The 72,089-nt window shown below is 43.4% G+C and overlaps 2 protein-coding genes across 2 annotated transcripts; both read left to right on the forward strand.

Moving 5' to 3' along the window:
* Window positions 1-14,381: 14,381 nt before the first annotated feature.
* On the forward strand, window positions 14,382-15,263 carry LOC309552972 (olfactory receptor-like protein DTMT; the record flags this gene model as incomplete). The annotated part of the gene is made up of 1 exon (XM_082253878.1): window positions 14,382-15,263. The coding sequence occupies one exon, from the start codon at window positions 14,382-14,384 to the stop codon at window positions 15,261-15,263; it is 882 nt and encodes a 293-aa protein (XP_082110004.1).
* An 8,011-nt stretch (window positions 15,264-23,274) lies between these two features.
* Window positions 23,275-46,872, forward strand: LOC309552974 (olfactory receptor 5P55-like; the record flags this gene model as incomplete). Its single annotated transcript, XM_082253880.1, has 3 exons — window positions 23,275-23,372; window positions 32,896-33,160; window positions 45,922-46,872. 3 exons carry the CDS (start codon window positions 23,275-23,277, stop codon window positions 46,870-46,872), a joined length of 1,314 nt encoding a protein of 437 aa, XP_082110006.1.
* Between the last annotated feature and the right edge of the window lie 25,217 nt (window positions 46,873-72,089).

The following is a 72,089-nucleotide window of genomic DNA, read 5'->3' on the forward strand; positions in this document are numbered from 1 at the left end:
CCATGAGCGTGATATTGAGGGAAGTAATTCTTGCAGTAGACCTCCTCTATAAATCTAGAGTAGTAACCTGCAAAGGCTTTTAAAGGCTATTAAAAATGTACATAGTTTGTCGCCGCTGCACGGGCATGCACAAATTTAAAGCATGTCCTCTTTGGTATCTATGTACTCAGCATAAGATCATCTTTTCTATTTTACAAAACAAATTGGCAATATATAGTGTTGTGTTTAGTAAATCTCTGCACAAATACCTTGTGACAAAAAAAAAAAATTGCAACACTCACCATTTTATTCTGTAGGGCTTCTGCTTTAAAACAATATATAATGTTTGGGGTTCAAAGTAATTTTCTGGTACAAAAAATAATACTTTTTGTCATGTAAACAAAAAGTGTCAGAGAAGGCTTGCCAGGACAGTTCAAACACTCCCCAAATGATCCCTTTTTGGAAAGTAGACACCCAAAGCTCTTTGCTGAGAGGCATGTTAAGTCCATGGAATATTTTATATTTTGTCACAAGTTTCAGGAAAAATAAAAGTTTTTTTTTTTACACAAAGTTGTCACTAAATGATATATTGCTCACGCATGTTATGGGTATATGTAAAATGACACCCCAAAATACATTCTGCTACTTCTCCTGAGTGTGGGGATACCTGCCTTCAGTCTTTCTAAGGGCGTAAATTGTTGATTTCACTCCTCACTACCTATCACAGTTTCGGAGACCATGAGATTCCAAGATAGCACAAACCCCCCCCCCAAATGACCCCTTTTCGGAAAGTAGACACCCTAAGCTATTTGCTGAGATGTATGGTGAGTTCATGGAATATTTTATATTTTGTCATAAGTTTTGGGAAAATGACCCAATTTTTCGCAAAGTAGACACCCTAAGCTATTTGCTGAGAGGCATGTTAAGTATTTTGCAAAACAAATGAGAGCTGTAAAATACTCACCATGTCACTTAGAAAATACCTTAGGGGTGTCTACTTTCCGAAAATTTGAGGGGGGTTTGTGCTATCTTGACATTTCAGGGCCTCCGAAACTGTGATAGGTAGTAAGGAAGTAAAATGAGCAATTTACAACCTTCAAAAGCCTGAAGGTGGTGATTGGTGTTTGGGGTCCCGTACACGGCTGAGCTTCCAAAAAGTCTCACACATGTGATATCCCTGTACTCAGGAGAATCAGCAGAATGTAGTTTGCAGTGTAGTCCCACATATACCCTTGGCATGCGTGAACAATTTATCATTTCAATGACAACTTTTTTATTTTTTTTGTCATTTTTCAAACACCTGTGACACACTAATTAAATATTTAATGGGCTCAACATGCCTCTCAGGAAATTCCTTATGGTGTCTACTTTCCAAAAAGGGGTAATTTGTGTGTGTGTGGGGGGGGGGGGGGTTGTACTGCCCTGCCATTTTAGCACTTCAAGAAATGAGATAGGCAATCAGGAAGTAAAAGGTGCATAAATTCCAGTAAATACACCATAGTTTGTAGACGCTATAACTTTTGCCCAAACTAATAAATATACGCTTATTGAGATTTTTATCAAAGACGTGTAGCTAAATATATTTTGGCCTATATGTGTGACAAAAATTGAGTTTATTGGATATTTTTTTTTTTAAGAAAAAGTAGAAAATTAAATTTTTTCTCAAAATTTTCGTTCTTTTTTCATTTATATTGCAAAAAATAAAAATCCTAGTGGTGATCAAATACCATGAAAAAAAAGCGCAATTTGTGGGAAAAAGGGACATAAATTTAGTTTTGGTACAGCATTTCATGACTGCACAATTACCAGTTAAAGTCACACAGTGCCAGATTGCAAAAAAATGGCCCGGGTCATTAGGGGTAAAACCTTCCAGTCTTTAAAGGAGCAACAAGCATGAGCCCAGAAGCTCCAGCCACTGTCTGGTGTCTTCATTGGATAGATTGATAGCAGCAGGAGCCATTGGCTCCCGCTGCTTTCAATCAAATCCAGTGACACATGAGCAGGGAACGGGGCCAAGTCCTGCTGTCTGTGTCAATGGACGCAGCAGCAGGACTCAGGAGAGTGCCCGCATGGGTGCCTCCATGGAAAGCGGCTCTCCATGGGGGCACCCGATGAAGAGGAGGAGCCAGGAGTGACGCCGGGGCACCCCAGAAAAGGAGGACCTAGACTGCTGTTTGTTATTTAAAACAAAAAAAAACTTTTACAATCACTTTGAGTGGTTAATGAATCCACCCAAGACATGTCTCCATTCCATGATCACTTACAGTATCTTGTGTTTTTCTTGTACCTACTAATCACTTCGTCTTATATATAGATGGCCATATCCGACATACCTGTTTATATGTATTGATTGAACTCCAATTAAAATTATAAAAAAAAAAAGCTTGAATGGTTATTATCAGTAGATTAGAGGTACATTTTTGATGAACCATGGTGCCTATAATTATTTGTTTCACCTCTCTATAATTCAGGGATGGGTTTCTCCAAGCTTTAGAAATAGCTTGTCATGTGACCAAAAAAATAAAAGAGATGAATTTTCATTCAGACTTCCTAAACCTCATATGTGGTCTATGTAGTAAGGCTTCATAGGGATCTAGAACTACGGATTTATCAAACATTTTGCAAATCATATCATAACTTATTGTCCATAATTTCTGAACCACAGGGTATTCCCACCAAATATGTAACAAAGTCCCTCTAGCATTGCATCCTCTAAAGCACAAAGGGAAGATTAAAGGAAAATATGTGTTGCTTTCACTGGAGTCATATACCTATTTTGGTGATTAAGTTTTACCAGACATTTAATAAGGTAAAATCAATAACAGGAAAATGCACAATATTTAAGAAGCTTACTGGGAGGCGGGGGGCGTGGCAACTGCTCAGCAATATGGCTGCAAAGTCCAGAAGCTCCGCTCTACACCCAGGGAATAATGTGAATATTGGAGCTCTCATCTGATTAACAACTCTCCAACCAGGCTCCCTGGCACCCGGAACACCGGCTCCACAAAGCGGTATGAGAAGACACCGCCACAAAAAGCTCCTAGTTCAGAAGCTATCTGACTTATTCCCTACAATGCACAGAAAGCTTCAACAAAATGGCGGTGGGAAACAATTGGCACCACCGGCTTCAGTCCCTCTAGTGCCTGGAAACCTGTTTCGCACTGATACGGCTGTCAGTGACACAAAGAAGACTGCAGAACTACCAGAATCTCCCTCCTCCAACTCAGGCTCAACTTCCCCATCATCCAGGAGCCCACTAAAGTCCAGACCCCTCAGAGATTTAGCAGAGGCATAGGACATCCTGGAACATATGGAGATGAGCGGAATTCATGTGAGTAACCAAGCTATGCAGCCACACTCTGACCCCATAGCACAATTCCTGACCACAGGGCAGCCCATTTTAGATGTGACCCTTAAAGACAGGCTACTGTATCACTACAAGCTGATATAGTTTTCTCCATACAACATTACTGAGCTGAAGTCCATGATGATTAGAGTGTATCAAGTGGAAGATAAAGTGTGTGAAATCACTTCCTCATTCAACACTCTAGTAGACTCTCACTCCTCTCACCAAGAAGAAACCGTAGATAACCATAGAGAGAGTGCACAGAGTTAATTTCTTCCAGGTCAAAGAGAAACTCCTAGAGGCATCCTGTAGGACAGAAAATATCCAACCTCACGCAGCTAAACTACAGATTCTCCAGGATTTCTCAAAGTACACTCTCCAGCAATGCAGGAACCTTACAACCATAACAAAGGCGTTACGAAACCATAAGATCGTTTACCGTTGGAAATACCCAACCAAACCTAATATTACTCATAACAGCACAAATCAACATCATAAGATCAGTTGACGAAGGCCTTCACCTCCTTGGTGAGTGGAGCATATTTCCTTCTACACACATGCTCACCAACACCCCACACTGCGTGAATCCAGCTCATATCATTCATGATTGGCAAGTAGCTTACCACAAGAAAACATCCTTCAAGAAAAAATGAAAAGTAAATATAAAGCTCTTTTACAAGTATTTCTTTACATTTGCTAGATATTCCAAGGGTGAAAGAGGATACACAACATCATACCCAAGTCCCTTCATTATACTAGCAGCATGTGCTGCCTGGGTCCTAGGTAGACCATCCTTTTTATAGTTTTTGCCCTACTTTTTTGGCAGAATTTTTATGTCCCCATGAGTTCCATGTGGACATTTGCAATTATTATCTCTGACTATCACTTCTTCTGAGTCAAGCTTACACTGGTTTAACCTATCAGTTTATATCTGGTTTCCGGTTTTAACACTGTTCCATTTTAGAGCCCTTACACGGGCCTCCCCACCAACACAGATGAAGATAGACTTATTATGTGTTTACAACAGCTGACTGTTCTTCTCTCTCAGCAGGGAGCGATCGCGGGTGTCAGGCGGCAATCAGAGCCACCTGACCCATGCATGGGGTTCCCCACTGCTGAGTGGGGGCAGGAGCATGCCGCCGGCAGCGTGCGCTCGCCCCCTAGCTTCCCGCACGCGACCGACATAGGTCTAGGTCGGTTTGTGCAGGAAAGCCACCCTGCCACAGTAAAAAGGCGGCGGGTGGTCAGGAAGCAGTTAACAAGGGGTCTCCAGATCCGGCCCCCCCTATGTGAATGAAAATGAGGAACATTGTACCCCTACTCATTCAACCCCAAAAAAGGCAGTGTAGTGTAAATAAAAAGAAGAGACAGTTTTGAGAAGTCCTTTATTAAAAATCTTCCTCCAATCTTCTCCCTCAGGTCTTCTCCCTCTGATCTTCTCCCTAAGATCTTCTTCCTTTGATCTTCTCCCTCCGGTGTTCTTCCTCTAGTCTTCTGTGCCTCTGTCTTCTCTGCTGCCAACCAGGTCCTCCTCCGACGCTGTCTCCCGTGATTATGCCAGCTCCGCTCTTTGTGGCTTCTTATATAGCCATGGGGCTACTCACCCCTTGTGTTGTCACGTGTGGTAATGTGACAACACAAGAGGTGGGGTCTCCGGGTGATGTCACTATGTGGCCATGGCTATATAGGAAGTCGCAAAGAGCGGAGCTGGCATATTCATAGGAGACAGCGTTGGAGAAGGACTGGGATGGCAGTGGAAAATACAGGAGGCACAGAAGACCAGAGAAGGAACCCCAGAGGGAGAAGATCGGAGGAAGAAGATCTTAGGTAGAAGACCTGAGGGAGAACACCTGAGGGGGGAGATCAGAGGGAGATTTTTAATAAAGGACTTCTCTAAACTGTCTTTTGACATTATTTACACTACACTGCCTTTTTTGGGGTGAATGGGTAGGGGTACAATGTACCCCATACTCATTCACATGGGGGGATCTGGGGACCCCCTTGTTACAGGGGGCTTCCAGATTCTGATAAACCCCCTGCCCGCAGATCCCCACAACCAGCACCCAGGGTTGTCAGAAAGAGGCCCTTGTCCCTATCAAAATGTGGACAAGGTGCTTTGGGGTGGGGGGTGCAGAGCTTTCTTTTGGTGATATTTAATCACCACTGGGTTTTTTATTTTTTGCTAAACAAACTAATAAAGACCAAAAATTTTGAAAAAAAAACCCTTTTTCATAGTTTGTTATACAATTTAACAGGTCATTTTTCTCCTTCACTGATGTAGGCTAATGAGGCTGCACTGATGAGCACTGATAGGCTGTACTGATGGGCACTGATGAGGCAACACTGATGGGCACTGATGAGGCGGCACTGGTGGGAACTGATGAGGAGACACTGATAGGTGGCACTAATGGGCACTGGTAGGTGGCACTGATAGATTACACTAATGAGGAGGCACTGATGGGCACTGATTGTAAGCACTGGTGGGCACTGATTGGCAACACTGGTGGGCACAGATTGGACTGTACTGATAATCAGGACACTATCAGTGTACATGTCCCTTTTACACAAGCCAGTTATCGGCTCTCTTCTCCTCTCCTCATGCTGTCAGCATGAGAAAAGGAGTGCTGATAACCAGCTCCTGTTTACATCCTTAATTAGCTGTGATTGGACACAGCTGATTATGTGGTAAAGAGTCACTGATTGGCTCTTTAACTCCATCTGTAAACAGCAGTGTTCGGAGAGCACTGCGATCACAGAGTGACCTTCCAGCACCCCACAGCGGGCACGCGGCAGGCACGATCACGTCATTCAACTATAGCATGGTCGGCATGTGGTTAAGTCAAAGTAGCATGCTAAAAAACATCTCAGGAAGAGTTTCCCACAGAGAACCAGTAAAGCAAAGTTTAATCAGTCTCGCCGAGAGATAGTAAATAATAAGTTAAATAAGTGTTACCATTGTATGCAAGACTGCAGGAAAGGTTTCGTACAGAGAGCTACTAAAGCAGAGGTGGAATCAGTGTACAGGTGGTCCCCGGGTTACAAACATCCGACTTACAAATGACTTCTACTTACAATTGGAGGGAGAAGAAGTCTACCCCTAGGAAGGGAAATGCACTCTTGTAAGAGATATTATGGAAAAAAGGTGTCACCAATTCTTGTTTCCACAAAAACCCAAATTTTCAACATCCAATTGTCACAAAGTGAAGTGGCATCTTCTGAACAGGGGTACAGACAGCAAAACAAATGTTACAGGGATGGTAACCCTTCCCTATGCTATCCAAAAACCTTAAAAATTATTTTTTTGGTTGGAGATACACTTAAAAAATGTACCTGTTCCAACTTACAAACAAATGTATCTTAAGAACAAACCTACAGACCCTATCTTGTCTGTAACTAGGGGACCACCTGTACTTGTACAAAAACAGAAAAGAGAGGATTAGGAGGTTGTTGCTCTGCTAAAGTGCCATGATGCTTATGTTGAATTTGAAATGTAGGTTGAAATTGACTTATCAAGAGTTCCAATGTCTGGCACACAATACCCAAACAATAAAATGATGTCCATTTTTGTCCATCTACCAATCTTTACCATCAGTCTCTTTTCAACTTCTTGCAAGAACAAAAATTAATTTCTCCAAAACATTTCACAATGCATCTATTTTGCCAAGACCGTTTACTTTAATTTACTTATACTATATATTATTTCCATGAACAAGGTGTTAAAAGCAATTACTAAGTTTAAGTATAAATACAAAATAATGTATTCTCAAAGGAATGACTCTTTCATTCTCTGTACAGATATACAGTATATATAGAGAGGTTTTATCCACTGGTGCAGCTTGCCTATCATACAAAACATAGAAGTTTTAGCCATCAGTACTGTAAGTTCAATATATTCTCACATGGGTTTCACTTATGAAAGGCAAATTACTTTACTCTTTTCCATGTATTCATATTTTATATTATTGATTTATATTAACAACAAATGCAAATGCAATTATTATGTTTAAATTGACTTTGTTATTTCTCATGATACTTTGATTTGCCTGAATGATTACCATAAAAGATCTTAAATAAGCAGTGCAATTGCCTTTTTTATAGTTTTGTTTTTTGTTAGATAATTTAGTGTAATATAGTTGTAGAAGACAAGGTAAAAATTATAGATGGTTTTATTTATTTATTTATACAAGTTTATAAAAATATATGACCATTTGAAGATTTGTGTAAATATCATACATAATATCATATATTCATACATAATACATAATATCATATATCATATCATATATATATTCCTTTTTTTCTGCTATATATAAACCAATGAGTATTAACAATAATCATAAAAAGAGAACATCCTAAGTAAGGACATTTTAAAAATGTACCTTACAAAATAAAAACATAATATTACAAGTGTGGGACATTGCAAGGTTATTTTCACTTAGCTTCGTAAATGTGGTGAAAATTCACTTCATAAGGAATACCTAACCACAAGCCAGAGAAAAAAAAAAAAAATATATATATATATATATATATATATATATATATATATATATATCTTGAACACATGATTGAAGGATGAAAGTCATCGGAGGTTAACCAGTTCCAAACCATCCACCGCATATATACTGCGGCAGGGCGGCCCAGCTGCGCAAAATCACGTACATGTAAGTGATATTGTGCGAATATGTCGGGGCTTGCATGCACCTTCAGAGCGCCGCTCCCACTGCGATTGGACGCAGCAGGTTCCATTGGCCATGATGTCCACTGATATCTGCTGATTGTTCGGAGGAATAACAGAACCTGTACGTGACTTTGTGCAGTGGGTCTGGAGCGCCTGCTGCTAACGACCCACTCCCACTGTGATTGGACACAGTGGAAGCTAACCAGTGGGCCCGGCAGATGCAATGTCCACCGGAACTCACCGATCAATCATAAGAGAGGTAGAACGGCGGTCTGCCTATGTAAACAAGGCAGACCGCTGTTCTGTCAGGGAGGAAAAGAGAGATCTTGTGTTTCAGCTAAGCTGAAACACAAATCTCTTTTTTCCTCTAGTGCATCCACTGCCACCCCCCCCCCCCCAGTTAGAAAGCCCTCCCTAGGAGTACACCTAACCCCTTGATTGGCACTGGTGTTAACCCCTTCCCTGCCAGTGTCATTTATACAGAAACAGTGCATTTTTTGTTTAGCACTGATCACTGTGTCAGTGTCGATGGTCCCCAAAAAACATCACTTAGTGTCAGATTGTCGCAGTCCCACTAAAAATCACTGATAGCCGCCATTACTAGTAAAAGCAATAAAAAAAAATAATAAGTCTATTATGGTTCTTTTTTTTGTTTATAGCGCAAAAAATAAAAACTGCAGAGGTGATCAAATACCACCAAAAAAGTTCTATTTGTGGGGAAAAATACATAATTTTTATTTGGGTACAGCGTCGCATGACCGCACAATTGTCAATTAAAGCAACGCAGTGCCATATCACAAAATATGACCGGGTCATTAAGGGGGTAAAACCTTCTCTGGCTGAAGTGGTTAAGCTAATTCCCTAAGTTAAGGGAAAACTCCACCGCAAAGTTAAATTTCCCTTTGCTAAATTTACAGTCTATTTGACTTTAGTAAATCAACCCCAATATAATTAAAATCAGGTATAAACCACAAATAGTTTTATGTGAATTTAGGGTTAAATATTTTTGAATTATAGAAATTATAGATATTATATTATAATTATTATTCCAGATTTAAATTTTCAAATTATATACAATATATTATATTATAGTAAATTATATTTCCTTTTTTTTTTCTCCTAGGCGGTTTTTGTTTTTCTTTCAATTTCTAAATTCCCTACAAGCCGATTAAAATTGATTTGTTTTAAAACTTTAATTTCTTTTTAAATGTTTTATTTTGGAATATGATATTAATTGTTTTCATATTTATCAGTTTATAAAATTAGTATACATTGTATAAACAATTTCCCCTTTTCATCTTTCTTTTATGAGGAAAACATGTATGTATGGTATGTGCCTGGTGATAGGACACAGTCACTGACAAAAATAAAAAGTCCATAAAATCCAATGCTGGGAGAGTTCATAGATAAGATTGTCCACTAAATGGCAGCTAAACCTCTGAGCAGAAGCAAAAACTCTGTATAACTGTAGAAGGCAAAAAACGAAGGAAAAGTGCCTCTAAGTGTAGTATCAAAAGAAACATTTACTGTAAAAAGGCTAAACACTAGTCACTCACATGGTGCAGGAGATAAAAAGTCTCATTGGTACTTGCAAGGCTCAGTGGTGCTCGTGGTGTCCGCTGTAAACATATGCAGCCAGTGCCAGGAGCAGGGTCGGGAGACAGGGTCGGGTCAGCAGCTTGGTCTCCATGAAATGGATGGGTGCCAGAAGCTCTGGAGGGCAGTGGAGCGTCGAGTGGCCACCAGCAGTGCCATCCAGGAAGTCGGGTTTGTGCCATGATGGTTGGTGGCATCTGTTGTAATGTAAATGTGAATTGCTGGCTGTTGGCCTATAATTCCTGGCAAATATGTTAGTATTACCTTTTCCCAGTTCAAGATCTAGGAAAGTAACAGTTTCACTGTGTTGGACAGAGGTGAAGGATAACCCAAGAGAGTTTTGGTTGCAGTATGTCACAAACTAGTCAATTGAAGAGGGAGGGCCATCCCAAATGATCAAAATATTGTCGATTTACCGACTGTAATATATGATATGGGAGGCAAATGGATTATGGTGCCCAATGGAAATAAACTCCCAGTATCCCATAACCAGAAAATTGGCCCCATGGCTGTTCCAAGGCTTTACAGATAAAAGTCATTGTCAAACTTGAAATAGTTGTGGGTGAGACAGAATAGAGTAGCTTTAAGTATGAAGTCAGCTTGTCTGGGGTTCAGCCTTGGGAGAGGAAATATTGCAGTGCTTTCATACTTATATCATGAGGGATGGATGTGTATATGGATGAGACATCTAGGGAAACCCAAGTGTAACTGGGTTCCCAAGTATATGGCTCTAAAAGTTCAAGTGAGTACTATCTCAGATGTAGAAGGAAAGATTTTAAGTGAATGGTTGTAGAATGGAGTCTATGTACTGAGAAAAAATGGTGGTAATGCTGTCCATGGCAGCCACAATGGGTCTGCCTGGGGTATTCTCCAGATTTCTGTGTATTTTTGACAGGTGATGGAAATAGTGGGGTATGGTAATAATCTTTCAGCAGGAAGGAGACTTCTGTTTTGCTAATGACACCATCTCGGAGACCCATTGTGACTAGGGCATCGGCCTCTATCTTATATTGAGGTCATGGATCCTTTAATATACGTCTGTGTTCTTTAGAGAGTAGTCTATGTGCTTCTGAAAAATGTTCAGCTTTATTTTATATAACTATGCCACCACCTTTGTCTGCTTACTTGATAACCATGTTATGGATGAGGAGTTTGAGAGCAGAAGACTCTTGTGGGCTCAGATTCTGGGGAGTGTATTTAATCTTTTTTTTGTTTTTTGCAGCGTTGAAGAAAATTACTAAAAAGCTTCTAAGCATGCTCCCTTGGCATGTGTGGGTTAAAAAATGGATTTCGGTTTTAACTTGTTATACTGTGTAGGTGGGGAAGTGGAAAGATGCTGGGTGAGTAGATCTAGATCAATGTCAGAGTCAAAAACATCAGAGTTTGGAAACAGGAAAGGGTCATCCATCTCAGCCATAACACTACCCACCTCTACTTCAGCATGGGAGAGGGCATTAGGAGAAGGAGCACCGTCTGAGTCTTGCATGTACCAATGAGCCTTCTTATCTCCTGCACCTAGTGTTTTGCAATTTTTACAATAAATATTTCTTGTGATACTACACTTAGATGCGGGTTTCCTTCTTTTTTTGCCATCTTTCTTTCATATACTGTAGGTCTTAAGGCAAAGTATACATAAAAAATTCTACCCAGTTTAATTTGTATTATCCATGATTTTCTTTTCACATTACACTTTACTCAAGTTACAGTATATATAAGTATATATACTTGAGTAAAGTGTAATGTGAAGCTACTCACTAGGGGGGGAACCTCTGGGTGAATCTAGGATGGAAAAGGACTTGGGGGTACTGGTAGACAACAGGCTTGGCAGTGGCATGCAATGCCAAGCCGCTGCAAGTAAAGCCAACAGAATACTGGGATGTATAAAAAAGGGGATTCACTCCAGAAATAAAGAGATTATTCATCCACTCTACAAGACTCTGGTCCGGCCACATCTGGAGTATGCTGTCCAGTTCTGGGCACCGGTCCTCAGGAAGGATGTGCTGGAACTGGAAAGAGTCCAGAGAAGGGCAACAAAAATAATTAGGGGAATGGAGAACATCAGCTATGAGGCGAGGCTACAGGCACTGAACCTGTTCTCTCTGGAGAAGAGAAGATTGAGGGGGGATATGATATCAATGTACAAATACTGTACTGGCAACCCTAGCATAAGGAACAAACTATTAAGAGTAAGGGAATACAATAAGACACGTGGCCATTCACTAAAACTAGAGGAAAGGCGGTTTAACCTTAAAATGCGTAAGAGGTTCTTCACTGTGAGAGCGGTAAGGATGTGGAATTCTCTTCCACAAGCAGTCGTATCAGCAGGGAGCATCGATAGTTTCAAAAAACTGTTAGATGGACACCTTAGAGACCACAACATACAGGGGTATACAATGTACGGTTAAAAGCAAACACACACATCATAGGTTGAACTGGATGGACTGTTGTCTTTTTTCAACCTCACTAACTATGTAACTATGTAACTATGTATATATAGGTAATGTGAAAGGTGTAACAGATCCACTGATGAATAAATAAATCTGTAACACTAGCAGCGCTAACACATAGCCAATAATCATACAATTATCAGTAACTGATATATGATATAATAAATAATTGATAATGTCCACAGAGAACTGCATGCAATCACTGGAATTAGACAAACACACAACCCAATGATAAACGCAAAAAAGTCCAATTTCAGGTGCAGGTATCAAACATTGGTGAGATAGATGTGCAGTTATCTGTATAATCAGTGCGCCTCCACCATCAAGCTGTGCCACCCCGTCAGAATGGACACTCACCAAACAGACAATCAGTATTGGCTTGTGTATATCAGATAGAATCTCCACCTGTGGACCAGTGTGCAGCCGCAGCTTGGCTCCCAAAAGGACCCTGTATCTCCAACGGCAATCAGCTCGCGCCTAACAAATCATGCAAGTGAAAGCATATAACGGGGACACATAGTGTAATTCCGTACACTTTATTGTAAAACAATATAAATCAAGTCCCCCATTCCCATCAAAATGCTACTCACAAACTCAGATAATAAATACAAAAATCAATAATTGCTGATAAAACAGTTTATATCCAAGTCAATATTTAACCCTTTAGGATGTAATGAGTCAGTCAGAAATATGCAATAAGTTTCTCTTTTGGAGAGTTCTCTGACTCTATTAGACCCTCTCCAAACAGGGTCTACCCTCTCAATACCCCAAAACTTCAGGTGAGAGGGGTCCCTACTATGGTATTGTCAAAAGTGCAGGGATACGTTATGATCTTTAAAACCCTTGAGAATGTTCGCAATATGCTCTGATACCCGAATAGCTAGTGTCCGTTTGGTCCTCCCAATGTAGATTAGACCACAGGGACATTGAAGGCCATATACTACGTGCGTAGTATTACAGGACATAAAGTCTTTTATATCAAACGTCTGGCCATTCGCTGAGGATGTAAATGAAGTAAAATTCCTCAAATGGGTATGGACCTGTTTGCAAGACCTGCACTTACGGCAGGCAAAAAAACCCACAGTGTTGTCCCAAAACATCTTTGGTTTAGTGGGGGGATCCAAGATTTTTTGTACTACTTGGTCTTCAAACGTAGGACCTCTTCTATAAATGAAAAATGGAGTGGGAGGTAACACTTTACCAAGAATTTTGTCCATACATAGGATCGACCAATGTTTCTTGATCACCCCCTCCACTTCCTTATACTGAGCATTATATTGGGTGATAAAACTAAACTCATGATCTTTCTTTGGTTCCTTGATGCGTTCCCTTAGACAATCTTCTTGAGACAGAGTACTAATCTCTGCTGTAGTCTTATCAAGTACTTGGGTATCGTATCCCTTTTCAATAAATCTATGTTTAATGACCTGTGGTTGAACTTGGAAATCAGTGTCAGTGGTGCAATTCCTCCTCACTCTGAGTAGCTGGCCTCTGGGAATATTGGCCAGCCACTGTTGGTGGTGCCCACTGTGGATGGGGAGATATACATTGCGATCCATAGGTTTGAAGTAAACCTTTGTCTCCAACCTACGGTCAACAAGGGATATCTCCACATCCAAAAAATGTACATTGCTTCTACTCCAATTAAAATCGAGCTTGATATTATTGCTGTTATCATTAAGATTATCCACAAAACTAACAAAAGAATCCTCTGTTACAGCCCAAATGAAGAACAAATCATCTATGTACCTCTGGTACATGATGAGTTCACCTTGCTGGGCAGCATATATGAAGCAATCCTCCCATTCCCCCATAAAGAGATTGGCGAGGCTAGGGGCAAATTTGGTTCTGCTCATAGAAGGTACCATTGTACTAGAAATAGTTGTGCGCCAAACAATAATCTAGCGCACATCTAAGAAATCTTTTTTGGGGGTCCGGGAGGTCGTCTCTGCTGCTAAAGGCCCAATTGAATGCTAGGAGCGCATTCTCGTGCTGGATAATCGTATATAAAGAAGCAACATCACCAGTCACTAAAAAAACATTTCCACTAATGGGTATTGTAACCTCCTTCAAAGAAAGAAGTAAGTCCTTGGTATCACGGAGATAGGACTTTAAATTTACAACACTGGTCTGCAAAAAATCATCAAGATATTCACCTAGCTTCAGCCTATATGGTTTACGTTTTATATTATCAATATTATTTTTAATATACAGTGCTGGGTGAGTGGGATTTGGATTACTATATTTTTTAGTGACCTTCTTGCTTTCTCGTTTATATATATAGGTAATGTATATGAGAAACTTGACTACAATTTTATTGTTGGGATTCCACAACATGGATACATTTAATCTAACTCTCTTTACCTTACTACTTATTATATATATTGTGACAGTCGGTGGAAACCTCTTGATTATTGTGCTGGTGTTCTGTAGCGAGACCCTCCATTCTCCCATGTACCTCTTTCTCACCCAACTCTCCGTAACTGACATCATGCTGACCACAGATATCATCCCTAACATGTTAAACATTGTTTTACATGAACAGACTACTATATCTTTTTCAGGCTGCATTACCCAATTTTATTTCTCTGCTTTATCATTGGTGTCAGAATGTTTTCTACTAACAGTGATGTCCTACGACCGATATCTTGCCATTTGCACTCCGCTGCATTATGCCTCTGTTATGAATAATGCAGTTTGCTTCAAATTCATTTTTGCATCCTGGCTTTGGGGCTGCTCTTTGGTTTTAATTTTAACACTTAGCATATGCCAGCTGCAATTCTGTGGGCCAAATAAAGTTAACCATTTCTTCTGTGATTTAAATGCTCTGGTGAAACTTTCTTGTTCAGATCCATCTATTGTTCAAACGGAAGGCATCTTGTTAAGCATTCATGTTATAGTTGTACCATTCCTTGTGATAGTACTTTCATATATGTATATTGTTTCAACAATATTGAAAATATCCTCTTTTTCAGGAAGACTGAAATCCTTTTCCACTTGCAGCTCTCACCTAACAGTGGTGTCTATTTTTTATGGAACTCTAATTGCTATGTACATGCTTCCTAATGAAGGTCGGTCACAGATTATCACTAAGATACTGGTTATGCTGTCCACGGTGTTTACTCCCTTTTCAAATCCCTTTATATACAGCTTGAAGAATAAAGATATTAAGGAGGCTTTAAATAAAATTGTGATTAGAAGAAGGATTATAATTTAAAGTATAGAAACAAAAAACAAGGGCCCAAGGGACTTTAACGAGACATACAAAAAAAGTAAAATCACATTAGTTTATAGTAAAAAATATATAAAAAATACATAATGTTACACACCATTAAGATGATCATCAACAAAAAAATTAAGCATTTCCATTGTACATACATACTTATAAGTCTGAGCATCAACAGTATCAATAGTCTGTGCTAGATGAACCTCGACGCGTTTCATGAAGACACAATTTCACTTCATCAGGAGAGAAGCACAGAAATCTAAAAGCAAAAATATCATGAGCATGAAGCAAAGACCCAAACACAAGAAACAAAAGAAAAAAAAAGGGGGAAGGGAGGGAGGGGGAAAAAAGGGGAAAATATACCTTAAAATGCAGCAATAGCCAATGAATACAGATACTCAAGGTCCACTCGGCCAGACTCTACTGTTTAAACATATCCACGCGTCCAGACTATCAAGAGAAAATGCGTTGAAGCACAAAAAAATTGCTGAATTCCTCCCAAACCAAAGGGAAAAAATGTGCTGTTCAGTCTCCCAAGGAGTTGGGGGGGGGGGATCTTGGGCCAGCAGGACACACTTTGCAGGTGACTTTGCAGGTGACCCTCCAGATAGCAAAGCCAGGAGATGAAAAATGGCCTAAACCTGCAACAATAGGTGTATAAGCTACAATTAAAAAAGAACCTCATAAAAATAAATAGAATCATGGAGGAAAAATAAAAAAATTGGCATATATCAGGAAACCTAAATATATGCCAGACCACCTTCAAGTTGGAGGATATGGGTGGGGGTGGAACCAAAAAAAGGATCAGATGTGAATGAGCATGCAAGGGAAAACAAACATAGCACTAGTGATAAATGAAATGAGAAAATAATCAAAAATAAAAAAATGTGTGAGCCAACTAATGAGTACAGAGGTAAAGCCCCAAACGTGAACTGATAGTGAAATATATAAAATAAAAATATATAAGGGAATAGCCTCATAAATATGGGACACACAAACATCCGGGGTCCTATTATTTAAAGTATGTATGTATTTAGATAAACAATATACAATGATATTCAATATATATTGATATAGTGATATTCAAGTTCTCTTCTTAAAGTGTTTGAGGTGATTGTAGCTGTATTAGTGTACTTGCAACAAGAACAATTGAGTACTGTCTGGGATACTTTTTTTATTTGCACTAACATCACAATTGTCAGGACAAGATTTGGGGATTTGCCCCTTTCTTCAAGATCTAAGCAGTAATATAGTAGAGCTTGGACATTGAAGAAAGGGGTTTAACCCGAAAGCTTATCCTGAAAATTTGTATGCTAGTGCAAATTAAAAAAGTATCCTGGATAGTACTCAATTATTCTTCTTGAAGCGGAAAGAGTAATTATTTATTTAGATATTAACCTTCCTAGCGGTATTCCCGAGTGTGGCTCGGGGTTAAATTTCAGTGCCAAAAGCGGTAACCCCGAGCCACACTCGGGGTACTGCTAGGAAGATCGCTGGATCCTGGAAGAGAGGGTACCTTGTCCCCGGGATCCAGCGATGTATCCCGGCAGTGTGCGGCGGCGGATCTTCCTCCCGATGCTCAGTGCCCGACTTCCGTCTCCTGCGATGTGACGCTCGCAGGGGGGTGGAACCGGCGGCAAATTAAAAAAAGTAAAACACCCAAACACACTGATACATTGCCAACTAAAATAAATTCACATTAGTTTGCCCCCTAGTGCCCCTTCCTGCAGTTTTACTGTACTTTTTATGTATATATATATATTGTAAGGGATTAGCTCGGTGGCAGGTGTGGATGACCCTTGGGGGGGGGGTTCGTTACACAGGGAGATAGCCGTGAAGTGGTTGCAAACAACAGTTTGGTTTATTCTTGCAATTTTCTTCACACAAGTGCAAGCATCAAAAACCTCAAAAATAAAATAAAACACAAAATAAATCCTTGCCACTGTGGGCGGCTACCTTCTCACACACAGGAACCTACCTAAGGAGTCTGTCCCCAACCTACTGTTGGGCAAACTTTGCTGATCCTACAGCAGACACTCAATAGTCCATTTATTTTCTCTTCACACAGCAAATGTTCATTGGTTTCTCTTCACATAGAAACAATCCATGACCTCACCTTGAGAAGTCTTCAGTCTTAATTCATTTTCTCTTCACACAGAAAATGTCCATTGGTTTCTCTTCACATAGAAACAATCCAAGACCTCACCTTGAGTAGTCTTCACTCTTTTTACCCTCCTCAGCGCACATCGCTTCAGGAGGCATTCCTCTTCCATGCTCACACAGCTTCAGGAGGCACCCATCTGACTGTCCTCCTCTACTCACACAGAGTCAGGAGGCAGCAATCAATAGACTTCCTCTGGACAAATTATAGAGGCCTTAATTTCCTCATTCTGAATAGCTGAAGGTTTTTCAACTTCCTTAAACCTTCCTGCTGGCTACCTCTGCAGCCGACACCCTATAGTAATTGGTGAATTGTCTAAACCAAGCAGACATATATCTCCTGTCTGTGACAACATCCACAGATTTACCTGACTTCCTGTCACAATATATATATATATATATATATATATATATATATATATATATATATATATATATATATATATATATATATATATATACATACATACTTTAACTTATCTATAGTTATTTATTATATTATTTCTATTATTTATTATATTATAATTTATGATTTTGTGTTTCAAACTTTATCATACCTGAGATGTTATAAAGAAGAACGCACAGTAAAAAAAAAAAAAAAAAGTCATATGTAAATAGTTGATTTGGGCTGCTCATTCTTAAGAATTACATGCAAAATAATTGTACCGCTTTCAGTACCTAAAATCGTAAAGAATCATACCGCCAGGGAGGTTAACAAAGCTTTATCAAAGCTTCTATTAATTTCTCTTCCATATGAAATGATCCTCTAGATCTGCAAACCTGAGAGTAAATCTATGGCCCATAACTTATACTAACTGTAGAATTTGTAATTAATATTTATAATGGATGTTTACCCTAACTGAATGATATTTAGTTGGCTAATGCAAAGTGTATTATAAAGAATCACCAATAAAAATACTGTTTTAACCTTTTTGCATGCAATTTCCTGTCAACTTGCACCCCATTGGTAGCTGCATGTCACTTCTGAGGACAAGTTTTATAATGGTGACAACAGTGGTCTATGCATGCCTAATGTGTGCTGAATTGGTCACATGTAGCCTCCAACTGAAGCCTAAGTGACAGGGTGTTAACACGGCAACACAGTTTGGAGACAGGCACAGAGAACTCACCAGCAAAACAACCATATATGTTAAAGTGGGAATTGGAGTGTAATATTTCCTTCTCCAAGGAGGAATGGGATGAAGGGGTTACCAATCTTCGTAAATGTACTAGAACACTAACTATCAGGGATACAGCAATCAAACTATTCATGAAATAGTACTTCACTCCTACAAAACTACATTCCATTGTCCCCTCTGTCCAACAGAACTGCTTTAGAGGATGCCCCGCCATAGGTTGATTTTCACATATATTTTGGGACTGCGACAAAGTCTCCCATATCTGGAACAGTCATAGTTACATAGTTACATAGTAGGTGAGGTTAACCACTTTACCACCGGAGGATTTTGCTGTCTTCCGTCCAGGCCACTGTTTGCGATTCGCGCTGTGCGAATTTAACTGACAATTGCGCGGTCGTGCGACGCCGTACCCAAACGAAATTTACGTCCTTTTTTTCCCACAAACAGAGCTTTCTTTTGGTGGTATTTGATCACCTGTGCGATTTTTACTTTTTGCGCTATAAACAAAAAAAGAGCGTTTATTTTGAAAAAATAACAATATTTTTAACATTTTTTTATATGAAATTCCCCCCAAAAAAATGTAAAAATCAAATTTTTTTTAAATTTTTGGCCAATTTGTTTTCTGCTAACTATGTTTGGTAAAAAAAATCGCAATAAGCGTATTTTGATTGGTTTGCGCAAAAGTTATTGCGTTTACTAACTAAGGGAAAGATTTCTGTCATTTTTGGTGTTTTTTTTTTTTAACGCGTAATGGCGGCGATCTGCGATTTTTTTTGCGGGACTGCGACATTGCGGCGGACAGATCGGACCCTTGACTGACATTTTTGACACTTTTGGGGTTACCAGTGACATTACTACAGTAATCAGTGCTATATATATGCACTGTTACTGTAAAAATGACACTGGCAGGGAAGGGGTTAATTTTATTGGAGAGGGAGGGATTAATGTATGCCTGGTGCTTACTGACGTGTGGGGGGGGAGGTGACTGAGTGACAGAAGGACAGATCGGATGTCCAGCTATGCTGAACACTCCGATCTGTCAGTCCCTGTCACTATGGAGATCCGCCCGCTCTGTTTACACAGGCGGGCGGATCTCCTCACTCGATTCCCCGACGATCGGGGCAGAGCAGCGGCGATCGCCGCTGCTCCTCCCCTGGCCCGACTCCCGCTGTGACTGAACACAGCGGGAGCGAGCCTCCGGTGGCGCGCGAGCGCCGCCCACAAGGGGCGGAGTCTACGTCGCTGGACGGGATCGTGCCACATTGCCGCAGTAGCAGCAATGTGAGCAGGGCGGAAGTGGTTAAAAAAAGACAATAGTCCATCCAGTTCAAACTGTGTAGGTGTGTGTGGCCGTAATCATCTCTCATACCCCTGAATGTTCTAATCCTTGAGATGTACGTCTAAGAGTCTTTTGAAAGCCACCATACTACCCGCAAAAACCACCTCTTGTGGTAGAGAATTCCACAATCTTGTAGCCCTAACAGTAAAGAACCCCCCACATTACCTGAGGTTAAAACGCTTCTCCTCTAATCGCATTGTATGCCCTCTAGTCCTCATGCAATCCTTCCGACTAACTAGCTTTTTTTCTATGCTGAGATCACCATTGAGATATTTATAAATTGCTATCATGTCCCCTCTCAGGCTTCTCTTCTCCAGGGAGAATAAATCAAGCGTTTCTTCATAATTAAGGTCCTCCAATCCCCTAATTAGTTTAGTTGCCCTTCTCTGGACTCTCTCCAGCTCCAACACATCCAGCCTTTCCGCCTTTGCCTCGGAAATTTCAGGCGTTCAGATAAAACTTACATTAGTGTAATGCCTATTATTTCAATTCATCCCACAGCTATTCATACCCCAAATTAGACTAATTTATACTATTAGTGTTTCAATATTGTGGCTCATTGCCTCAAATTGGAAATCACCATCGGTCACCACACTTCAATGGAAATCTAGATTAAATAGCATTATGATAGTAGAAAGGATTTTTCATACCCTTTATAATTCTATGACATTCTTTGATAATAAATGGAATCCTTGGTTTAACCATTCAGATATTCTTTTCACCAGCTTAAATAACTAAGTCCTACATCCTTTTTTCTTATAGAAAAAAACATTCATATGAATCGTTTTTTTTTTGTTTTTATCTTGATTCATATAATGCACTGTTATTTTTGGTACTTCTTAGATATTGATGAATACCATGTCAATAACGTAGCTACGTTTGTATAACTTTTCACGTTGAAACGCCTCATAGTGTCATTATGCTAATATTGTATGTAATGCACCTATGTTAATGCCTATCTTTTTTTTTTGTACTGATTTTTTTACACCCTGAAATAAAGTTTGTAAACAAGAGAAGTGTTGCTCACCAACTGATGTCAGCTTGTTATACTCCTTAATGTAATGTTCCAATATAGATCTGTAAAGTCCATCAAAGTTTTATCCTGTGTTGAGCTCAGATTAACCACTTCAATACAGGGCAATTTCACCCCCTTCCTGCCCAGGCCAATTTTCACCTTTTAGCGCTGTTGCATTTTGAATGACAATTGCGCGGTCATGCAACACTGTACCTAAACCAAATTTATGTCATTTTCCCCCCACAAATAGAGTTTTCTTTTGGTGGTATTTGATCACTGCAAGGTTTTTTCTTTTTTGCTAAACAAATAAAAAAAAGACCGAAAAGTTTATACAATTTTGTAAATAAATATGTTTTTTCCTGCACTGATGAGACTGCACTGACAGGCACTGATGGGGTGGCACTGATTGGGTGGCACTGATGGGTGGCACTGATATGTGGCACTGATAGGTGGCACTGATAGGCACTGATATGCGGCACTGATAGGTAGCACTGATATGCAGCATTGGTGGGCACTGATAGGCGGCACTGCTGGGCACTGATAGGTGGCATTGATGGGCACTGATAGGTGTCACTGATGGGCACTGATAGGCAGCACTGATGGGCACTGATGGGCACTGATAGGCGGCACTGGTGGGCAATAATGGGCACTGGTGGGCGGCACTGATAGATGGCAATGATAGGCACTGGTGGGCAGAACTGATGGGAGGGCACTGGGGGGCTCCCTGAGCCCTGATTGCCATCCCTAGTGGCCATAGTGGGCATCCCTGGGGTCATGGGTGGGCATCCCTGGTGGTTATAGTGGCAACCCCCCCCCCCCCCGAGGAGGGTCTGATCTGATTACCAGTGCAGACCCCCCCTGTCAGGAGAGCTGCAGATCGGCGCTCCTTTACTCGTGCTGAGGAAAGCCGATCAAGGCTCTTCCTGTTTACTAGGTGACCAGCCGTGATTGGACACGGCTGGTCACATGGTAAAGAGCCTACATCAGTAGGCTCTTTACCAAGATTGGAGATGCGGTGAGTCAGACACGCGGCATCACCGATCGCCGCTCTGCACACCCCCGGGGAAGTGGTTAAGGAGTGATGTTTCTCAGATGTCTTAATACAACTTTTTTTTACCAACAATTAAAATGATCTTGGACACTTTCCTCTGGTTTTGGGCTGGTCCTCTTTACTGTATTACTATGGTATGAACTACTGTTGAGTGCCCATTGAGGGAAGCCTTGCTGTTTTGCAGCTACCTTAACAGTGCTTTGAACTTTTTTTAAGTTTTTCTTTATCTGACTGCACATGCAAGTCTAAAGGTTCCCAGAGTCTCACTGAATATGTGGTTCTGCAGGCACTCTATAACAGGAAGTGCCTGAACAAGAACCTTAATGGTGGGATCACTGGATATAAGTTTAATGAAAATTGCAAATTTATAGTACTGATAATGACTTTTGAAAAGACACTAACATGCTAAAGCTTATTTGAAATTTTACTGATTCCGTTTAAATATACAAAACTCTAAGTGGAATGTCCAGTTATAACTTTTTTATTTTTGGATAGAGTGGGGAAGGGTTAAAGCCTCTGCTAGGTTTTACCTCTACTTGAGTCTCTTGTTGGAGATACTGCCCCTCACTACACATTTTGGTAATCAAGCTCAACCAGGTAAAATCAACAACAGGAAAACAGACACCAATAAGAAGCTGACTGGATGTTCTAGCATTCTTTTACTTAACTAAAAAAAATTATAATTACTTCTCTTTGCAAGGTTGTCCTCAGTACGGAAAGTAAAGGGAAATCTCTGTAACTGAATCCCGGACAGCAGTAAAATCCAACTGGTAATCTTTCTTTGCTGCATCTCCAAAAAGTTTTTGCTATAGATACACTTTAAGATATGATCCCACGCTTCTAAATCACTTTCTCTTACAGTGTATTCAAATTCAAAACTTAGTTTTGGATATGGTAGTAGGAGTTGCTATTTGTGTCCTCACTAGGTAGAAGTTTTAAGGACAGTTTATGGACAGTTTGTAAAAATAGGCAGATTAAATGTCCATTACAGATGGCAGCTGCTCATGAAAAAATATGGCCTTGGGCTGGCATCAGAACTGCACATATGCCGTTGTAAAGCTGACAGCTTGGGCTTGGGCAGACTCGCCCTCAGACAAGGCATAGATGGGCAGCTGGTTGCATGGTTGGTGACGTCATGGCACCATTTGAAGCGTGGTGCCTTTTATGATCCACAGCAGGGGCAGCCGGGCTGAAAGTCAGAGACCCAAAACACAGCTGATCTCAGCCACTGACCGAATGACTGAGAGCCTCGGCCCGGGACCCAGCATCAGGACTGTAGACCCTGCATGCACACTGACATGATCTTCTGTGAGCTGCCAGCCAGTACCAAGTGGAAGCAGGAGGAGAAGCAACCAAAGCTGCTGTGGGAGATGACCAGCTTACCTCACAACTGCAAGTGCTTTGACTGCAACCAGCATGGCCCAACCTACGCCAATATGATGATAGGATGATGGGCTATTTAGTGTGTACATCCTGCTCTGGCATTCTATGAATATGTGTGTGTGTGTGTGCCCAGCCTCCTCACTGACAGGCCAGACTGAGGTCATCCCCACAGTCTGTCATTATCACCCTACAGCTGTACAGCCACAGGTTGCATGGGGCTAGGAGTATTATTGTCTGAGTAAGATGGGGCCCTCCATTCATGTCTAAACTACTTCATCATGTCATGTAATGTCTGCCAGTGCAGTCAACACCTGTACAGGGGTGATCTCTAGTCATGCTAGGGTGCCCTCCCTATACTGGCTTAGCATTGTCTGTAGTACTCTATTAAATGCAGCACATGGTATGTGATCCCCTGATTACCTGTCCGTCATTGCAGGTACCCCCTGTACAGCCTAGGGGTGCCTACCATCCATATTGGGGAACTCTGATGTAATGGGGAATACTGCAGACCAAGATGTTAGGAGGAATGCTGCAATCTCTGATGTAAGGGAAGGGAGGGATCTGGTGACTAGAGACCCTCCTACATCAGAGTTCCCCTTTACATCAGAGTCCGCAGCATTCCCCCTTATAGCATGGTCTGCAGAATTCCCCTTTACATCAGGTTCTGCAGAGTTCCCCCTTACATTGTGATGTGAGGTTGAACTTTGTGGACAGTGATGTAAAAGGGAACTTTGGAGTTTGATGTAAAGGAGGAACTCTGTGGGCTGTGATTTAAAGGGGAGCTCTAGCAGATTTGAATACAGTCCAGCGCTGCCTAAATACTCCCTCTATGGTGAATAAATAATAAACACAAATAAATAAAAATAAAAACATAAGAATGAAAAATTATTAATAATGAGCAGCTGAAAACAAATAAAATGTGTTCCCACAATTAGGGTTGAGCGGACACCTAGATGTCCGTGTTCGACGGGTTCGGCCGAACTTTAAAAAAAAGTCCGGGTCCGTGTCCCGGACTTTTACCGAACTTTTCCCGGACACCGAACCCCATTGAAGTCAATGGGGACCCGAACTTTAAGGCACTAAAATGGCTCTAAAACACCAAAGGAAAGGGCTAGAGTGCTGCAAATGGCAGCAAAACGTAATTAAGAGCATGGCAAGTGCTCTGCAAACAAATGTGGATAGGGAAATAACTTAAAACAACAAAAAAAAACAGAAAAATAAAACAATGTTCTTCTTCATCTCTGAAGGACGAGGCCCATATGGAGTAGGAGGGAGGTTGAGGTGGTGGTGGATGTGGCGGTGACATAGGCGTGCGCACAGGGTGTGCTGGGTGTGCCTGGGCACACCCTAATCACCTAGGGCACATAGCATTGCCAGTGAGGAGATGGGAAAGATCTCCCTGGGACCTGCTCTGCTCTATTTCTCCTTGCCTACAGGTACATGGCCCCGATACATTACTCTCCCTGCTGGCAAACACAGGCATGTGTATTTCAACTTTGGGGTGCACACCTTAATGCAATAGGCTGCGCACACCTATGGGCGGTGTAGGTGGAAGCGGCGGTGGAGGAGGACCAGGGCCGGATTAACAGCATCATGGGCTTGGTGCTGAGGATTTTGAAGGGCCTTAAGGGCCGTGCCTTGCCATGCACCCAGAGGAGGAAGGGTGCAGCCATGCATGCCTAATTCAACATGGGATGCTGTCTCTGAAGCCCATAAACACATCCATGCATCGCCAACTGTCCCTCCTTGTCCGGCCTTCACGCTGTGTGGGGAGGTTCTGAGGGTGCTGCCTGGGGAAGCGAGCATAGAAGCCAGACTTCTGTGTTTACAAGTGACAGAAGAGCGGTAACAGTGAATATGGCCAACCCGGGGCCTATATAAAAGGTAGGGGCCTGGAGCTGCAGCTCCAATAGCCCCTACATTAATCTGGCCCTGAGGAGGAGGACGAGGTAGCCAACACTGCTTCTTTTCAAAAATTTTAAATGAGGGTACACCCCAAAAGAGTGAGAAAGAGCAAAAATGGAACAATGGGTGGGTAAGGTCGGTATCCATTGCTATTCTGCATAAGGTACGGAAAAGTCCCGTGGGATCCATGCCTGGTTCATTTTAATGAACGTGAGCTTGTCCACATTGTCTCTGGACAGGCGGCTGCGCTTGTCTGTTATAACGCCCCCAGCCGTGCTAAATACCCGTTCAGATAATACACTGGCTGCAGGGCACGCCAGCACCTCCAAGGCGTAAAGGGCAAGCTCAGGCCATGTGCCCAATTTGGAGACCCAGAAGTTGAAGGGGGCAGACCCGTCATTCACTACATGTAGGCGTGTGCACACATACTGCTCCACCATGTTGGTAAAATGCTGCCTCCTGCTAAGACGTTCCATCTGAGCTGCTGGTGCTGCTGTTTGTTGTGGCGTGCTGACAAAGCTTTTCCACATTTCGGCCATGCTAACCCTGCCTTCTGAGGTGCTGGCGGTGCCCTGGTTGCGTTGGCGACCTCCTCCTCCTCCTCCTCTGCCTTGTGCTTCCACTGTGGCCCCGCTGTCAGATGGGAATGCCAGCAGCATGGCGTCTACCAGCGTGCGCTTGTACTCGCGCATCTTGCGATCGCGCTCCAGTGAGTGAATTAAGGACGGTACGTTGTCCTTGTAACGGGGATCCAGCAGCGTGGCCACCCAGTAATCAGCACAAGTTAGAATGTGGGCAACTCGGCGGTCGTTGTGGAGACACTGCAGCATGTAATCGCTCATGTGTGCCAGGCTGCCCAGAGGCAACGAAAGGCTGTCCTCTGTGGGAGGTGTATCGTCCGTGTCCTCTGTATCCCCCCAGCCACGCACCAGTGATGGCCATGAGCTGGCCTGGGTGCCACCCTGCTGTGAACATGGTTCCATCTCCTCCTCCAGCTCCTCCTCCTCCTCATCCTCCTCATCCTCCAGAACTGTGCCCCTGCTGGACAATTGCGTCCCTGGCGTTTGCATGTGCAGGAACCCACCCTCGGAGCCCCTTGCGAATGACTGCCCTGAAAGCCTTGGAAATGTTACCTCTTCATCCTCCTCCTCCTCCTCATCCTGTGCCACATCCTCTTCCATCATCGCCCGAATTGTTTTTTCAAGGAGGCATAGAAGTGGGATAGTTAAGCTGAGAACGGCGTCATTGCCACTGGCCATGTTGGTGGAGTACTCAAAACAGCGCAACAAGGCACACAGGTCTCGCATGGAGGCCCAGTTAAATTAAATAGCGGAATAGAAAATATGATCCAAAAAAAGTGTATGTATATCACACGTACACAACCACACTGGGCCCCAATTACTATTGTTTGTACCCCTAAAAGGCTAGATGAGGAGTAGGGGGAGTATGGAACAGGCAGCACCCTCAAACCTTCAGAAGTATGAGATGAACCCCAACAACTTGGAAAGGTGGATCTCTCTCACACGTACCAACACAGACTATCCCCCAATTTAACTGATCCCCAAAGGTTTTTGATTAAATAGCGGAATAGAAAATATGATCCAAAAAAAGTGTATGTATATCACACGTACACAACCACACTAGGCCCCAATTACTATTGTTTGTACCCCTAAAAGGCTAGGAGTAGGGGGAGTATGGAACAGGCAGCACCCTCAAACCTTCAGAAGTATGAGATGAACCCCAACAACTTGGAAAGGTGGATCTCTCTCACACGTACCAACACAGACTATCCCCCAATTTAACTGATCCCCAAAGGTTTTTGATTAAATAGCGGAATAGAAAATATGATCCAAAAAAAGTGTATGTATATCACACGTACACAACCACACTAGGCCCCAATTACTATTGTTTGTACCCCTAAAAGGCTAGATGAGGAGTAGGGGGGGTATGGAACAGGCAGCACCCTCAAATCTTCAGAAGTATGAGATGAACCCCAAAAACTTGGAAAGGTGGATCTCTCTCACACGTACCAACACAGACTATCCCCCAATTTAACTGATCCCCAAAGGTTTTTGATTAAATAGCGGAATAGAAAATATGATCCAAAAAAAGTGTATGTATATCACACGTACACAACCACACTAGGCCCCAATTACTATTGTTTGTACCCCTAAAAGGCTAGATGAGGAGTAGGGGGGGTATGGAACAGGCAGCACCCTCAAACCTTCAGAAGTATGAGATGAACCCCAACAACTTGGAAAGGTGGATCTCTCTCACACGTACCAACACAGACTATCCCCCAATTTAACTGATCCCCAAAGGTTTTTGATTAAATAGCGGAATAGAAAATATGATCCAAAAAAAGTGTATGTATATCACACGTACACAACCACACTAGGCCCCAATTACTATTGTTTGTACCCCTAAAAGGCTAGATGAGGAGTAGGGGGGGTATGGAACAGGCAGCACCCTCAAACCTTCAGAAGTATGAGATGAACCCCAAAAACTTGGAAAGGTGGATCTCTCTCACACGTACCAACACAGACTATCCCCCAATTTAACTGATCCCCAAAGGTTTTTGATTAAATAGCGGAATAGAAAATATGATCCAAAAAAAGTGTATGTATATCACACGTACACAACCACACTAGGCCCCAATTACTATTGTTTGTACCCCTAAAAGGCTAGATGAGGAGTAGGGGGGGTATGGAACAGGCAGCACCCTCAAACCTTCAGAAGTATGAGATGAACCCCAACAACTTGGAAAGGTGGATCTCTCTCACACGTACCAACACAGACTATCCCCCAATTTAACTGATCCCCAAAGGTTTTTGATTAAATAGCGGAATAGAAAATATGATCCAAAAAAAGTGTATGTATATCACACGTACACAACCACACTAGGCCCCAATTACTATTGTCTGTACCCCTAAAAGGCTAGGAGTAGGGGGAGTATGGAACAGGCAGCACCCTCAAACCTTCAGAAGTATGAGATGAACCCCAACAACTTGGAAAGGTGGATCTCTCTCACACGTACCAACACAGACTATCCCCCAATTTAACTGATCCCCAAAGGTTTTTGATTAAATAGCGGAATAGAAAATATGATCCAAAAAAAGTGTATGTATATCACACGTACACAACCACACTAGGCCCCAATTACTATTGTTTGTACCCCTAAAAGGCTAGATGAGGAGTAGGGGGGGTATGGAACAGGCAGCACCCTCAAATCTTCAGAAGTATGAGATGAACCCCAAAAACTTGGAAAGGTGGATCTCTCTCACACGTACCAACACAGACTATCCCCCAATTTAACTGATCCCCAAAGGTTTTTGATTAAATAGCGGAATAGAAAATATGATCCAAAAAAAGTGTATGTATATCACACGTACACAACCACACTAGGCCCCAATTACTATTGTTTGTACCCCTAAAAGGCTAGATGAGGAGTAGGGGGGGTATGGAACAGGCAGCACCCTCAAACCTTCAGAAGTATGAGATGAACCCCAACAACTTGGAAAGGTGGATCTCTCTCACACGTACCAACACAGACTATCCCCCAATTTAACTGATCCCCAAAGGTTTTTGATTAAATAGCGGAATAGAAAATATGATCCAAAAAAAGTGTATGTATATCACACGTACACAACCACACTAGGCCCCAATTACTATTGTTTGTACCCCTAAAAGGCTAGATGAGGAGTAGGGGGGGTATGGAACAGGCAGCACCCTCAAACCTTCAGAAGTATGAGATGAACCCCAACAACTTGGAAAGGTGGATCTCTCTCACACGTACCAACACAGACTATCCCCCAATTTAACTGATCCCCAAAGGTTTTTGATTAAATAGCGGAATAGAAAATATGATCCAAAAAAAGTGTATGTATATCACACGTACACAACCACACTAGGCCCCAATTACTATTGTTTGTACCCCTAAAAGGCTAGATGAGGAGTAGGGGGGGTATGGAACAGGCAGCACCCTCAAATCTTCAGAAGTATGAGATGAACCCCAACAACTTGGAAAGGTGGATCTCTCTCACACGTACCAACACAGACTATCCCCCAATTTAACTGATCCCCAAAGGTTTTTGATTAAATAGCGGAATAGAAAATATGATCCAAAAAAAGTGTATGTATATCACACGTACACAACCACACTAGGCCCCAATTACTATTGTTTGTACCCCTAAAAGGCTAGATGAGGAGTAGGGGGAGTATGGAACAGGCAGCACCCTCAAATCTTCAGAAGTATGAGATTGTGTTCACTGTACCCCACAAAGATTGAGTTCACTGCACCCCACAATGATTGTGTTCACTGCACCCCACAAAGATTGTGTTCACTGCACCTCACAAAGATTGTGTTCACTGTACCCCCCAAAGATTGTGTTCACTGCACCCCACAAAGATTCTGTTCACTGTACCCCACAAAGATTGTGTTCACTGCACCCTAAAAGGATGTTGTTCACTGCACCCCACAAAGATTGTGTTCACTGCACCCTAAAAGGATGTTGTTCACTGCACCCCAAAAAGATTGTGTTCACTGTACCCCCCCAAAGATTGTGTTCACTGCACCCCACAAAGATTGTGTTCACTGCACCCCAAAAAGATTGTGTTCACTGTACCCCCCAAAGATTGTGTTCACTGCACCCCAAAAAGATTGTGTTCACTGTACCCCCCAAAGATTGTGTTCACTGCACCCCACAAAGATTCTGTTCACTGTACCCCACAAAGATTGTGTTCACTGCACCCCAAAAAGATTGTGTTCACTGTACCCCCCCCAAAGATTGTGTTCACTGCACCCCACAAAGATTCTGTTCACTGCACCCCACAAAGGATTTTGTTCACTGCACCCCAAAAAGATTGTGTTCACTGCACCCCAAAAAGGATTTTGATCACTGCACCCCAAAAAGGATGTTGTTCACTGCACCCCAAAAATGATTTTGTTCACTCCACCCCAAAAAGATTGTGTTCACTGCACCCCACAAAGATTGTGTTCACTGCACCCCAAAAAGATTGTGTTCACTGTACCCCCCAAAGATTGTGTTCACTGCACCCCACAAAGATTCTGTTCACTGTACCCCACAAAGATTGTGTTCACTGCACCCCAAAAAGATTGTGTTCACTGCACCCCAAAAAGGATGTTGTTCACTGCACCCCAAAAAGGATGTTGTTCACTCCACCCCAAAAAGATTGTGTTCACTGCACCCCACAAAGATTGTGTTCACTGCACCCCAAAAAGATTGTGTTCACTGCACCCCAAAAATGATTTTGTTCACTGCACCCCAAAAAGGATTTTGTTCACTGCACCCCAAAAAGGATGTTGTTCACTCCACCCCAAAAAGATTGTGTTCACTGCACCCCAAAAAGATTGTGTTCACTGCACCCCACAAAGGATTTTGTTCACTGCACCCCAAAAAGATTGTGTTCACTGCACCCCAAAAAGGATGTTGTTCACTGCACCCCAAAAAGGATTTTGTTCACTGCACCCCAAAAAGATTGTGTTCACTGCACCCCACAAAGGATTTTGTTCACTGCACCCCACAAAGATTGTGTTCACTGCACACCAAAAAGGATTGTGTTCACTGCACCCCAAAAAGATTGTGTTCACTGCAGCCCAAAAAGATTGTGTTCACTGCAGCCCAAAAAGATTGTGTTCACTGCAGCCCAAAAAGATTGTGTTCACTGCAGCTCACACACAGAAAAATGGATGTGGATCACTGACACCTGCCTATCTCCAATCCCACACCACACAGCAATATCGATTGTAGTTTGTAGAACACAGTTTCCCTAAAATTCAGCAGACTCTGTCCCTAACAGGATTGAGAAGAGATCGTAGATCAGGATTGAGTGCAGATTCACCCCACCCCCCACACAGCAATATCGATTGTAGTTTGTAGAAGACACTGACCCTATAATTCAGCAGACTCTATCCCTAAAATGCCTACAACTCGCCCTGCCTAAACACTCCGACCTGTCCCTCAATTCTATCCGGACACAAATGGTTTTTTCCTGCCTATCTTTCCCTAATCAGCAGCCAGCACATTGATGTGTGCTCTGTCCCTTAGCTAAGCAGCAGAATGACGCTGCTGCGGCGGCTGCCTCGAACTTATAAAGACTTGGTCACATGCTTCAGACGGCCAATCACAGCTACTAAGACATTTGCAGGCATGGCTGGGATGGCTTAAGGCACACCAGTTAAACGATTGTTGATTGGCTGTTGAAAGCCCTCCATGAAAAGAGCGCCAAAGCATGCAAAACCCGGAAATAAAACGACCGAACACGGATTTTTACCCGAACATACAGTAAAGTGTCCGTGTCCGTGTTCGGGTAAAAAAAATCCAATTATTCGGTACGAACACGAATAATACAGTCCGTGTTCGCTCAACACTACCCACAATATATCATAAAAGGTTAAATCAAAAGTTTCTGTTGCGCCTACCCCAAAACCATACCTGAAAATCATATGGTAAATTAAAATATACTAAATAGAGACATATAACCATTAAAATTGTGACTAATGTGCAATATCCAATATAATAAATGTGAAAGCCTATATCTCTGTAATTGTTCATCTTTGTAGAATGAGTCCCAACCCACTTCTCAATTCATCTTCCACAGATGAATTGTGCAGTGGCTCACACCACCAACACGCTCATGCACTCTCCTTCAGATATACAATATCTCACAAAAGGACTCCAGTGGCAACCTGTGAAGCTCTGGTGAACTCCATGCCCAAGAGGGTTAAGGCAGTGCTGGAAAATAATGGTGACCACAAAAAAATATTGACACTTAGGGCCCAATTTGGACATTTCCACTTAGGGGTGTACTTACTTTTGTTGCCAGCGGTTTAGACATTAATGGCTGTGTGTTGAGTTATTTTGAGGGGGACAGCAGATTGACACTGTTATACAAGCTGTACACTCACTTCTTTACATTGTAGCAAAGTGTCATTTCTTCAGTGTTGTCACATAAAAAGATATAAAAAAATATTATAGCCTGTCCCTGAGCAGCTACTTTCACCCCTGCACTATATCTATAGAGGAGGCAACGATTTCCACCCAGACTTAACTGCAAGTATGTCTTCCTTTGTTAAATTAACACTACATGGGGCAGAGGGTGGCCTTGGTATTATGTTTTTGTTCCTGAGTTTAGATACTTTAATATTTCATATTCAGTGTGGGGTATGCTGGCACCTATGATTGGGTACGCGGTAGCCCCTAGAGCTGGTTCACAGTGTTTGTCATGCAGAAAAAAGTTTAGTTAACTGCTGATTGTGTTCTCCCTATAATTCTGTTTATAAGGTTTCTTTATCCCTTCCCTCACTCCTTCCCTGGTCTCACCAGCCCCCTTTGGCACAGCCAAGTTCATCTCCACTCTATACTTCAGCTATTATCCCCATACTCACAGATAAATCCTATGCCATACTCATTCCCTCCATCCCTGTGTCGTGTGAAATATCTGGCCAAAACCCTTTTACTATTGACTCTCATATGAAAGTTGTGTCATGGAATATTAAGGGGACTAAGGTCCCCTACTAAGCATACCAAGATCCTTTGCCACCTTAAACGGTTGAAAACTGACATAGCTCTGCTACAGGAATCTCATTTAACATCTTCTGATTTCTTTAGATTGAAAAAGCTTTGGGTGGACACAGTCCTGGGCTCTGATGCAGTGGGTCGGAAAGCGGGGGTCCTGATTCTAATTAACAAGAACCTCACCTATGAAATAGTTTCTTCAGAAACTGACGACTTTGGTCGCTTTGTATCAGTCCACCTCCGCATCTACAACAGGGACCTCCTCATTTCTAATGTGTACGCACCCAACAATCCCAATACTCACTTTTTCGCTGCCCTCTCCACTAAACTCCTGAAACATCCTCACCTCCCGCATATAGTAGGCGGCGATTTAAATTGCATACACCATATCACCAATGACCGTTCCCCTCCAAACGCCCAACCAAAGCCACGACATCCTTATCACCAACGCTGTTAGGTTCCACCATGGATTCTCTTCACTTAATTGACACCTGGAGACTCTTTCACCGTATAGACAGGGAGTTCACCTTTTACTCAACTCCCCATAATGTCTTTACCAGGATAGACTACATCTTCTGCACTGACAGCGTCATTCCTGCTATCACCGACACGACCATTAATGCAATCGCTATATCTGACCATGCCCCTATTTCTGTCTCCCTAAATTATAATACTGTAACACCCTCTCAATCCTCCTGGCGCTTCCCATCTTTTCTCTATCAAAATGCAGACTTCGAAAAATATATCACTCGAGCATGGGAAGAATATTAGAATATTCCGATGCGAATGCCCCCCACAGAGATGATCTCAATCTCTTCTGGGATGCTGCTAAGTCTTTCCTTAGAGGAAAAACCATTGCATATGCAACTTCCCATAAGAGATTAGCCTTAGCGAAATACAAACTGGCCAGCTCCAATCTACAGCAAGCCTAACATTGTCTTGTTACCAATCCCTCTGCCACAAATAAGGATCTCTGGCACAAAGCCAAACATGATTTTGACATGTGGGCACAGGAATTGGAACTTCTTAAATGCTCTTACACTGATGCCATGTTTTTTAAACATGGCAACAAAGTGGGCAAACTTCTGGCCCGACTGTGCAGGGGCCCCTACACCCCCACGCATATATACGGCCCTGAGGAACTCACAAGGTGTTGTTGAAAACACTCCCGTGGCAATTGCTAGCATTATGCACCAATTCTATTCCTCTTTATATGCGCCTGACCCCATAGACGCCACGGCAGCCCTGACCATTTTGGATAAACGATCGCTCCCTACAATTACTTCAGCCCAGAGGGATTTCCTTAATGCCCCCATTACCGCCACTGAATTGTCCGCCACCATCTCTCACTTGGCCCCTAATAAAGCTCCTGGACCAGACGGTTTCACGAGGGAGTTCAACAAAACCCTCCGTGAACCGTTAGAACAAACAATATTGGCAGTTTATAATACGATTTGGATGGGTGGCCCCTACTTGCAATCAGGAAACCAGGCCATTATCATTATTTGAGTAAAAAGAACAAAGACCCCTTGGAACCAGGTTCCTATCGGCCCATATCACTCCTCAATTTAGATGTCAAAATACTTTCTAAAATAGTGGCCACTAGACTTGCAGATATCCTCCCCTCCCTTATACATCCAGCTCAATCAGGCTTCGTTAAAGGCAGTACGGCGACTCTCAACATCTGCAAGGTCCTTCTTGTGCTAGATTACGCTAAACGACATCCAGACAAAGACGTAGCCATTATTACCCTCAATGCGGAGAAAGTCTTTAATAACGTAAATGTTAAATGGTTCTCTCCAAATTAGGCTTCTTTGGCCCCTTCATGTCCCTGATTAACTCCATGTACTCTACTCCCATGGCCAGATTGATGGTAGCTGGTTGTCCCCTGTCCCCCTGCTCTTCAATCTGGCCCTGGAACCCCTTTCCAGGTTCCTTCTCGATTACGCCCCCCTGTATGGCATACAAGTTGGTGGGCATGAACTCCATACCGCTCTTTTCGCGGACGACGTACTTATATTCACTGTCAATCCTACGGCAGATATGCCCATTATAAAACAAACGTTTGATAACTTCCGAACCTACTTGGGTCTTCGCATAAATTTCCATAAGAGCGAAATACTCCCATTAAGCGGTTCCTCTATCACAACATGGTCGACCCTATCTCCCTTTGCCCTGGCTAAATCGTCCATTACTTACCTGGGCATTAAAATACGGAAGCTTCCCTCAATGTTGTACTCACTGAACTACCTTCCTTTGTTTCAAAAGATTAATAAGGAATTGGACAACTGGATGGATCTCCCCCTATCACTCCTGGGAAGGTGCAACCTCTTTAAGATGGTCAGCTTTGCTCGGCTATTATACCCACTGCAAATTATCCCACTGTTGCTCAAACACTCAGACAATTGCTAAACAAAGCCCTTATGAAATTAATCTGGCAAAGGAAGCGACCTCATATATCTTTGAATAAACTTTACCTTCCCAGGAGTGAGGGGGGCATCAGCCTTCCAAACATCAGATTCTATAATCTATCTGCTTTGCTCAGGATAGGCCTAGATTGGATTTCCGAATCTTCACAACACTGTAACTTTCACCTGAAACCGGCCATGGGACATCCATATTCTCTAACTGCTCTTCTCCATTGTAAATTGATCTCTGTCCCGAGTGACTTGAGACAAAACTTACTCCTCAGAGACATAGTCATTGCTTGGAGGGAATCCTTTAAAAATCTCAATTTATCCCCTTTTTTATCTAAGGATACCCCTATCCAAGGCAACCCTGGATTCCTCCCTGGCATGGATCACGGTGCTTTTAATGAATGGCGTGCGAAAGAACTCACAAAATTCTCGTCTCTGTGTCAGGATGACACAGGAATGCCTCTCCCTTTCCCCACTATTGTGCAAAGGTTTTCTCTTTCGACATCTCACTCATTTAATTTCTGTCAATGCGTGAACTATATCCGCTCTTCCTGTTCGAATGGCAGCATACGCTTCAAACCCTCCTTCCTCAATCGGCTCCTCTTGGGGAGCTCCTACAAAATATCTGATATCTATGGGCAGCTGACAAAAGCGCTGGATCTCTCTTTATTCTCCCTCTCAGCCAACAATTGGCGTAAAGACTTCCCAGATCCAAACCTTATGAACAAAATACTTTCTGGCTATAACGAAACCACTCTGTTCATTCAATGTGAACAATGGAAGGAAACACAGATGAAAAATATACATAGGGCCTATCTCCCTTTTCTAGTTGATAAGGACAACCTGGACTCAGCGATCTGCCCTTACTGTAAACAAGCAAAACCCTCTCTTTCTCATCGTTTTTGGGCTTGCTCTTTAATCTCGGCCTTCTCGGATCAGGTCATCTCTTTCATCCACAGTGTTACATTGCTGAATCTACTGAAGGACCCTCTGTTGTTGATTTATGGACATTGGGACAAACAGTACCTAACATTGTCACTTCCACATCACTCCTACCACAAGGAATGGATTCTCTTATGCCTACTTACTGCACGGAGAGTTATCTTACGGAACTGGACCTCCCTACCTTGCCCCTCCATTCCTCAAATCAAACAAGAACTCATTCAACTAATTCACAGAGAAAAGATTTTCACGGATTTCAACCACCCATCATCCTGTAAACGTTTTTATACTCCTTGGTGCGCATTCATCTCGTCTGATTTTCCCAATCTGGCTTTGGACTCCTTTAACCGCTCTTTTACGTACAATAGAGGACCATTTTGACCATTTGCTGCATTTTGATTTCTGTGAGCCCTCTTCTCTTGTCTCCCCTCACCCCCCTCTTACCACAGTTGATCCCTCCAGTTTTGTTATTATTGCTAAATGTAATCACGTGTTTTCTGTTTTGATGCAAGCGACTATTTTCATGCAATGATTGTTATTTCCCTGTATTTTGGAAAATGTTAATAAAAATGTATTTTAAAAAAAATAATAAATATTTTGTAAAATCTTTATTTGCCCATAATAACATATAGCACACTGTTTATATTCTTATAAGTATTTTACTTATTTTAGGTACATATATAGTGGCATCAATTTTATGCAGTGCTTTACATATACATTCACCTCAGTCCTTGCCCTCAAGGAGCTTACAATCTAAGGCCCCTAACTCACATTCAGGGGCAATTTAGACAGTACCAATTAACCTAACAGCATGTCTTTGGAGTTTTTGAGGAAACCCATGCAGACACCTGGAGAACTTACAAACTTTGTGCAGATGGGGCCATGGTTGGCATTCAAACTGATGACCCTAATGTCACTAGGTGGAAATGCTAACCCCTTCACCACCAAATTAGCAATTTTTTTAATTTTATATCTATCAATTTAACAAATTGACACAAAGCTCGACCAATTCCTCTTTTTTCTGCTTAATTTCTTGAAACAAGTTAATTGTTTATTTAATATTTAATTCTGAGATTTTTTTTATGTTCCTTTATCATTAAATGTATTATTATATTATTTTTTCTCATACCACACAGGCTGTTTATTAGAGCAATGTCACTACAATCTTATTTGTAGGGTTCCACGATGTGAACACATTTAATCTTCTGTTCTTTGCACTTTTTCTTATTATATACATTGTGACAATATGTGGAAACCTCTTAATCATCAAGCTGGTAACCTACAGCAAGACCCTTCACTCTCCCATTTACTTCTTCCTCACTCAACATTCTGTAACAGATTTAATATTGACCACAGACATTGCCCCTAACATGCTAAATATTGTACTATATGATCAAGCCAACATATCTCTTTCAGGCTGCTTCACTCAGTATTATTATTTTTCTTTAGCAGTGACATCTGAATGTTTTCTTCTGACAGTGATGTCCTATGACCGCTATCTAGCCATCTGTTCTCCTCTGCATTACATATCTATTATGAATCATGCACTTTGCATTAAACTCATTTTAGTATCTTGGTGTTTGAGTTATTCTGTAGCCCTCAACTTAACTTTTGACTTAAGTCAACTACAATTCTGTGGCCCAAATGTTATTGATTTTTTTTTTTTTCTGTGATTTTAATCCATTAATTGAACTTTCTTGTTCAGATGCCTCTGTAGTTCAGTTGGAAGGTACCTTGTTGTCCATTCCTGTGATAATCTTTCCCTTTCTTGTGATAGTAATTTCATATATGTTTATTGTTTTAACCATAACAAAGATTACATCCTTTTCAGGGAGATGGAAATCTTTTTCCACTTGCAGCTCCCATCTAACGGTTGTGTCCTTGTAATGATGAACTTTAATTATCATGTATGTCAGGGTTTCTCAACCAGGGTTCTTCCTGAGGTTGCTAGGGGTTCCTTGAGCAATGGGCAATTTGTGCCTCTCAGATAAGTTCCCAATGACACCATTGTTCCTTTTAGCTATCTGTAAGGGGGTAATTCTTCCCAATGATGACAAGAGTAAGGAGCATTCTTCCTACTGACTGTCACACTAATGAGTTTTAATTTTTAGCAGGGGTTCCCCAAGACCAAAAAATTATTTCAAGGGTTCCTCTGTGTTGAAATGGTTGAGAAAGGCTGAAGTATGTGATTCAAAATGAATAACGTTCACAAATAATCCCTAAGACACTGGCTTTGTTGTAAGCTTTGCTTATACCATGTTTAAATATATTTTTTTTAAATTTACAGTTTGAGAAATAAAGATATTAAGGAAGTCTTTAGACACAGTGTATATAGTAAATTATTTTTACATTTTAAGTTGAAAATCAGATAATAACAGGATAAATATTTAAATGTATTACTATAGCCATTGCTCATGATGCAGGGTTATAAAATGTTTTTTTCCCTGAAAACTGACAAAAGAATATAATAAAGTAAATCCATTAACAAAAATCAAAAATGTGAGAAGCCAATCTTTACATTTTATTTAATTATATATTTTTAAATTCTTTGTTTCATTATTATTTTTGATACAGGCATACAGTGAACATAAATAATAATAATTTTCAAAAGTCAAAGGTACCTTAGAATCAATACATAAGGCCTATAGTTCTGTAATGGGTAACTGTATTTTATTGAAAAGCATTTTTTTTTTTTTTTTACCAGTGATTAAAAAAATAGTACGGTGCACAAATATATTGATGGTAGGAAAAGCATTTGTTAAACAAACAGCTAAAAAAGAAAACATCATTGGCATGAATAATAATATGTCAGAATGCATGGATACCTAAATGGTTCAGGTCAGGTGATCGTTGAAACAAATGATATCTAAGCAGGCTTTCTGTATTTTTGCAGTCATGGTTATAGAACATCTAGTTTACCTAGGGTGCCCCTCAGGTTTTCTATATATTATAATATAGCAGGTGTTATGTTGGTAATTGGTCATGGTTAAATATTGAGAAGATATTATCTTTGGACTTCAGTCGTCCACAGGGTCCATATATTAGAGCAAGAGGCCCCCTCATTTCTTTGGGACTAAGTCGCTGGAATATCATCTTCTAATATCAAACCATGATTACTCATTCGGTGCATGAGGGACAAAAACAAGCCCTCTGAGCAACAGACTCACAGGGGTGAATTACACAGTGGTATTTATAAAAAAATAAATAAATAAAATGGGATAATGGTCAGGGCTAAAAAAAAAACTTGCATAACCGTAAGTGGATAAGAGGGACATTTTTAGTCCATAAAATGGATATAGGAGTCCAAAATAAGTCTCAATGTAGATATAAGATGTAGCATCAATAATAGGCACCTTTCGCTATTTAGAAGGCCCCTTCTCTGGACTCCACCTACTTAAACTTGAAAAAAGAGCACGCATGCCCAGAGTGAGCTTTGCGCACGCTCTGAAATGTGTCGTGTCACCACTAGCTCCGGTGACGTCATGCAACACACGCTGCATTCCAACCTGATCCCCGGACACCAGCCGAACCCGGAAGGAGGAAGAATCTTCGGCCGGCTTCTCCCCGCCTACCGGTTCCACCGCATCGGCTGGATACACCACTCTACTCGGGACCCTTTTTTGGACTCACACCATCCTTCTCGGATCGCCGGAGCTATCCTATGCCTACACCTCATACTCATGTGTGAGTAACTATGTACTGTCTATTATTGTTGCATTAAATACTGCACTTAGAGGCGCTCTGCGTTTTTTGTCTTTACTCATTCGGTGGATGGCTGACGATCTCTTGTTTTTAAAACCCGCAAACAGTGTATATTGTACAGTGACAGAGTGTATGTAAGTTTCCATCTAATCCTCTATTGATATGATATTTGCATATATGTATGCTTACAAATATATTTTGTAAAATTGTAGTATTGTTGTACTAATGCTATTTTATTTGATTCAATCTTAGAGGAATAGTCATAGCCAACACTTCACCCCTGAAGAAGAAGCGTATCTGCTTCAAAATGCATTGGGTATCTTTTGTGCTGTAGCCTGACTACCTTTGTGCTTTGTACATTCATTGGAACACACTGCTTGCATCTTTTTTTTAATATTGTCTATTGTTATTTTTTTTCTGAAAAAATTGTATTATTCTATTAAATTCTTGACTACTATTAGTGCCTTATAAGTCCCACACCAGGGGAACCTCCTTTCTCCTATCTACAGTTTTAGTAAATCAACCCCAAAGTAACTATGTAAAGCAGGGTTTCTCAACCAGAGTTCAGTGGAACCCTAGGGTTCCTCCTGAGGTTGCTAGGGGTTCCTTGAGAAATGGGCAATTCCTGCCTCTCAGATGAGTTTCCCATTACACCATTGTTCCTTTTAGCTATCTGTAAGGGGGTAATTATTCCCAATGATGACAAGAGTAAGGAGCATTCTTCCCACTGACTGTCACACTAATGTGTCATGAGTTGTAGATTTTAAATTTTAAGCAAGGGTTCCCCGAGGCCAGAAAATCATTTTAAGGGTTCCTATGTGTTGAAAAGGTTGAGAAAGGCTGATGTAAAGGACACTTTTTTAATGCGGAAACCTCTTTTGGGGTTGATTGACTCAGAGGGGGTAGTCCATCAAGGAGATTGTCTGTTACTTCCTGTTGTGTCTATGAGACATAAAGTTAGGGGAAATCTCCCTAAAAAAATTAAATAAAATAGCAGCAAAAAAAAAAAAAAATTACCAGGGTCTTAACCATCCCCTACTCTATAGAAACCAGAATAAAATGGCTTTAGATATTCACTTAAATGAAAATAATTTAATTAAGATTAAACAAGTTTTATTTTTATCAAATCATTATCCATAAAACGCAAATGGCTCTAGTTTTCCCTCTACAGGATTATTAAATGCGCTCTAGGGATATACTGTATGTGTATACACTTTTATATAAAGCGATTTCTTATTTAATAAACATGGCTTGTACAGTCATTCTGGTGAGCTGATAGAAGGTCTACAATATTATACAGCAGTGCTACTAGTGCAATATCTGGACTATAATCCCTTTGTAAGAATTCACGTCACTCGTTTAGTCATTCTTTGGAATATGCAATTGTACAACAATAAGAAAAAATTCCTAAAATAACAGTTTTCCTACGTATTGTATATTACAGAAGCTGCACAATTTGTTTCAATTTCAGTCTCATTTTAACACCATATGGATTTTCATCATGGATCCGTAGCTGACATTGTAAGTGTCTACTTTATTTCTGTGTTCTTTTCATTCTCCAGCCTCGTGGAATTCAGTACACTGTAAAAGAGGTGCATTGCCTACTGTTTCAGGCTCTTTCCTAGTTAACGTGTATCTAAATCCAAGAACATCTGTTGATCCTGCCAGTAAAATGTTACTGTCCTGTAGCTATAGAGGAGCAGCACTCTCACCCTGAGATAAGGAGTGTGTTAGAATTGCTGAACAACTCATTTCCCTAGCGTAGGGATGAGGTGTTCCATAGTTCACGGGAGAGATTCGGGAAGGTTTTTTTTTGCTTGAGACTTCAGTTCGGTGAAAAAAAGGAGCCCCGTAGCTAAATGGTAAGCAACAATATATAAATGTTTTTTTGTTCTTGGGTTTAAATTTCTTTCCACATTTTTTAAAAACTTTATATGGCTGGTATTTAGTGTACTGACTGGCGGTACACTTCAAACAGGCTGTAAAGAACACAAGTCCGGCTTTGCAGCACTAATTCAACTTTTTGTTTATAAAAATTGAGTGGACCCTAAAGCCCCGTACACACGCAGCGATTATCGGCCGACCGATCGTCCGTCTTTTGTCCAGAGTTGTGTTTTGTTGGTTGGAATGTGCCTAGACTGCACACGAATTTTCTCACCCAACAAAATTCTACTTCAGAAGTGATGTCATGTGTTGGTTTGCTTTCTTTGTGTTCTTTCTTCTCTGAGCATGCCCAGACTTGCTCATCAGATTTTTCCCTGTCGAAATCTGTACTGACTGCACGAAAATCGGCCGTTATGTTGACGGCCAACAAAAATTTTATAGCCTGCACACCAGATTTTTTTCGGCCGAAAAGTCGGAGTTGGTTGTCGGAAGCATCATACTAACAAGCCGAAAATCGGCAGATCGGTCATCGGACGAAAATTCCCTGCCAATTTTCGACACGTGTGTACGGGGCTTTAGTCATTCAGCATTCAGAGGTTCTTTCTTTACAGTCAGCTGTAAGCTGGGGATCTGTCATTTGTAATGAGAGTTTGTTGGGGAGAAGATCACTGGTACAAGGTCATTGTTTTTGAGGAATTTATTTGTATTGATACATGTTCCCTAGGGTTGTGTCCAGCATCTCATGCCCTTCGTTTTACATGTCCTTGCCCATTAGCCTTGAAAATGGGGAAAATTGATTTTTAAGGTATGCCTTTCTTTGAGTTTAGAGGGGTTTGCATTAAAGTTTGAAATTTGTGGACTTTTGGATGTGTTTACCAATTCCACCTGCTATCACAGCCAGGGAGCCAATGAGGATAGGGCGGGGGGGGGGGAGCAGGGTGGAGGTGCAGCTCTGTGTCTGAATAGACATGAAGAGCAGTGACACAGGAGTGCACCTGCTAGGTTGCCCCCATTGCAAGCTGATTGCTCTGGGGGCTCTCAACAGGAGGGAGGGGCCAAGAGTGCTGATGGGGGACACGGGAAGAGGAGGATCGGGGCTACTCTGTGCAAAACCCCTGCAAAGACCAGGTAAGTATGACATGTTTTTTTAATTTAATATCACTGTAAAGAATAAGTTTTACATTCATGTGTCAAACCCAGATTTGTGTTGGCTTTATTAGCTTTCTTTTTCACAATTTTTTCCCTTTGTTTTCAACTGATAATCCTGCCAATAACAAATTTCTGTCCTTGAGCAGTAACTTTTCTCTCATGCATTGTATCTATAGAGGGGCAATGATGGCCACCCAGACTGAAGTACCTCTGTGTTTTCTTTTGTTAAAGGGTAACTCCACTTTCGCGGGGAAAAAAATAGCAAATAAAGAAAATATAATGTAGCGTATACAATTGCGACACAAATCATATTGTGATTGAATTTTATTTAAAATTACCTTTCCTTTTCAATCTGCAGCAATTGTCATTTTCTGAAAATGCAATGCAATATGGTCACCTGGAGTTGTTCTGTACACAGAATGTATACTGACCACACCCCCAGAAACATAATTTCCTGCTTGTGTGATTGGCTCACCAATTTTCCCAGAAGTCTGCACTAAGATACAAGTCAGATTTCTGGCATCCCCTGCAACAAAAATGTCATTTTTGGTGAGATACTCCCAATAGAAACACGTGTAATGGGATGCAGGCCCAGCAGATTTCCTCATTAATGCTCTGCAGCTGCACAGCTGATTGAGAATTATGAAACCACTCCCATTAGACCCACTCAGCACAGTGGCACAGAAGAACAAACAATGATTTCTTCAGAATAATTCAAAGGTAGAAATCTGCAACAAAGGTTGTTATACTTCTTGCAATGTACATATATCACCCAGATATATCACCCAGATATATCACCCAGGGGGGAATGTTTTTTTCTCAACAAAAGTTACGCTTTAATCTACACTACATAAGGCTAAGGAAGGCATGGGTATTATGTTTTTGTTTTCGAGTTTAGATACACTTTAATGTTTTTTTTTAATATATTTATTTGACCATTATACAGTGGGTACGGAAAGTATTCAGACCCCCTTAAATTTTTCACTCTTTGTTATATTGCAGCCATTTGCTAAAATCATTTAAGTTCATTCTTCTTCCTCATGAATGTACACATAGCACCCCATACTGACAGAAAAACACAGAATTGTTGACATTGTTGCAGATTTATTAAAAAAGAAAAACTGAAATATCACATGGTCCTAAGTATTCAGACCCTTTGCTCAGTATTTAGTAGAAGCCCCCTTTTGATCTAATACAGCCAGGAGTCTTTTTGGGAAAGATGCAACAAGTCTTTCACACCTGGATTTGGGGATCCTCTGCCATTCCTCCTTGCAGATCCTCTCCAGTTCTGTCAGGTTGGATGGTAAACGTTGGTGGACAGCCATTTTTAGGTCTCTCCAAAGATGCTCAATTGGGTTTAAGTCAGGGCTCTGGCTGGGCCATTCAAGAACAGTCACGGAGTTGTTGTGAAGCCACTCCTTCGTTATTTTAGCTTTGTGCTTAGGGTCATTGTCTTGTTGGAAGGTAAACCTTCGGCCCAGTCTGAGGTCCAGAGCACTCTGGAGAAGGTTTTTGTCCAGGATATCCCTGTACTTGGTCGCATTCATCTTTCCCTCGATTGCAACCAGTCGTCCTGTCCCTGCAGCTGAAAAACACCCCCACAGCATGATGCTGCCACCACCATGCTTCACTGTTGGGACTGTATTGGACAGGTGATGAGCAGTGCCTGGTTTTCTCCACACATACAGCTTAGAATTAAGGCCAAAAAGTTCTATTTTGGTCTCATCAGACCAGAGAATCTTATTTCTCACCATCTTGGAGTCCTTCAGGTGTTTTTTAGCAAACTCCATGCAGGCTTTCATGTGTCTTACACTGAGGAGAGGCTTCCGTTGGGCCACTCTGCCATAAAGCCCCGACTGGTGGAGGGCTGCAGTGATGGTTGACTTTCTACAACTTTCTCCCATCTCCTGACTGCATCTCTGGAGCTCAGCCACAGTGATCTTTGGGTTCTTCTTTACCTCTCTCACCAAGGCTCTTCTCCCCCGATAGCTCAGTTTGGCCGGACGGCCAGCTCTAGGAAGGGTTCTGGTCATCCCAAACGTCTTCCATTTGACGATTATGGAGGCCACTGTGCTCTTATGAACCTTAAGTGAAGCAGAAATCTTTTTGTAACCTTGGCCAGATCTGTGCCTTGCCACAATTCTGTCTCTGAGCTCTTCAGGCAGTTCCTTTGACCTCATGATTCTCATTTGCTCTGACATGCATTGTGATCTGGAAGGTCTTATATAGACAGGTGTGTGGCTTTCCTAATCAAGTCCAATCAGTATAATCAAACACAGCTGGACTCAAATGAAGGTGTAGAACCATCTCAAGGATGATCAGAAGAAATGGAAAGCACCTGAGTTAAATATATGAGTGTCACAGCAAAGGGTCTGAATACTTAGGACCATGTGATATTTCAGTTTTTCTTTTTTAATAAATCTGCAACAATGTCAACAATTCTGTGTTTTTCTGTCAGTATGGGGTGCTATTTGTACATTCATGAGGAAGAAGAATGAACTTAAATGATTTTAGCAAATGGCTGCAATATAACAAAGAGTGAAAAATTTAAGGGGGTCTGAATACTTTCCGTACCCACTGTAAGTCCCCGTTCACACTGAGGCGACCTGTGAGGCGACCTGGTCGCCTCACAGGTCGCCGTAGGTCGCCTTCCATAGGGAAGCTGCGGACCCGTTCTAATAGGAGCGACACAAGTCACTCCGACTTAGAAAAAGGGTCCGGAGCTTCTTTGCGGCAACCCGGAGGCGACCGCCATAGACTTCAATGTTATGAAGTCCGTGGCGGCTGCTCCGAGGTCGCGGCGCGCTGCTCGAACCGTGACCTCGGAGGTCGCCCCCCCCCCCAAGTCGGATCGCTCCTATGTGAACGGGGCCTAACATACAGAATAGTGTACTATATGTATCCCTGCTTAATTTCTTGAAGCAATGTAATTGTATATTTAATCTTCTAATCCTGAGAATTTGCTATGTTGATTTATTATTAAATATGTTATTATTATATTTTATTTTTTTTCCATACCACACAGGCTGTTTATGAAAGCAACATCACCACAATCTTCTTTGTAGGATTCCAGGATGTGAACACATTTAATTTTCTGCTCTTCACACTTTTTCTTATAATATACATTGTGACAATATGTGGAAACCTCTTAATCATCAAGCTGGTAACCCACAGCAAGACCCTCCAGTTTCCCATGTACTTCTTCCTCTCCCAACTCTCTGTAACAGATTTAATATTGACCACAGACATTGCCCCTAACATGCTAAATATTGTACTACATGAACAAGCCAACATATCTCTTCCAGGCTGCATCACTCAGTATTATTTTTTTGCTTTAGCAGTGACATCTGAATGTTTTCTTTTGACCGTGATGTCCTATGACCGCTATCTAGCCATCTGTTCTCCTCTGCATTACATATCTATTATGAATCATGCACTTTGCATTAAACTCATTTTAGTATCTTGGCTTCTTAGTTGTTCTGTAGCCCTCAACCTAACACTTGACTTAAGTCAACTACAATTCTGTGGCCCAAATGTCATTGATGGTTTTTTCTGTGATTTTAATCCATTGGTTGAACTTTCTTGTTCAGATGTCTCTGTGGTTCAGTTGGAAGGTACCTTGTTGTCCATTCCTGTGATAATCTTACCCTTCCTCGTGATAGTCATTTCATATATGTTTATTGTTTTAACCATAACAAAGATATCATCCTTTTCGGGGCGATGGAAATCTTTTTCCACTTGCAGCTCCCACCTAACGGTTGTTTCCTTGTATTATGGAACTTTAATTATCATGTATGTGATTCCAAATGGAGAACATTCACAAATAATCACTAAGACACTGGCTTTGTTGTACACTGTGCTTATACCGTGTTTAAATCCTTTTATTTACAGTTTGAGAAATAAAGATATTAAGGAAGCCTTTAGACGTAGTGTATATAGTAAATTATATTCAAAATTTTCATTGAAAACCAGATAATACCTGGATACATTTTTGATTTATTACTATATCCATTGCTCATGCTGCAGGGTTACAACATTTTTTTTACCCTGAAAACTGGCAAACCAATATAATAAAGTAAACCCTGTAAAAAAAGCAAAACGTAAAAAGCCCATCTTTACATTTTATTTAATCATTTATTTTTGATACAGGCATACAGAGAACATGAATCTAAAATATTTGCAATAGACATGGGTACCTTGGAATCAATACATAAGACCTATATTTCTATATTGGGTAACTGTACCGTAACTGATTTCGAGTGACTGTCCCTGATTTGGAACAAAGTCCCTCTGTCCCTCTTTCATCCTCATTTGTTCCTAATTTTGGTCTGATCTATATAGTTGTATATAAAATGCGCTATTTATCTTTCAAAAAGTGTCTCCCAGTGCTAAATAGAGATGGCCTTGCGGTTCCCCCGGTGGTCGGTTCGCGGCAAATTTGCAAAAAGTCTGACTTTTGCCGATGTTGGCGAATATGTCCGCGCCGCCATTTTCTTTTTCATTCAGAAGAACTTTGGCCCATGACACAGCCGTCAGGTGGAATGGGACAGCCAATTGAAACATTCCAGCACATGGACAGTCCCCCTACCCTATAAATAGACCCGATCTGGCGGCCATTTTACATTCCACTTTCTGCCAGTGTAGGGAGAGGTCTGCTGTGCTCATTAGGAAGAGTTTGCCTGACACATATAGTGCTGTGAAGATCCACAAAAGTCCTTTTCAGGGCTGGTATTTCGGTATAGGCCTTCTACAGTCTCTTTTCAGGTTAGGGACAGGTATCCAGTGGTTGCTTTAGGGGCAGTTAGAGATCGGCTGCAGTCACAAATCGCTCTGTCAATGTCCACAAAAGTCCTTCTCAGGGCTGGTATTTCGGCATAGATCTAGTATCTTTTGAGCTTAGGGAGAGGTATCCTGTGGTTGCTGTAGGGGCAGTTAGAGATCGGCTGCAGTCGCACAGAAATCGCTTTGTCAATGTCCACAAAAGTCATTTAAATTGTTCCAATGTCGTTTTAGGGTCTATTACAGTCTCTTTACTATAGGGCCAGGTATCCTGTGGTTGCTTTAGGGACAGTTAGAGATCGGCTGCAGTCACACACAAAACGCTAATTTTGATCTCACACAAATCGCTATGTCAATGTCCACAAAAGTCATTTAAGGTGCTCCAATGTTGTTTTACTAGCGCTAAACCTTTCAGATAATTTCTAAATTGCTGCATTTATACATTTCAAATGCCAGTATGAAGGAATAGTAGTGGTAAGAAAAAACACTTGTGGCTTTAACTATTTTTTTTTAATATAATTCTCCTTAAGGAGGCGTGGCAGGGGGTGTGTCTTATGCCTACATACTTTTGCTAAAAGGTGTCCCTTGTACCCATCTCAAAAAGTTGGGAGGTATGATGTACATAAAATTTTAACCACTTGCCAACCGCCCCACGTAGATTTACTGCGGCAGGGCGGTTTGGCTGTGCATAATCACGTAGATCTACGTGATTATGTGCACGCGCTCCTGCTGTGATTAGACACAGCAAGAGCCAGACCGCAGGAGGAGTGGGCTCGATCGCCGCCGGCCTCCCGTGATCTTCAGAGAAACTTACAGGAGAGCTGCCTGCCTATGTAAACAAAGCAGGCGGCTCTCCTGTCAGACAGGCACAATGTGATTGTGTGTCTCAGCTATGGTGAAACACCGACCTTTGTGTGCCTGTCACTGAGCCCTTCCCGCCAGCCCCTCAGTTAGCAAGCACATTTAGGCTTACATTTAACTCCTTGGTCACCCCCAGTATTAACCCCTTCCCTGCCAGTGTCATTAATACAGTAACAGTGCATATTATTTAGCACTGATTACTGTATTAATGTCACCGGTCCCCAAAAAGTGTCACTTAGTGTCAGATTTTGTCTGCCCCAATGTCACAGTCTCGCTAAAAATCGCTGATCACCGCCATTACTTATAAAAAAAAAAGTCCAAAAATCTATCCCATAGTTTGTAAATGCAAAAAATTTTGCACAAACCAATTAAAATACGCTTTTTGGGATTCTTTTGACAAAAAAATATGTAGCAGAACAAACTGATAAAAAAATTTGATTTTTTAAATTTTTTTTTATAGGTAATGTTCTATAGCAGAAAGTAAAAAATATTGTGTTTTTTTTAAAAATTGTCGCTCTTTTTTTGTTTATAGCACAAAATCTAAATACCGCAGAGGTGATAAAATACCACCAAAAGAAAGCTTTATTTGTGGGAAAAAAAGAACATCAATTGTATTTGGGTACGGCGTCGCACGACCGCACAACCGCACAATTGTTAGTTAAAGTAACGTAGTGCCGAATCGCAAAAAATGGCCTGGTCATTAAGGGGGTAAATCCTTCCAGAGCTGAAGTGGCTAATCAGCACAACAGACCTGATTTTATGGATTATATGAGGTACAGTATCAAATGTTTTAGCAAGATCTACTTCCAATGGAAAGTTTTAGCGAAATCTTCTACCAGTGGACTTCAACCATGTAATTTCTTGGTTTAGTAACCAGATATTTTAACCACATTTTAAAGAATGTTTAATTTACAAACACTGTTATTAGAAGTCAATGTTAGGTGTACAAATTGTCGAATGTACAAAGATTTTTCAGCAAAATAGAGAATATGTACATCCATATAAATTGAAGAAAGACAAGAACCCTAAAGAGTACAGCTTATCCATCACATCAGAGAAAACTCCATTACATTCTGTATTGGAGAGACATGTTTGAGTCAGTACCGTTGTAAAAAAAAATGCATAAATAAAATAAACCCGTCATAGCAGATACAGAAGATATGGGAAAACATTATTGTAATGTACAGATGATCTACTTTCAAAGGGAAAGAGCATCCTTTAAGCATGGTGAGTAAATTAAAAAAAGGATAGGGGTCAATATTTCGACCAGTAAACACATTTCCTATTAAAAATTGGCATTTGGTCATGAATTGTGTAATAAATTATTTCCATCATCCTAATGAGCTTCATTCTATCCATGACCTGGGACCAGGGGGCCGAGAGAGAGCACCAGTTTGGGGCTATTACCCAATGAATTGCACTTTATAATGTGTGTAAAGTTGCTCACATGGCAGGGGTATATCTAAGTTAGAACAGACAATAGGCGCATTGGCATGGTCAGGAGAAGCTGTTGTCCTGTGATTCTCACTATTGGCTACCTGTTGCCACAGCGAGTGAAATCTTTTGTAACTCCAAAAAAATATGAATCAGGGTACCCTGTTCTTGGCAGCCATGGAAACATGTCAAAGAGACCAGTGGGTAAATACAATGTAATTTGTTATGTAGATTGTAAGACTGTGTGCCTGTTGTAATTGAGCAAAGTGGAAAAATTCTGAGTTAGAGGAAAAGGCATCTAACAAAATCAAATTGTGGGATAACCATCTAAATAAAAGTCTCCTGGAGAGAGCAGGGAATTGTGAATCCCCTAAAAAGGAAGATAATGTGGAAACTCAAGGATAATTTACATTTGGCTTGATAGAGAGACCACAAAGGATCAAAAGGCCCACTATAACATGCAGGGGTAGTAAATCTTTAGGCTGAACTGCACCCAATCAGGGAATACTTGAAAGGCGATATGGATAAAGAGAGCATGTTTCAAATTGAAGCCAGGGGATATATTGAATGGAAGCATATCACTGTGCCAATTGTGTTAACTTTACAGCCAAATCATAGTACGATAAATTGGGTACCACAATGCCCCCTTGTATCCAGGGCCTGTAAAATCTAAAAAAGCTTTAGAAAAACTGACATTTTGATCACCAGATTCCACCCAAAAAATATATCCGATAGGAAGACCACATACAGTATTTAACAAATTCCCAATTTAGGAGAGCACCTGGGGATAATTTGAAATGTATAACGAATTAAAGGAAGGAGTCAGCTGCATCCTCAAGTATGGTAATGTTCTATCACACCAAGAAAGCTTAAAATGAGAGCAGATTGTTGTGGACGTGGAGGGTAGGAGACTGATCAGCATAGTGCCCAATTGGACAAAGAAACTCCGAGGCCAGAAAGGTCATGAAATGTCTAAAGTGTAGTAATAAGATTAACAAGGGACATTACTGGATCTGTTGAAAATAATAATACATCGTCTGCATACATAGTGAGTTTGTTAATATTGGCATTACTTGGGTTACAGCCTAATAGTTTAAACTTTGTCCACAACTTTTGTTACAATGCTTGAAACCCCTGCACAAACTTGTTTTTAAAGCCACGCTACAACAGAATTAGATTTATATAAGACCATAATACACTGTCAAAGGCCTTATGTATATCAAGGTTAAGGCATAATATAGACTTGGTGAAACAGTTGGCATCTTGAATAATGTTCATAGCCTGTCTGAGATTGTGCATCATCTGCCTAAAGCGGAAAAAATCCCATCTGATCTGGGGCTACTAAAGAAATGACAATGGACACAAGTCTATCTTCTGGGGTATGGAATTAATTTTGTTCGGTTTGGGGATTAAAAACATCAAAATGTAATTGAACAATTTAGTCAAATAGGGAGTCAGTATAAAGGCAAATATCTTATATCAGAATATGAAATAACTATAGAGCCAGGAGCCTTAGATGACTGATTTTAATAGGTTGGCTGTTTCTGAGTCTGTGCTTGGGGCATTCAGAAGCTGCACCTGTTGCTTCAATAAAGACGGGATAGCAATCCCGTCTAGCCAGGTAAACATGGTCATATTAGGAGAAGTATTTGAAGAGGCCAGCGGATAGCTGTACAATGAAGATTTACAATATCTAGAACCTCCTTTGAGTGGGTTATTATGAAGCCTATACACATGTGGAGGTTTAAGAGATTGGTTAAGTTTCCTAGTGAACATGGAAAAGGCAGAATTGTTATGCAGCAAGAATTTAGCTTTTAGCTTTTTACCATCTTAGTGTTCCTTCCGTATCCTTAGAAAGAATAGTGTCCAAGCTTACTCATTTTTGCAAAATCTGTCTCATTACCTCAGATGAATGATGTTGGTTGTGAAGAAAATAAAACTTATCAACTGCCCTATTGAGGGTGAATATTTTAGAAAATCCAGCCTTTTTTTCCTACCAGAGGCAATACTAATCAAATGTCCTGTCATCACCACCTTATGCACCATCCACAAAGAGGCAATGGAGGGGTCCTCTTGGTCATTTAATTGAAAATAGGCCTCCAGGTGTGTTTTTTTTTTTAACAATAGTTTTTTTTTACATTTTTGCAAAAGTTGTACAAACATGCGAGAAGAATAAACAATAATAACAAGTCATCGTAAAACGTGTAGGACAATGGGAAATGGGAGCCAGAAAAAGGGGGAGGAAGGGGGAGGAAGGGGATGGGGGGGGGGAAGAGAACATTGCTCCAGACTATGCACAATCAGAATACCAGTGAATCAAGTAATAGCATCAACACATACAACCAAAACACAGTGAAAAGATAGTACTCCAAGACCCAACCGAACTGATGAAAGGACCTAGGAGGGAACTAGGAGGTGAGTTACTTCGCAAGGCTGAGAGGACATGGAGGGGAGTGACAGCCCCCCCCCCCACCCGGCATCCCAGTGGGAACATAAGCGCCGGGGGGAAGGCTGAGCCCCACCACGCCCCGAAGTTACTGTTGGTGATACTTCCATTATTGCCAAGCTATTGGTGAATTTAGTTAGCGAAATATCATTAATTGCCAGAGCTTTTTCCAGACGATAATTATCGTTCACTACCATGACCATCTCAGAGAAACCTGGAATCCCCAGGGATTTCCACCTACGCAGGATTAGCGTTCTAGCAGCTAAGAGAATGTGTAAGATCATCTGGTGAAATTGCACCGGATACTCATCAATACCCAAATTTAGCAGCGCTAGTTTCTTTTTGGGGGGGCTAAGAATACCCGTACAGTCCGCTATGCAACTGAAAATTTTATTCCAATAACTCGTGAGCGAGGGGAAGTCCCAGAGTATGTGCACCAGTGTGCCTATTCCACCGCATTCACGCCAACAGTGGGCTGGGGTAGAGGGGAACAGCTTTGAGAGCCGAAAGGGCGTGTAGTACCACCGGTTTGTAATTTTGAGCATGAGTTCCCAGTGGGAGGTGCAGTGTGAATGCTGATAAGTGGACATCATGGCCCGTGACCATTGGGTCGTGGTAAAGGTGCGTGCTAAGTCTTTTTCCCACCTGAGCATTGGCAAAGATTTAGGGAAGTCTGATTGGTGGAGAAGGCTGTCATAAAAAAGGGAGATGCCCTTGGTCGGTTTTGCAGTGGGCTGGTAGAACGCCCAGGGTTTCGTAGGTACGTGACCAGTCAGTGGAGGGTGCTTAGCGAGGAAACTATGTATGCGGCGGATCATGAAAGTCAGGGTGAGGGGGACACCATACTCCTGCATCAGCGTACCAGGGGAGCGCAGTACACCATGGCTATAGAAGTGGGAGAGTGCTGACAGACCCAGCTTTGCCAGTTGAGGCAATTGCAGGGAGGGCAGGTGGGCAGCCAGAATGCTTAGAGGGAGCGATAAGAAGTCATGGAAGTGCCCGTCCACCTGTCTCTCACCGGCGAGAGCCAGTCTACGCCACGCCAACACAAAAGACTGAGTCGTCAGAGGCAGCTGGGGTAGTTTCCAGGGGATCCAGAGGTCACCAAGGAGAAACAGGTAGAGGTCCCCGGTCGGAGTAAGTTGGCGTTCAATTTGGATCCAGGGATGGTCAGTGGAGTCGGAGAACCAAGCTTTAAGCTGGACCAGTCTAGTGGTCCAGTGGTACAGCGTGAGGTCAGGGAGTTTAGCGCCACCCATACACTTGGGTAGGGATAAAGTGGAGGTAGCTACCCGGGCTCTCGTACCACCCCAAATGAAATCACGCATGCCCCTAGAAAAGGCATCTAGGTATTTTTTAGGGAAGGTAAGAGGGAGCGCACAAAAGAGATATAAAAGTTGGGGTAATATCGACATTTTGTAGGCGGCCATTCAGCCACCCCAAGAGAGTTCTGCTTTGGACATGGATGCCATCTCTTTAGCAGACTTTTTCAGTAGGGTGTCCACGTTAGCAGGGAGGAGGCATTTAGTAGTGGGAGTTATGTGCACACCTAAGTAAGGAATAGAGTCGTCGGTCCAGGGGTAGAGAAAATCTTGCTGAAGACGGGCAACATCCCGTTTACTAACTCCTAGGTTCAACACCAATGATTTGGACGTGTTAACTTTGTGATAGGAAATCGCACTAAATTTCGAGTGAAGACTTTGGACTGCCGGGAGGGGCTGTATGGGGTTAGTGAGGGCGATCACAATATCGTCCACAAAAAGATTAACTGTATATGACGTCGAACCCACCCGGATTTCCATCACCTCATCGTCCAATCTAATGGCCTCCGCCAGGGGCTCGATCTTCAAGTTTAAGATTGTGGGTGAGAGGGGACACACCTGAAGGGTGCCATTTGTGATTCTGAATGGGTTGGAGGTTGTACCAGATGTGAGGACCTGAGCCGAGGGGCAGGAATATAGGGCAAGAATCGCGGAGAGTATATCCCCTGAGAATCCAAATTTTTCTAGTGTGAGATGCATGAACAGCCAATTTACCCTATCAAATGCCTTCTCTGCATCCAGGGTGAGGAGCAGAGAAGGCGTTCGGTTCACCTCCACCAGGTGAACTAAATTTATGATCCGTCTAGTGGCATCCGACGTCTTCCTACCCGGCATGAAACCCATTTGGTCGTTCTTAACAAGATGGGGGAGAAGGGGCTGAAGTCGGGACGCCAGAATCTTGGCATAGATCTTAAGGTCACTATTCAATAGGGAGATGGGCCTGTAGTTAGCTGGGAGACTAGCATCCTTACCGGGTTTGGGGATAGTAGTAATGTAGGCACTCAAAATCTCACTAGGGAATTCAGCCCTTCGAGTGGCCAGGTTGAAAACTTCAGCCAGGTGTGGACTCAGGGTGGCATCGTGGATCTTGTAATATTCATTACAGAGACCGTCTGGTCCCGGGGACTTCCCAGTAGGGAGCGCACTGATGGCCTTGGACACTTCAGTCACCGTAAATGGGGAGGATAGGGACTTGAGATGCTCATCGGTCAGGGAGGGCAGGCGTAATTTGTCCAAGAACTTGTGTATGAGGTCGGAAGTCGGGTGAGCAGTCTCGGGGTCCTGGGCACAGTTATACAGGTAGCTGTAAAAAGCGACGAACTCATTCGCAATGTCACGGGGATGCGTCAGCCTAGAGCCAGTGGAGCATTGGGAAAGATGAGAAATTTGCATGGAGACCCTCCGTTGCTTAATCCTAGCTGCTAAAATCTTACCCGCTCTATTCGAGTGGGCATGGTATTCAAGCCTGAGTACCCGAAGAGGGCGGTCGTAGCGATCCATGAGGTGGGATTTCAAGGATTTCCTCGCCCGGGAAAGCTGCGAGGCCAGGTCATGTGTGGGGGAAGCCTTGTGTGCAGTCTCAAGATCATGTATCTCGGTCAAAAGAGCCGTGAGCTTGCGACTGTATGCTTTGTCTGGCAGTCTGTTGAATACACACACCACGAATGAACGCCTTGTGTGCCCCCCAGAGCACCCAAGGGTCCGACACTGAAGGGGCATTAAGGCAAAAGTATTCAGAGAGTTGCGCTCGGATAGTCTTACCAGCAGCTGGGTCCTGGAGAACCTTAACGTCACATCGCAAGACCGACGTCCGTTCCCTGGGCCCAGCCTCCTCCAGAGCCATTTCCACAGCAGCGTGGTCAGACCACGTGATGTTTCTGATGGTCGAAGAGGAAATTTTGCCCAGTAAAGGGAGGTCAGCCAGGAACATATCAATACGTGAATACGATTGGTGTCTAGGGGAATAAAATGAATAATCCCTTTCCGAGCCATGTTGACACCGTTAAACATCAAAGAGCTGTTCTGAAGCCAAAAGTGAGTGCAATGACAGTTGTCGACCCCGGGCGGGCACCGAGGTGTCGAGCCCTGGGTCGACCACAGAGTTCATGTCCCTACAAACCACCAGGTTACCGTAGACATCAGAGGAGACTTTTTTCATCAGTCTGGAAAGAAAGCATTTCTGATGCGTATTCGGGGCGTACACCACCACCAGGGTTAGCGGAACAGCGTTAAAGTCACCTTGGAGGATGAGGTATCTGCCGTCAGGTTCTTGGGTCAAACTGCAGAACGTAAAGGCAATCGAGTCTCTCAATGCAATCATCACCCCTCGCTTCTTCTCAGAGGCTCTGGCAAAAAATAAAGTGGGGAAGTTCCTGTGCGAAAACTTCGGCTGGTGGTTACGTTTAAAATGAGTCTCCTGGACACAGACCATGTCAGCTCCACTGTTGCACAACTCAGTCCACAGAGATAACCGCTTGGCCGGATGGTTCAGTCCATGTACATTCAGAGATAAGAATTTAATGGTCATGGTATCATAGGAGAGATGGAACGGATCATCTGGACGAGGGTTATAGGCAATACAGGTACTTCACTGGAGTGGCAAGAAACATGCAGTAACACGATGCCGGTGTTCTTGCTGGAGCAGCAGGAAAGGAGGGGAAGGGGAGACAAACAGGCGAGGAGCGCCTGGCAGAAGGTAAAAAAGAGTCCAGGGGCAGGTAGAACCTGCAACAAGGAAAGAGGGGCCATAAGGTCAAGAATACCTAGGTCAGGTACTAACGTAGAGCAGGCGTTGGTGGATGCTCACCTCCGGGTGAGGGGTTTTTGGAGCTGGACCTTTTGCGAGACACAATGTGCCAATCATCTGAGAGGGCCTGCGGCGAGGGAGATCTGGAAGACTGAGATGAAGAGGACGGAGTGTCCGGGATGATTCCCCAACGGTTCAGTAGTTGCACACATAATTAACAATGATGGGAGGATGGTTACAGAGGACACTGAAAAAGCAACCGTGCTGAATGCTTTTTTCTCGTCAGTCTTTACACAGGAAACGGAGGGTTACACTGACCATGACTGTATGGTTAGTAGTAATACACAGGACTTGCCACTATGGCTAACAGAGGGTGAAATCAGGGAAAGGCTGGATAAACTTAACACAAACAAATCACCAGGCCCGGATGGCGTACATCCGAGAGTACTCAAGGAACTCAGTAAGGTTATATCCAGACCACTGTTCCTGATCTTTGCTGACAGTATTAGGACAGGAGATGTACCAGGGGATTGGAAGAAAGCTAACGTGATTCCGATATTCAAAAAGGGCCAGAGGCATATCCCGGGAAATTATAGGCCTGTCAGTTTGACATCAATAGTATGTAAACTTCTGGAGGGGATGATAAGGGACTATATCGTAGAGTTTGCTAAAGACAACAACATCATCAGCAGTAATCAGCACGGGTTTACAAATGGGCGTTCTTGTCAAACCAATCTATTAACATTCTACGAGGAGGTGAGCTGTGAGCTAGATAGGGGGAGACCAGTGGATGTGGTGTACTTGAATTTCGCTAAGGCGTTTGATACAGTTCCCCACAAGCGCTTAATTTATAAAATAAGGTCTGCAGGTATCGACAGCAGGGTTTGCTCTTGGATACGGAATTGGCTTAAAGGGCGTGTCCAAAGAGTGGTAATAAACAGCGCATACTCAGACTGGTCTGAGGTAGTAAGCGGGGTGCCCCAGGGCTCAGTCCTGGGACCAACCTTGTTCAATTTATTCATAAACAACATTGAGGTCGGGATCAGTAGTTCGATATCAGTTTTTGCAGATGACACAAAATTGGCCAGGGCAATAACTGCACAGCATGAAGAAGATATCCTACAGAATGACCTGGACAAAATTACAGAGTGGGCAACGACATGGCAAATGAGGTTTAACGTGGAGAAGTGTAAGGTTTTGCACTTGGGGACTAAAAACATAAAAACACAATACACGTTAGGAGGGGAACCCTTGGGGGAATCAAAAATGGAGAAGGATCTGGGAGTCTTGGTTGATGATAGATTAGGCAACAGCATGCAATGTCAAGAGGCAGCTGCCAAAGCCAGCAGAATATTAGCATGCATAAAGAAAGGGATGTAAGGGGCGTGGTCTGACCGCGCGAGATGATGGACGCCTGCTAGGAGAGCTCCCGCCGCCACGAGCCGAACTAACCGCACTACGGGCTCTGCACTGTCTCTGCACCGCCGGTGAGGATGCCTAACACTCCGCGCTCTTCCTCCGCTACCCGCTCTCGCTCCCCGAGGGACCCCGCTGCCAAGCTCAGCCCCAGCATTCCGGAGCTGTTCCGGACCCAGGCCGCAACAATGGCGTCCTCGGGCTGCGGCTCCTCTCCCGCGCTCACTCCTCCTCCCCCTGCCCGCTCCTATGCCACTGTAGCCTCCGGGGACCCGGAATCCAGCTCCCCCACGCCTGCATTGCATAGGCAGCTAAACATGGACGATCTCCGCTCGGTGGCTGCGGACATTAAAGACACCCTGGGGGCGGCCATCTTGGAATTAAGGGAAGACATCCATTCCCTCACAGGCAGGGTTCATGAGGTGGAAAGGGTGACTGCTAGACAGGACTCAGCCATACATGAACTGCACTACAGGTCTGACACCCACACGGTCCAGTTAAGAGATATGCAGCGCCATTTGGAGGACCTGGACAACAGAGGGAGGCGCCATAACCTTCGAATCTGCGGGGTTCCCGAATCTGTGGAAGGTGACCTTCTGAGTCCTGCCATAGTCTCCCTATTCAACTCACTCCTGGATAGGCCCCCACAGTCCCCCATCGACATGGAACGAGCGCATCGCGCCCTGCGCCCCAAGGGCAGGGAGGGGGACCCGCCGAGGGATATTATCTGCTGTCTGGTGGACTTTCGCCTTAAGGAGGACATCTTACGCAAAGCGAGAAATAGACCCCACATTGACCTGGAAGGGGCCCCCATCCAACTCTTTCAGGACCTCTCGGGCATCACGCTCCAGCGTCGCAGGGAACTGAGACCGTTGCTTGACACACTCAGGGCCAACGGAATTACTTATAGATGGAAATTCCCGTTCTGCCTCTCGGCCTCCACACAAGGCCGCACAGCCCTTCTCAGGGTCCCTGAGGATCTACCCCATTTTTGTTCCACATTGGGTATTCCTTATATGCACCTGCCCAACTGTTATGCAGAGTTTCGTCCAGGTCCATTGGTGACCGATGCGCCTGAAGCGGAACCCATGGATGCCCAGGAGGTCAGGTTCCGGCGCCAACGTTCCCCATCTGAGGTCCGTCAGGCCCGTGTTCCTGCTGCTCCCCCTCACGCTAATAGTCCTACTAAACCGCCACAGGTTCGTCGGGCCAGGCTGGACGCCTAAAGGCCCATTGTGCTCTCTTTTGGATCCCAGCCTATTCCCCCGGAAAGATTCCGTGAATCTCACAGCCTTGGAAACTACAGTACCCACGTCTGACTGTGTCCTCAACCGCTGCAAGGACTTTCTGCTTTCCTGAACATTTTTCTCCCCGTTGCTCAGTTGCTTCACATCCTGCTCCCTGGAATGATAATGTACTCGTGGCTCCCCTCCCCCCTACAACCCGTCTCCTTATTTTTCCCCTTCGGGTTTGCCCGCAACTTTGAACTGGAACTGCCAACACCCTCGGCTCCCTACCTATATCTCCGATTCCGGCTGTTCTTTTGTTGTTGTTAGTTTTTAAGCTGGTATGGGTGGGTCATATGCTCCCCCATAAGGGGGGTTTTTTGGGGATGTACGTCTCTCCTTTTCAGGTGTCGGCTTATAGTACCTTTCCATAGTATTGTTTGTTATGTTTACATTATGTGCTCAATTGCGTATTTATGCCAGGGGGGCCATTCGCCCTATGGGTACATTCTACTGTTTGCTATGTTTATGTTTTTGTGTTTGCAGATATCGGTGCCCCCATGCCTATGTGAAGCGCTGTGTCTCACCCCTTGCCTGGGACCATGGGGCTTCGCATCCGCATCGGGCGCCGCCTGACGACCTATGCCATCGGCCCATCACTCTTCCTCGAGGTTGTTCGTGGGTGGGACCCCCTACCCACGTGCGACGGATTTGCCCTGAGGCTTGCACCCGTCCGTTGCACTGTGAAGGTACGCATGCCCTGACATGCTCCGTTCACCCCCTCTTGCCCCCGTTTGGGGGGTGGTTATCCCCCGTCTATGCCATGTGTCGGCAGGGTTCCCGGGACTGCTTTTAACGCCTCGAGGAAGGGAGGGGTCGTGAACATGTTCATGCACTTTCTTGGATATTGCAGGTGACCCCACAACCTCACGTTGATGGTTATATTGCACACTATTGCTTAGAGTTTTCCTGTCTAGGTATGTGTTTGGTTTTCCCCCCTTTTTTATTAATATACCACCATATGCTTGGCACCTATCCAGGTAGTCAGACGGTTCTCCCCTCCTTCTCCAATGTTGCACTGTTGGTATACTCCCTGATCCTTTGCCCTATAACTCCTATCTCCCTGACCCTACCTCTTGTGCACTCCCTGATTGTCCGCGGTCACCGCCTACATTGCCTACTTCTATCCTACGTCTGGAGCCCGTTCCATACATGTTTCTGCCCTTCCCCCCCGTGCGTACCCCGACGCTTGACCCTCTGAGGCTCTAGATGCCTACTACTAACATCCGTCCTCACAGGAGGCTTGTTCTTGCCCCTTGTGCTGCCCTTACACTGCCTTTCCCATGCACTACCTCTAGGCTCGTGGCCGGGCCCCCTACCTAGGTGATTACTTTGGTCCCCTCGTCACGTTCGGTCTACCCCAACCCCCAATTAGTGGTCTACTCCCCCCCTGATAAAGAAGCCCCCGATTTATACTCACAGTAGCCACTACACTCCCCTGTACTCTGCGTACCACTCCGTTTTGTCTCGGCAGGCCGGACTAGGTTGTGGTCTCTGTTCCCCACTCTCTCCCCCCTTCTCCCCGCCGTAGCCTCTTGCCTTTCCTTCCTTGTCTGTTCCCTTCCCCCCCACCCTCCTCCGCTTTCTTTCTCCCCCCCCCCCTTCTTGTGTTGTGTCTTGTCAACTATGCAGTCCTCTTCTGATCATATGCATCCCACTTTCAAGTTATACTCCTTGAATGTCCGTGGCCTCAATGTCCCTGAAAAGCTTTCCCAGCTTGCCATTGCCTTACGCAAAACCAAAGCTGACATTGTATTCCTCCAGGAAACCCACTATAGGTCCAACAGCATCCAAAAGATCCCTTCTCCACACTTCCCTGAGGCGTATCATGCCACGTCTGCGGACTCCAAGTCCAAAGGAGTGTCCATACTCCTATCCAAACACTGTCCATTCAAAGTCACGGAGTCTATGACTGACGACCAGGGTCGGTTCCTCTTCCTTAAGGGGCAGCTCCATGGCCGCCCGTGTACCCTGGCTAACCTCTACGCCCCCAACAAACACTTGGTCCCCTTTTTCAGAACCACCATCCGACGCCTGTCGGATTTCTGCTCTGGACAGCTCATTTTGGGAGGGGACTTCAATGTTGCCCTGTCCCCTCTTGTGGATACTTCAGAGGGTTCCTCCTCCATGCCGTACGCTGCCCTCTGCACGATTAAAACTCTCCTGTCAACCCTTCTCCTGCACGATTCGTGGCGCACCCTGCATCCAGACACTAATGACTTCACCTTCTACTCGTCCCCCCACGATCGATATTCCCGTATTGACTACCTATTTGTCTCCCAGGACCTTCTGCCAACCCTCCGCTCTGCCTCCATCGACCCAATGTTTCTTTCCGATTACAACCCCATCAGTGTCACCTTTTCTTTCCCCGCACAGTCTTATGCCCCGCGGGCGTGGAGAATGGATGGCTCCATTCTCTCTAATGCTGCCTGTGTTTTGGCGCTCTCGGAGCGCCTGCAGCTTTACTTTGCAGAAAACCAATCTCCAGATATCGCCCCCATCACGCTTTGGGCGGCGCATAAATGCGTGATCAGAGGAGAATTTATGGCACTCGCCTCTAAACGCAGGAAGGCACATTCGGCTCAAGTTGACTCTCTGCTGCTGAAAATTGGTACTCTAGAATGTGCCCACAAAAGATCCCTAGCGTCCGCCACCCTCGCGGAACTTACCCTGGCTCGTCAGGAGCTACTGGAGACTCTTGGGAGATCTGTTCGCCGCAAGTTTGCTCTATCCCGAGGTCTGTTCTATGAACATGCTAACAAATCGGGCAAGCTCCTGGCTCGGGCCCTCCAGAAAAAACGGGCAGCCAACACTATTCACTCCATAGTTGATCAAGCGGTTAAAACGCTGAATTCCACTCCTGACATAGCAGCCCAATTCGTTAGCTACTACTAACGCTTGTATAATTTGCCGCGGACGGACTCTCAGGACTCACAGTGCTCCAGACTCCAGGACATCAGAAGGTTCTTGGAACGATATTCTCCCTCCCCACTGCTTGACGCCGCTTTATCTGAACTAGACGCCCCTATCACTTCGACGGAAATCTTGGCGGCTCTGAAGCAATCTAAACCGGGCAAAGCCCCGGGCCCGGATGGCCTTCCTGTGTGCTACTACAAGGCCTTTTCGGATCTGCTGCTGCCACACATGGAAAACGCGTTCAACGCTTTTCCAGACGCCGACTCCCTCCATGCGGACTTCCTAGAGGCGCATATCGCGGTCATCCCGAAACCGAATAAAGATGCATTCCAGGTCCCTAATTACCGGCCCATCTCGCTCCTCAATGTGGACGTCAAAATGTACGCTAAAATATTGGCTAATCGCCTCCTTCCCTCTATTCCTAACGTGATCTCCCTTAACCAAGTAGGCTTCGTCCCTGGCCGAGAGGCAAGGGACAACACCACCAAAGCCCTTCACCTCCACCATTGGTTATCCACGTCCAACACCCCCGGTTTTTTCTTGTCCCTCGACGCGGAGAAGGCGTTCGACAGGGTGGCCTGGGACTACATGACTGAGACGCTCCGGGCTCTGGGCATGACAGGCCGGTTCCTGCGGTTTGTCTCGGTTCTGTACTCCACCCCCTCTGCGCGGGTCCGGGTCAATGGTACTCTTTCGGACGCCTTCTCCGTGTCGAACGGCACGAGACAAGGCTGCCCCCTGTCCCCTCTGATCTACATTCTCACCTTAGAGCCCCTTCTCCGTCAAATCAACGACGACCCGAATATTAAGGGTGTTTCCATAAAGGACAAAACGTATAAACTGGCTGCTTACGCAGATGACGTCCTCCTCTTCCTCACTGATCCCTTGACTTCGGTCCCTAATCTCCTCTCGGCCCTAAAATCCTTTCAGGCAATTTCTAATCTCAAAATCAACTATTCCAAATCCCGTGCCCTTAACATTTCCCTCCCTACTTCGCTCTTGCGGCTCTGCCAGACCAACTTTCCATTCCAATGGGATCCCCATGCCATCACCTATCTCGGGGTCCAGCTCCCATACAAACTTTCAGACTTATACGCCAAAAACCACTTGACTATCCTACAAACTATCAAATAGGACCTACAATCGTGGTCTAAGGGACCCTTCTCTTGGTTTGGCAGGGTCGCAATAGTGAAGATGAATATCCTTCCCCGTCTGCTTTACATCTTGCATGCCCTTCCCATCCATGTTCCCCCTGCCTTTTTCAAGTCCTACCAGCGTATCTGTTCGGACTTTGTATGGCAGTCGCATAAATCGAGAATCCGGTGGGACACGCTCACTCGCCCCAAAGCAGAAGGGGGGGTCGGCTTGCCACACCTGCTCAAATATCACTGGGCCTGCCACCTTACCCGGATAATTGATTGGCACGCTCATGCTGACTCTAAGGACTGGGTGTCCTTGGAGTCTGCGGTGTCCACCATCCCCGCACATCATCTCCCATGGGTGACGCCGTCCAAGACTCCACGCTCTATTCTGACCCATCCCGTCACGGGTGCAACCCTGCGCCTCTTTCAAACGATCCGCCATAAATTAGATCTTTCCCCGAAACTTAGTCCACTGCTACCCCTGTGCACTTCTCCAGAATTCCCACCTGATCTCCCTTATGTCCCTTCCACGGGGCCCACCGTGGACATGCCCTTTCAGGCACGTCACTTTTTTGCTGACACTCGCCCTCTTACGCACCAGGCCCTTCGCCTCAAATACCCGTCCGTAGACGTTCCGTTCTACAGCTTTTTACAAGTTAGACACTTCCTGCACAGCGCACAGCCGGTGGCGGATTGGACCCGCTCCCTTACTTCATTTGAACGACTTTGTGAAGCGCCAGGGCCACATCGTCATTTGATATCCATATTATATATTATGCTCTTTCCGGTTGACCACGCACACACGAAGGCACTTCGGTCTAGGTGGGAGAGGGACCTTGGCAGGAGCCTCTCTGAGGACGACTGGACGAGAATTCACTACCACGTGCACAAGGGATCCCTAAATGTCCTTGCCCAGGAAACTGGCTACAAACTCTATGCTAAATGGTACTGAACTCCTGAATTATTACACAAGTTCTCCTCGGCTAACTCTCCTACTTTTTGGAGATGTAGCCTGCATCTGGGCTCCCTTTTGCATGTCTGGTGGGACTGCCCTTTAGTCCAGCCGTTCTGGAGGGAGGTGCAATCCCTGATTCCCCGGATCACCACATATACTCCTGATTTTACTCCGGCGCAATATTTGCTTCACCACACCTCCTTACCCTACTCCAGTTACAAGAAGTCCCTCACACTACACCTTATCAACGCTGCCAGGATGTGTGTGCCCTGTCACTGGCGTTCTACCTCCCCCCCTACGGTTGCGGAATGGTTGAAGAGGGTCCAAAGGGTAGCAGAAATGGAAGACACTATTGCGCAGGCTAAAGATACCCACCACAAATATTATACGACCTGGGCTTCCTGGATACACTTCACGACACTTCCGGACTTTAGGACATTGACCACCACATCCTAGCTGCTAGCTATTGTCGTGTCGGGTTCGGGTCGCCTCGGGCATATTTTCCCGTCAACCACTGATTACGTCCTTGGTCGAGTCCCTCCCACTAATGCCACGGGCGTCTCATATCTCTTCTGTGTATATCTTTCCTTGCTCTCTCCCCCCTTTTTTTCTTTCCTTCTCTTTCTATCTAGCGTCCTCTCCTCTTGTCTCTCCACCTACCCCCCCCCCACCCCCTCGTCCCCCCCCCTCCCAGGTGCTCCCCTGTTTCCCCCCAAACCGCAGTCCCGACCACGCTTATGGGCCAGAACGCTTAACTCCACCGACCCCTCCAGTGGATTTCTTCGGAACTCCCTGCCCCAGGACAACCTACACACCATTAATGGTTGCCCCCTGTGCCCGGACACAGCGTGTTCCCCTCTGGGGGTGTCCGGACATGTGAAGGGAGCCACCACTGCCCTTGAAGATGCCTTGGTCGTGGCACACCCAACAGAGGTGGAGGTTGCAATTGATTCATGTTTGTGTTCTCACCATGGTCCTGCACCAAGGGAAGGGGGAACAAGATTGTCCTCACCTCCTTGAACGGTTTACAATGTCTATCGTACGTTGATCTTGTACTTTCCTATACTTCCCGGTATGATTGAGTCATGGTTTGTTCACCCACCCTATTTTCTGTGCATGATACTGCTGTTCATCCTGTTTTTTTTTTTTTTTTCTCTTTTCAATGATCTTTGTATTGCTTTGTATTGCTTGAAAGTGATGTTCACTTCTTATGTCATTTCATTTTGTCACAATAAAATGTTTTGAAAAAAAAAAGAAAGGGATGTATTCCAGAGATAAGACTATAATCCTTCCACTTTATAAAACTCTGGTCCGACCGCATCTGGAGTATTCTGTCCAGTTCTGGTCGCCAGTCCTCAGGAGGGATGTGTTGGAGCTGGAGAGAGTCCAGAGAAGGGCAACTAAACTAATTAGGGGATTGGAGGACCTTGACTATGAAGGGCGTCTACAATCGCTCGATTTATTCTCCCTGGAGAAGAGACGTCTGAGGGGGGACATGATAGCAATTTATAAATATCTTAATGGGGATCCCAGCTTAGAAAAAAAGCTGTTCATTCGAAGGGATTGCATGAGGACTCGAGGGCATACAATGCGATTAGAGGAGAAGCGTTTTAACCTCAGGCAACGTGGGGGGTTCTTTACTGTTAGGGCTACAAGATTGTGGAATTCTCTACCACAAGAGGTGGTTTCTGCGGGTAGTATGGTGGCTTTCAAAAGACTCTTAGACTTACATCTCAAGGATCAGAACATTCAGGGGTATGTGAGATGATTACAGCCACACACACCTACACAGGTTGAACTGGATGGACTATTGTCTTTATTCAACCTCACCTACTATGTAACTATGTAACTATAAAATAGGGCCATTCCTTCCTCCAGAGAAGAGATTGTGACTGTACTGTCTTGGTGTGTGATTGTTAAAAGAGCCGGATGCTTCCACTTGTGCATGATGCAGTGATTTCTAAGGGCTTTGGTTATGGTAGCAAGATTCCTATGCTTCTGAAGCGTGTGCCTGGAGAGATCTGGCAGGATCTGTACTTGAGGAAAGTCCCAAGGAATAGCTTGGAGCTGTCTGGAAGCCATAAGCACCTTGTCTTTTGTCTGGAAAAAATTTACACGGAGAAGAACATCTCGGGGCAGGTCTTGTGCTATGAAGCTTGGTTTAGGAATCCTGTGGATTCTGTTTATCTCCAAGTCAGCCACTGACAGGGAAGGGACCAATGCAGAAAAGAGATCAGTAGCCATTTTACGCAGGTGTTGAGGTTGGACTGTTTCCGGGACCCCCCTTAATTTTAAGTTATTTCTCCGGGACCTGTCTTCGAGGACCGCGAGCTCATCTTTAATCCAAACAATGTCATCAGAGTGACCATTATGGGCAGTGATGAGGGTATTAAAGGAAAGGGTGCATTTATACATGGAGGATTCAACTTTGTCAACTCTCTCTTCCAGCTGTTGCACATCACGTTTGGTTTGGGCCAGGCCCTGCACCATGTCCGTGTGTATGGAGGACCAGAGGGAGTGGAGCATGTCCTTCAAAAGTGTGGCAGAGACTGGGTGGTCCCCCACTGGGAAAGCTGCGAAGGGGTCAGCAGGCAGTGTAATCGGGGCCCTGTGATCCGAGGAAGGGACTGCAGCATGATCCATCCGCATGGCTGGGTGGGATCAGGAGGAGGAGATCCCCAGCGTGGGCACTGCTTTTGCCGGGCTCCTTGAGGAGGGAGATGGTGGAGTGGAGGAACCCGAGGAGTTCCCGCTGTCAGGGTTGGCTACTTGCCTGTGCGGCTGTGCTCGTCCAACCCGATACCCTTCCCGGCTGGACGAGCGTGGTGGAGGCCTGCTGGCGCCATCTTGCCGGAGCCCGGCCGAGATGGAGAGGAGGAATCCGTCCAGCTTGTAGGACTGCGAGGGTCCCTTTTTGTTCCTTATGATGCCCGGAGGTGTTGGGGATTGCGTAGAGGCATCTGTGCCCGCTGGGGTGGCTGTAGTGAGCAAATGTCCGGGTGGCCGAGCGGAGCTGAGGATCGAAGCGGCCATCTTCAGCGCCGGACGCCACGCCCCCGGCCTCCAGGTGTTTTGATAGTGTATGCAAGGTGTCTTTATCAGATAAAATTAGAACTGTTAATTCTCCAAGAGAACTGGATGGCTGAGAGACCAAAATTGGTAGGAGTAAAAGAGACAATATATCAGACCAACCAAGGACAGACATGAATTACCACTGAGGAAGAGTTGGTCAAAAATATCCAGAGACTGAAAATGTAGTCTAAACATGCATAGGTATTGTATTACAGCAAATGTGTATTCCCTTGCTCCTATATACAAAGCCCTCCACGAATCATAGAGTTGAAACATCTGTAAGGATCTTGTCAGGGATTTGGGGAAGGCTTTGGTGGAACCACAACTCTGCTTCTGTCTAATGAAAGGTGAGCCACTAGGTTACAATCCCTCCCTTACAATCACATGAGCAGATTGATAGCGTTCCAAAAATTCAATGTTTAAGCAATATTTAAAGAAAGAGACCTGAGACTCATTTGGTGCATACACATCTGCTGTATAAATCTGAGAACAACCTATCAATGAACCTTGGCTGATAAGGAATCTGCTATTTGGGTCTCTATAGGTATGTTAAATATCAAAGCATAAGAGATGTAATAGAAATATGGCTGCCTCATGTGTTCTAGATTGAAAAATTGTAAAAAAAAAAAACTGCTTATACGCCTTACCAAAAAAACATAAATTGTGGGTGGTTAATAACTGTAGCAAAATGGGTCTCCTGCATCAGCATTATTTTTTGCCTAAAGATGCTAATATTGACAACGTGATTTTTTCTGCTTATCTGGAGAATTAAAACTGAACGTTATGTGATATATTTCTGATTCCCATAACCCAATAATAGGGAAAAGGATAAGTTCACCTTTAGACTATCCTACATGTTACACCCATATATTCTGGTTCAATACATGTTTATTGGGATTTGACAAAAAAGGTACAACATCATGCATTATATGCATGAGAGAAGACACACATTATAACAAAGGTTGGATGTCCATAGATACAAGATAGAGCCCTCAAGACCCATCCAACTGCCATTTCCACATATATCACCATTTCCACATATATTCAGAAATGAGAATTGGATCCATGTACATGGAAGAGACCAGATGTTAGGATTCAATGGCAGAGATGACCAAATCTGCGTAGTCACACAAGAAAACTGAGACCAAATAATATATACGCTTGTATAGTGAAGTAAATTGATTAATAGCATGCAAAATACATCCACACACCAGAAGTTATCACATCTTCAAACTAGGGGAAAGATTTATTTCATTTTTATTTATTTATTCTTTTTACTAGTAATGGCGGCGTTCAGCTATTTTTGCGGGACTGCGACATTGCGGCAGACAGATTGGACCCCTAACTGACATTTTTTATACTTTTGAGGGGAACCAGTGACATTACTACAGTAATCAGTGCTAAAAATATGCACTGTTACTGTAATAATGACACTGGCAGGGAAGGGATTAAAACCAGGGGAGATCAACGGGTTAAATGTGTCCCTGGGGGGTGCTTCCTAACTGGGGGGGGGGGGGGGGGTGGGCTTGCTGAATGAACACATAGACCTGTGTTCCTAAATAGGTGGAACACAGGATCCCTGTGTTCATAACTGACAGAACAGTGGTCTGCCGTGTATACAACGGCGGACCGCTGTTCTGTTTCCACTGGAAGCAATCGCGGGTGCCAGACGGCAATCACGGCCACCAGACCCTCTGATTGGCTCTCCCTGTAGCCAATGGACTCAGGTGCATGCCTCCGGTAGCACACGCGTGCCCCCGCTAGTGGTCCCGCAAAGCGACGTGCAGGTACATTGTTTCACGGGACAGAGCCGACCTGCAGTAAAACTACAGGGGCTGGTCAGCAAGTGGTTAAATAAATATGTATGCATTGGTTTGAAGTAGTCCATAAACTAGAATTTAGGTTCTAATAGATAATGGTTTTTAAGGGTGCAAAGGTCTTTAACCACTTGCCGACCGCCGCACGACTATTTACTGTGGCGGTCAGCCCCTACTGGGCAAAGCAACGTAGGGGTACGCCGCTCGCCCACAAGCCTCTAGGGGGAGAGCACGTTCCCACCCCCGCTCGTTCCCTGACATCCCCGCGCGAGTGACCCACGATCTCCCGCTGGAGAGGGAGAAAGGCAGGCGGCTGATGTAAACACAGCCGTCTGTCATTCTCCCTGATGTAACTACAGAGACTGTACGATCCTGCAATGTAGGATGGTATGTCTCTGTAGTTACATCACAAGCCAACCCCCCCCCCCCCCCCCCCAGTTAGAATCATGCCCCTAGGGATACATTTAACCCACTGATCACCAATAAAGTTAGCCCCTTCCCTGCCAGTTTCATTTTTACAGTAACAGTGCATATTTATAGCATTGATTACTGTAGTAATGTCACAGGTACCCCCAAAAGTGTCAAAATGTCAGTCAAGGGTCCGATCTGTCCGCCGCAATGTCGCAGTCCCGCAAAAAAAAAACGCAGATCGCCGCCATTACTAGTTAAAAAAAAAAAACAATAAAAATTACATAAATCTTTCCCGTAGTTAGTAAACGCAATAACTTTTGCACAAACCAATCAAAATACGCTTATTGCAATTTTTTTCACCAAAAATATGTAGCAGAAAACAAATTGGCCTAAAACGTTAAAAAATTTAGATTTTTACATTTTTTGGGGGGAATTTCATATAAAAAAATGTGAAAAATATTGTTATTTTTTCAAAATTGTCGCTCTTTTTTTGTTTATAGCGCAAAAAGTAAAAATTGCACAGGTGAACAAATACCACCAAAAGAAAGCTCTGTTTGTGGGAAACAAAGTACGTCAATTTCATTTGGGTACAGAGTTGCACGACCACGCAAATGTCCGTTAAAGTCAGGCAGTGCCGAATCACAAAATAGGCCCTGGTATTTGAGCAGCCAAATCCTCCGGGGCTTAAGTGGTTAATCACCTATATATAATATTGGTTGAGCCAGATGGACGTGTGTCTTTTTTCAACTTGACTAACTATGTAACCTCCTGCCCACGGTATTGTGAATTGATGGGCGCAAGGTGGCTCTCATTTTGGGACATTGTCATATGACATCGTCCCAATCTCACAAGCGCGGCGATAGGTTGTGCACACTGTCCTTGGGACAGTCAACGATCTCGGTAAAGAGCCAATGACGAGGCTCTTTACCCATGTGATCAGCTGTGTCCAATCACAGCTGATCATATGTAAACAAGGAAATGCTGGTTATCGGCATTCCCCTCCACACACTGGCAGTGTGTGTGAGGAGAGGAGATCAGCGGCATTTCCTCACAGGGGAGATCTGCACAGATCATCAGTGCTGCCCTTCAGTGCAGTCTCATGAATGCTGCTGCCAGACTCATCCACCTTACCAATCACTTAGTGTCTGCTACTCCTCTCTGTCAATCCCTCCACTGGCTTCCGCTCACCCAATGAATTAAATTCAAAATATTAACAACAACTTACAAAGCCATCCACATTTAAGCCCCAAGCTACATAACTAGCCTAGTCTAAAAATACCAACCTAATTGCCCTCTTCGTTCCTCTCAAAACCTCCTGCTCTCTAGCTCCCTCGTCACCTCCTCCCATGCTCGCCTCCAGGACTTTTCCAGAGCCTCTCCAATCATATAAAACTCCTTACTCCTTACCCCAATCTGGGAGCGAGCGGTGCGCACTCGCTCCCTAGAGCCTCACAGGCTAGCGACATAGTACTACGTCACTTTGCCTGTGAGGGGCTGACTGCCGACGTAAATCGTCGTTAGACAGTCGGCAAGTGGTTAAATCAAGAAACTACCCTGAAACATCCCACTAAATGACAAACTCTAATAAAAAAAGGAGGTCTTTCAAGTACTTTTTGTTTAAGCTTAAGTATAAGCTTAATGAGAGAAATTAAGAGTTTCCAATTGTATATTTTTTACCAAAAATAAACTGAATAATTAAATTGAAATTTTTTTCTAATGGCATTGGCTAGCTAATGGCTAGCTAATAGTTGAAGACGTCAATGCAGTGACAAAACGCGTAAGGTGGAACGCACGTTGTGACGTCACAGGAGCTGGGTGGAATGCAAACCGGTAGTTACCGCTCTACACTCCATAGCTCCAGTGACAGTGTTTTTACTTCTTTTGTACATGTCTTTGACCGTACAACATTTTGGCTTTACTTATGTGCAAACAAAACTTTTAAAACGATACTGCACTATTTGGAGCTCTTCCTTCTTTTAACATACCCGGCTGGATGAGGGCAAGAGAGGAGCAAAAGCTGCTATTGGAGCAAGCGGAGGTACCTACCGGGAGGGGGACCCATCCTGGCCCTGGTGGCCAACTAAGCGTTTCTGGTCTTAATGCCATAAGGCAAATAAGACCCATTTGTTCCGGTGAGTGAGCCATTTTACTATTCGCCATGGTGGAATAAGGAGTGACACCAAATCTGATTAGGAAGCCTGACACAGAGCACCTGCACTTTATCTCTAGTATTGCACAGAGATATATGTTTTTTGAACAATCTCACAAGAAGTCACTTTTATATATATGAACTGTGTGAAGCACCTATGAGACTTTTACACATCTCATGCACTTTATATGAACTTGAGCTGTTGCACTTATGAAATAACTTTATTTACATTGTGCACTTTATATTGAATTGTTATAACCCAAAACTTAATTGGATATATATATATATATATATATATATATATATATATATTTTTTTTTTTTTTTTTTTTTGCACTCATTTTGGTGGAGTATTTGTTTTGAACCATATTGCATTGTTTTGCACAAAACATTTATGCACTTTATTTTGAAGCACCAATATCTAATAGTGAACCATACTTGT

The sequence above is a fragment of the Pelophylax lessonae genome (assembly GCF_965119305.1).
Source record: "Pelophylax lessonae genome assembly, chromosome: 4".
NCBI classification, from domain to species: domain Eukaryota; kingdom Metazoa; phylum Chordata; class Amphibia; order Anura; family Ranidae; genus Pelophylax; species Pelophylax lessonae.